This window comes from Copadichromis virginalis, linkage group LG9, assembly GCF_057382275.1.
Source record: "Copadichromis virginalis isolate Kocher_CV1m ecotype Utaka linkage group LG9, C_Virginalis_male_GT1.1, whole genome shotgun sequence".
NCBI classification, from domain to species: domain Eukaryota; kingdom Metazoa; phylum Chordata; class Actinopteri; order Cichliformes; family Cichlidae; genus Copadichromis; species Copadichromis virginalis.
The window spans coordinates 14084580-14156668 of NC_140626.1; the positions used below are offsets into that span (position 1 = coordinate 14084580).

The 72089-nt window shown below is 41.9% G+C and overlaps 3 protein-coding genes and 1 long non-coding RNA gene across 7 annotated transcripts in view; 1 reads left to right on the forward strand and 3 right to left on the reverse strand.

Moving 5' to 3' along the window:
• Nucleotides 1-580: 580 nt before the first annotated feature.
• Nucleotides 581-9376, reverse strand: LOC146701589 (uncharacterized). Of its 2 annotated transcripts, XM_085467889.1 has the most exons (5): nt 9156-9376; nt 8903-9032; nt 4900-5005; nt 2269-2865; nt 581-1943 (listed from the first exon to the last, which is right to left on the reverse strand). In XM_085467889.1, the coding sequence occupies exons 3-5, from the start codon at nt 4915-4917 to the stop codon at nt 1251-1253; spliced, it is 1308 nt and encodes a 435-aa protein (XP_085324015.1). In that variant the 5' UTR covers nt 4918-5005; nt 8903-9032; nt 9156-9376; the 3' UTR covers nt 581-1250. The 2 variants fall into 2 exon arrangements, with proteins under 2 accessions (XP_085324015.1, XP_085324014.1); XM_085467888.1 differs by having other exon boundaries at nt 8903-9376.
• A 2182-nt stretch (nt 9377-11558) lies between these two features.
• On the forward strand, nt 11559-20820 carry LOC146701590 (uncharacterized). 3 transcript variants are annotated; one of them, XM_085467893.1, is made up of 4 exons: nt 11559-12552; nt 16620-16725; nt 18762-19358; nt 19684-20820. In XM_085467893.1, exons 2-4 carry the CDS (start codon nt 16708-16710, stop codon nt 20254-20256), a joined length of 1188 nt encoding a protein of 395 aa, XP_085324019.1. In that variant the 5' UTR covers nt 11559-12552; nt 16620-16707; the 3' UTR covers nt 20257-20820. The 3 variants fall into 3 exon arrangements, with proteins under 3 accessions (XP_085324019.1, XP_085324021.1, XP_085324020.1); XM_085467895.1 differs by having other exon boundaries at nt 19687-20820; XM_085467894.1 differs by having other exon boundaries at nt 11559-11800.
• A 6576-nt stretch (nt 20821-27396) lies between these two features.
• Nucleotides 27397-28979, reverse strand: LOC146701591 (uncharacterized). Its single transcript, XR_014922374.1, has 2 exons — nt 28857-28979; nt 27397-28531 (listed from the first exon to the last, which is right to left on the reverse strand). It is a non-coding gene; the product is annotated as an uncharacterized LOC146701591 (long non-coding RNA).
• Nucleotides 28980-67895: 38916 nt separating this feature from the next.
• LOC146701592 (uncharacterized) overlaps nt 67896-72089 on the reverse strand; it is a 5213-nt gene continuing 1019 nt past the window's right edge. The window contains exons 2-4 of the mRNA XM_085467891.1: nt 72086-72089; nt 69442-70290; nt 67896-69116 (exon numbers count right to left, since the gene is read on the reverse strand). The exon at nt 72086-72089 is cut by the window's right edge and continues 101 nt beyond it. Coding sequence (XP_085324017.1) covers nt 68424-69116; nt 69442-70290; nt 72086-72089 — 1546 coding nt within the window. The 3' untranslated portion in view covers nt 67896-68423. The remainder of the gene's footprint in view (nt 69117-69441; nt 70291-72085) is intronic.

The following is a 72089-nucleotide window of genomic DNA, read 5'->3' on the forward strand; positions in this document are numbered from 1 at the left end:
AATCAAATCACACTTAATACACTTTAGGCCTGGTGGTCAGTATGTCGACGGGAAGGTTGAAGTTAACATCTGTGTTCACCCCTATTGTGAATAACGTTGACTTTAAACCAGGGATGTTCGATGTAGGTTTTAAGCAATGAATTTGAAACTGCGTCGTACTGGGACCACAGGCATTGTACTGTATTGTATACTTGATTAAATGATTGATTGATTGATTGATTGATTGATTGCGTGGATCTGAGCTGGTGTTTTGTTTTGTGCTTAGTTCTCAGTCTGTTTGTTTTTGTTGTTGCTTTGTTTTTGGATTGTTTGGTGGGGGTTTTTTGGTTGTTTTTTATTGTTCTGTACTTTATTTATTAACACTTTATTATGTTATGTAATTGTGTACTATTTGTGAAAATGAAAAAAATAATTAAAAGATATTGTTTAAAAAACTGATCAAAGTCCACTGAATCTGCTAACCTAATTAAAACATTGTAAGTTCAGGTCTTCACTTTGCGTTTCTTTGTGAAAACAGCACAGCAAAGGAGACTCAGTGAAGTTTTGGTATAAGGGATAAATCTTCTGACTGAACCTGCTGGGACTGTGTGAGGTCCTGAGGCTAAGAGTAAGGATTTATCCACAGGAGAGCTGCGTTCTTACAAACCATCCCACTGTGTAAACCTGACATCTGTGGAACAGCTGAGCTGTATGATGTGTACAAGGACACAAAACATTATTTACCATCAGATCCCGAGCCCTCCATGTGTTAATCAAGAAACTGCTGCTGTGCTACATCCATAAATAATGAATAAATTAGGAGCTGAAGCTAAAAGGACAGTTTATTTATACCATCTTCATGTGAACACATTCAAGAACATCACAGATGAAAGAAACATCTGAGAAAACTTCTACACTACATAAAGCAAGAAAAATAGTTTTTCTTTCAGGTGGTTTCAGAAAAAACAGAAACATCAAACACCTCCAAGACTCTCTTTGAAAGAACTAAAAACCTTTATTCTCATGGTCCAATCATGAGTGAACTCCCCGATGAAGCCTTGTGTGCTAAAACATGTCAGAGTTTTAAAGGTTAAACATGAGTTTCCAAAACATTTTGCTGGAGAACAATGAACTATTTGACTGAGTTTCAATTATTTACAGACGAGCAAAACCAGGACAGAGAAAAAAGGACAAAACTGACTCAGTAAAACGACAGAAAATAAGATCCCATGTAAATCTGTATTATGTAGAAGTTCAGCCCAGCAACCAGTTCAGTTCAACACAAGTTTAAATGATTCTATCTGAACTCTGTGGAGCCTGATCTCAAGCTTTTTGAGTCTGACACTGAAACCAGAGGATCTTTCTGTCTCTTCAGATTCACTGTGATCCAGTGATGGGAGTGATTTCAGCCCTGAGTGATCACGCTGATGTTTGCACAGAGCAGACAATGAGGTGAATGTTTGGGCACATTGGTAACAGTGAAACAGTTTATTAGTAACGTGGGATCGTTTGTGTGTGGAGTATGAACTGAGATTCCTGAAGCTCTTGTCACACTGGTCACAGCTGTAGTTTCCTTCCATGTGTGTACGTTCATGCCTGTTACGATTACCTGAATCTGAGAAGCTTTTGTCACAGTGTCTGCACTTGTATGGTTTCTCTCCTGTGTGGACTCGTTTGTGTCTTTTAAGCTCCCTTGCAGTGGTGAAGCATGACCCACACTGATCACAGAGGTGCTTTTTAACCCCACTGTGAATCAGTTCATGTCGTTTTAACTCAGTTGATGTGATGAAGTTTCTCCCACATTCTTTGCAGTATTTCAGTTTGTCTCCAGTGTGTCTACGTTGATGTGTTTTAAGGGTGGCTTGCCGACTGAAAGTTTTTCCACAGAGGTCACAACGAAAGTCTTTCCCACCACCACAGTGATGACAGGGTTGAGAACTGGATCCATCTGTGTGGCTCTGCTTCTAAACAAAGACACAAAGACAGTGTAAGTCAGTCCTTCAACATTTTTATCCTGAACGTCGCCTGAAATAAAGAGCATCTCTGCAGACGTCCAATTACATTTGACTGTTTCAGTTAACACACTCAGTTTACTGGGCTGCAATAACTACAATACTACCACCATAATACTACAGTAATACTAAAATCGTAACTGACATGAAAATCTGAATAATCACTCAGAGCTGCTTTTCCATGCAGTAGAATTGCTAACATGCTAACACAGTTTAATGAGCAGAGTTGTTCCAAACAGTCAGGCTAAAATGACAAGATAACAATATAAATACATACCTCACAGTAACTGCACTTGTAGAGTCTCTTTCTGGTGTGGATCTGTTGGTGCTGCCTCAGGTAATGTGGAGCTTTAAAAGTCTTCTCACACAGGTCACATTTATAAGGTCGTCCCTCAGTGTGGATAAACATGTGTTGTTTTAACTGTGTGTCTGTAACAAAGTATTTGCCACACTGTTCACAGCAGTACACATCATGTCTGGTGTGAATGCGTAGATGTATATTTCGGTTCCCTCTCTGGCTGAAAGTTTTTCCACAAATGTCACAGCTGTATGCCTTAATTCCAGAGTGGGTAACTAGATGACTCTGTAAGCTGCTACTTTGAGTAAAAGCTCTGCCACACTGATCACAGCTGTACGCTTTAACTCCACTGTGGCTGAGTTGGTGTGATTTTAGGGCACTCTTCCAGGAAAAAGACTTTCCACACAAGTCACAGCTGAACGCTTTAACTCCAGTGTGGATGACCTGATGACGTTTTAGTGACTCCTTCACAGTAAAACCCATCCCACACTCGTCACAGGTGTGTTTTTTCTCTCTCTTTCTTCTGTGAGGTTTGTCGGCCTCCTGAGAGCGCTGACTTCTCGCTCCATGTTGGTCCTGCAGTGACAGAGATACAAACAGAGGCAGTGAGTGAAATGCAGTCGTGGAACAAACTCAACCTTCAAACTCCCTCCATTAACACTAGTTTTAAACCTGAAGGTGGAGTGTGGCACCAAACACCTTAAAGGTCTCTTATCCCCACCTGCTGGTAGTTCTAACACATTACATCCAACCTGCTGTTAAAAATAATTCATGACTGTTCAAACACTAAAATCATGCCCATCCCTCCTGCTGTACACAGATATATAAAAATGTATACATATATAAATATTTACCAGGTCTATACTTTTTTTTATTTCCTATTGCTGTTCCCTATTATATATATTTCTATAATTTTCTAATTTATTCAATGATAATAAATCAAATGTAACAGTTACCAGCCTGGTTCAGTGAAGGAAAATGTCAGAGTCTGATTGTAGCCTCAGGATTTCTTTAAAACTTTTACTCCCTACACATATCTGTATTTTCTACTCCTTACATTTTCAAAACAGGCTTGTTACTTTTGGTTTAAGCCATTTGAGGAGAGTAATGTCATCGCTGCAGGCATCAAACATCAAACTGATTTGAACCTAAACAGTAACACATGAAAGGCAATCCTGATCGTGCACTAATCACCAGGGTATGAAACATAAAAAGAGATGAAAGAGGCAAAACTGTGTGCAAAACATAGTCAAGAGTTAAAGTGGACCAATGTTCTTTTTTGGCACAACACCTGAATCACTGCAGGTGCTCATAAGTTGCCGTCACGGTACTTCAGCATCCAGCTAGCAATACAGAAGATGAGCAAGAATAAATGGATTCATATCTTTTAAGTGGCAGGTAATTTAAAACGCAGCATTTCTATCAGCTCAAAAAACATCAGCAAACACACAAACTGACAATAAAAAAGTGTGTTGCTCGCTAAAGGTCCAGCTGCTGCACATCACAGGGAGAGAAAAGAAAGAGAGCTAACTTCACTCAGAGATGGAGAAAGATAAGACACACAGGACAGGAGAGGAAGAAGAGAGGTTAGATTTAAAGGGAAGGACTGCTCAGTGGGATTTGATCAACTGGAGATTAAAGTTTACATGTAAGTCCTCATGTGTTGAAATCAGACATTGGGTCTGTACATGTGACATTGTGTTTTATCAGATTGTGAAAGATGCTGCAAAACAATCTGAGGCAGACTAACTGTGTTATTTAAAGACTGCATGAAGATCCTCTGCAGGTTAGTGCAGGATAAACAGGTTCGTTTGCTGAACTGTGATGGATTTAAAGTAAAGAACAGTGTGTGACTGGTGCACAGTGACTGTGGTGCTCATGTCACAGTTAGATTACATCAAGTGTAGCAGAGATTCATTTAAACTGAAGCTCATGATGCTGACATTCATTCACTGAGTTCCACCTTCATACCAACAGTATAGTGTCTAATATAAAGACAGTGTACTGTCAGTGTAGAGGATGGAAACCAGCCAGGACAGCTCATGAAACATCTGCTGACATCTGGTTGAATTCAGTTGTGTACATCCACAGAGAGCAGCAGGTCAGCTGATCACAGCCTGTACTTTAAGAAAATCTACTGGAGCTCTCAACAGAAATTATTGTGAGCTGTGATTCTTTTCCCCACGCTGAGCCACTACAGCTGATTTTAGGGTTCCCACCTGCTCAATCCCACTTTAACCTCCTCCCTGCTCATGTTCCTGTTTAGAGGCAAAGTCACCCTCTACAGTGTAGGCAACAGAAAATACACATATGTTTTATTTTCCTTCATTTTCTACTTAACTGATTCAAACAGAGAACCTTTATTAGAAATAAATAGTTCGTACTTCATTTACTAATCTTAATTTATTATTACATTAATAAAGCACAAGGTTCAGTTAGCTTTGGATAAAAACAGGTGGTAAAAATGTTCTTCAAGGAGCTACTTTTACTTTCTTACTCTGATTACATTTCAGAGCCCGTACTTTTCCACTTGAGTAAACAAGTTAAATCAGTACTTCAGCTTTTGATGGCATATTTGATGGAGTACTTCTTTACACTAGTATCTGTCACCTTCTGTGTTGAGCTCATTGTTTCCTCTGTAGTGACTCAGCTGAGTCCAGATGGCTGAAAATGTTCCTCTGCTGCTCCGTCAGACTCTTCTCCTCCTGCTGATCAGCTGGGACACAAAACAGATCTTTGTTAGGCTCCACACTGCACTGAAGAGTCAAAGTGTCTCATATGTTCATCTGACAACACAATGGACATATTTTAGTTTCCCTTTCACCTTCATGTTTCCCTCTCACCACATATCTAAACCAAATTCATGACCAGCAGGTTTTACAGCTGTGGCTCCAGCAAACATCAGCTGATAGTACAAAGTAATATTAAATAAATTCTAACAGCTTATCAAGCGTAAGCGTGTTGATGTTGTTTAGCACGACATCCGCTGTTTTCCTTTCTCTGGACGCCTGCCATTTATACAGCCGTATTTCGCACATGACTATGAAAGGCAGAAGAGGAAGTAATTACTTCTAATGTAGACAATTCGGATGATATAGGTTGTGTCCCAATCCAGCGACCGCATGCTCCGGAATACGCATTTTGAGACCTATTACATCACAGCGACGCGACGACAGCTGTCCCAATCCGCAGTGTACTCCAAATGCGCCGTCGATTTCCCCAGATTTGAAGTGTGGTCCGGTGTACACTTTGTGGTCACATATATCCCACAATTCATAGCACGGCAGTGGGTGTGGAGCAGTGTGTGAGGAAGAGGAGGAGGAAGAGGAAGAGCCAGCAGCAGCTGACAGATGGAGAGAATAGACAGACTGTTCCCTGTTTGTGAAGGACTGCTAGGAAAGTTTAAAATCACTAACTGTGTGTCCTGAATCAGTCTTATTAGGTAATGTTCAAATAATGTTATCATTCCAGTGTTTTCAGTGTGGGAGAAAGTACTCAGGGCCTTCAAGTTACACACTATGAAAGGCAGCAACAAGTTTAACATTCAGAAACCTAAAGTATGTATCAGCAGCAGAATGGAGCTAAAAATAAATGTTTGTTTCAGTTCTATGAAGCTTTGAGTATTTTGCATTAGTAGCACTGCTATGTTTGTTGCATCATATTGCTGTAATTGTTTATATGCTTTATATATTCTGAGGTAAGTTGATCTATAGTGTTACATCATATTCTATAAGGATGTTATGTGTTTGTGTACTTTCTGCCCAGTTTGACCCATTTAGCAGAAGTCAGCCTGTTTAAGGCTCTGATATCTATTCTGTGTGACTTAAAGCAGTTATGACATGGTATCAGTGTTGGGTGTAATGCATTACTAAGTAACGCGTTACTGTAATTAAATGACTTTTCCACTGAAAAGTAGAGTAACTGGTTACTGTTCATTTTTAGGTATTTTAATTACAGTTACTTACAATGTACTTGCGTTACATTGTAAAATAATTAAACTCGCTGAATATCATTATTTAATTTCAATAATTTATCTTCTAAACATAGAAGTAAACTCTGCCGCTTTAGCATCGCTGTAGTGCAGCTGCACGTCATTTCGCGCCAGTTTGCTGCGTAGTCGTATTCTACAGCGGAAGATGTCGGACTCGGCTGAAGCGAGTGGCTGTTTTATGAAATGGACATATTCCCGTCACTTCACTTTTCTGAAACAAGCAGACAAGAACATTACAGTAATATGTAAGCTATGTCCTGGGGAGAAAAAACTATCGGCTGCTGTTAATAGCGCGAGTAATCTACTGAAGCGCCTGACACGAGAGCATAGACGAACACTTCTGAGTGATCCTTGTTCATCATCCATGGATAACACCGCGGCAACTCCTGCTAAGCAGGCAAAACGTGATTTTACTTCAGCAGCACAGAAATAATAATAATGGATACTTTATTGATCTCCATGGGGAAATTACTTGTTTTTTCTCTGCATTTGACCCATTCACTCAGTGAAGCAGTGGGCAGCCCACTAAGCAGGCGCCCGGGGAGCAGTGTGTAGGGACGGTACCTTGCTCAGGGGTACCTCAGGGTAGCCGTTAAGTGGATTCGAACCGCCGACCTTCCGATCATGGGGCGACCACTTTACCTACTGAGCTATCCCTGCCCCAGAAAGCGTCTGAAGGTGAGCTTAAAAAATGATTGCGGGCTCCATTGTGGAAGCGATGCTACCGCTGCGTACTGTAGAGTCTCTGTCTTTAAAAAAATGTACTTATTATTTAAAGAGTTTAATTTCTATTGTCCATTGACTATTACTAAATATTAAAAATAATAAATGACAGATTTAGATATATTTTCATAAACTATTAATTTACCACATCAATAAACAGCATGGCAGGGCAAAATATTTTTTCTAACATGGCAACCTTTAAAAAGTGAAAGGAGACAGAAAGACAGGTGAGAAAGAATAAAACTTAACTGACTTTTTGATGCCATTTTACACAAAGTACTGGTGCAGTATCTATAAAATGTGGGAAAATACTGGCATCATGTACAGTACTATCTTCTGAAGAAATTATGTTGGGACCCTGAAAAAAATTACTATGTACAATAATGGATTTCTATACATTTGACATCAGATGAAAACTTTGGTTGTAAGATTCGGATAATTATTTGTTAAAAGCGAGAAATTTTAAACGAGAATAAGAAAGAAAAGTATTTTTTGTGCCCTCCTTTTCTTGTTAATGCCCTACCTGGCCCCCTGGCAAAACTTTGCTAGATCCGCCCCTGCACAGTTACCAGCTGTCAGCTACACAGAAAAGGATCCTGGTGTTATTTGTCTCTCAGAAACAGTTCATAGCTTTTCTTCAACCCATTCATGTAAACCTGTTTCTCCATCACCTGTTCAGCTCTGATGATTCAGTAAGGACATCTCCTGGTTTCATCTTCATGTTTTCCTCTCACTAGATATCCAAACCGATATCATGACCAGCAGCAGTGGCTCCAACAAACATCAGCTGATACTAGATATTAATATTATATAAATTCTAACAACTGCTTATCAAGTTTAAAGGCGCTTCTGCTGTTTAACGCGACCTCCGCTAGTTTCCTCTTTCTGGCGCAAAATGGGAGGTAAATAAGCAAGAGAGACGGGACTTGCAGCAGAAACGCCGATCAGCTGATCATTGATCAGTTTCATGATTGAAGTAGCAGCAGGAGAGGGAGGGGGGAGAATGAGAGAAGAAGAGGCAGCTGACAGCGTAAAGACGCAGAATAACTCCAACTTTTTGTCTTTGTTTATTGTAGCTGAAGTACGGGACAAATCGCGTTTATTTTCAGCTCAATACCAAACGCCTAATATTAACTCTGAATACCAGAGGATTCCGTTTTTTACAGAGGTAGGCGACTCTACTAACTAACCTTATGAATAAAATAAAGTTCACCAGTAACATCATAGCACCCACACAGCCACCTCGGGTCTCTCCTCCTCCGCCTCCCCTTTCCCTCATCCACCTGCTGGCCTCCACCACTTGCTAATTTTACTGAATCTGTAAAAGCTCCACCATAGGCACTACCAAACAATTGAGTTATTTTTACACGCCTGCCAGTATCTGTCCAATCCCCCACCTTTCACTGTTTACAGGGGAAAAAAGACAACAACAAAAAGAAATCGGCCCATTTAAAACGAAAAACTTCCATCGGCCCACCGGTGAACACCGGGCCAGTCCAGCTATGTTGAGAGCGGAAGCAACACATTGCAAGCAAGCGCAAATGCAAAACTTGAGCGAGAGGGGCTGCTATTGTGTGTGTGTGTGTGTGTGGATAATAGCAAACACTGAAATACATTTTTCTTGCACTCAGCAATGAATTTTGCTCCCTCAAATTTAGCTTTTCTTTGATCAAAATAAATTTCTCCTCAAAATGCAACACTTGCACCTGCAATTTTTTTTTACGTGCGTTAGGAATAGTGGTACAAATATAACACCATACTTATACACACACACAGCTGTGGTTTCCTGTTTTTGCTACATTCTGGAGAGCCTCGCCTTTAACGGTCTTCTCCCACCCCCTCTCACAGAGAGCAACAGAAAACTTCATGAACTCAGATCAATGTTACTTTGACACTTACCTCTAGATAGGCCGGAACAAAAAACTGAGAAACAAACAGCAATGAGCAGGAACTCTTTAGTTGTGTCCCAATCCAGCAACCGCACCCGGCGTTGGTCGAACAGATGTGTGGCAGTCTTGCGCTTCAGGAGCTGCCAAACCAGCAAAAAAACGCCAAATGTGTCATCTGTGACACTTGTGAGGTTATCTCAAACACACTCCGTCAGTCTTGATGCTGTTGAACAACAAAATGTTTAAAAATGTGGCGAGTTTACCTGGTGATATCCTCATTTAAAAGTGTTTAAAAACAGCAAACAATTAACACCACGCCGACGTTGTTCACAGGACAGCAAGAGTAAACGATCGGGAGACTCTTGTCGTCGTTATCGTGGTTATTTCTCCGATTTCAGCGTTTTTGCTTCACAACTACAGCGAGCAGTTTACTTTGTGCACTAACATGGAGTCGAGTCAACCAGCGCCACCTCTGGCCAAGTGCCACAGCCGACAGCCAGATCAACCTGTGACACACATCTGCAGCACGTTTGAATTCGTGTCATGCACAACACATTTGTACCTTTCAATTGTGTCTGTTTGTGCGTCATGCAAATAAACCTTTGAAAAGAATGAAATGACACTAATATTTCACTAGTGTTGTAACATCACATGTCGTTAGCGTAGTCTGTCTGTGACTTTTCTCTGTGAACAAACATTTTAGAGTTGGCTGTTATATACAGTCTGTATAAGTGTGGTTAATCTAATAAACATTTGTAAGGAGATGGCAGTTACTGTGAATGTACAGCAGGTGATTAGTAATAAACAGTCAGACAATGACTGACAATCTCATTCAGTCTTGCAGATCGAATGCACCTCCTGTGGAAAGTGGTACCACACAGTGTGTGTGGACTTCCCCTGTGCAGAAGGTAGCTACAAATGTTGTGGGTGCTAAATAAACAGAAAGAATTGATCCCTGTTGTCTTTGCTTACTGATTGTTTTTAGCGTTGACAATCCACATTGCTGCCATTGCAACTTTCAACATGTTTGTGGGTAGATCTGGATGTACCAGGGGTAAGTGCAGCCACTCAGCCTCTACTTAATGTGATCCTAGAAACAGGTGCAGATGTGTCACAAGTTAATCTAGTAGTAGGCTGTGGTACTTGGCCACAGGTGGCAGCAGTGGACTGACCTCCATTTGAAACTGCTCCAGCTGCTGTGTGATAGTGGATCTGCTACAAATTGAAGATCATAAGCAAGTTTTGGAAATCAACCCTTGTATTATGTTGAAGAACAAACAATTGACATTGATTTTGTTACGGGTCATTTTGACCCATACTGTGTAAATCCACTCAGGATTATCCAAAAACTGCAATAAAACAATAGCAACTTTATTTTCCATTAGATAAACATGTAGAACACAGACATACAACAGTTAGACTTTCCATAACTATTTTAGGAACAATTTGGTTTTTCGTTCTTACAAACACATTTCTTTTGAACTTGCCCAAATTCTCAGTTTTTCAATGCTCAACATTTTCAATTTTGTCCACATGATGGACAGAATGTAACTGTGTGCTTTCTGCAGATGTACTTCTTGCATTTCTCACAAAATGTGCTTGTTTTCAAACAGGAACCTTCCTAACTAAGATTTAAAACAAAAGATTTCTACGTCTCCTCCAGTCTCACAAACAGATGACAAACCAAGCGACACACCTGAGTCACTGACTTTCTTAAATCCACTCACTCTCACTGGCTGTTTATTACTAATCACTGTGTAACTGCTGTGAATTCACAGTAACTGCCATCTCCTTACAAATCTTCATTGGATTAACCACACTTATACAGACTGTATATGTTGCCCCCCTGGTGTGACAGGTGCCTGGGAGGGGTGCGATCCTAGATCCCACAGCTGTGTATTGAAATAAAGAGGCACAGATCATGAACTTGTTTACAATTCAACTGCAGGATTTATTCTGCAGATTTGCCTCCCAGGGGGGTTTACGCTCCTCCTGGCCGCTATGCGCCACCTAGTGGTATTTTTTAAGTAATGCCATGGAAGATGTAAAGTGTAATTAGAAAATACTGAATCAACACTGAACGATATAACAAAGACCAAAATATAACTGGGGTGTTCCCTTTTTTCCTTGTATGAAGACATAAACTGAACTAACATCCCCGTAAGTCTTTTTATCTCTTAACTTTTAAACTATTAGTGTAATCCAGATTTACCAGCCACACATTTCAACTTTTAAACACATATGTTAACCTTTTACATATATAACTCTCCAGCCATGTTGATGGATTGCCTGTATTGGCTGGAAATATTCATTTCCAGGGAAAAGACACAGACAGACGATGCTTACAGGATGTGATGTGACAACACTAATGAAATATTGATGTGTCATATTTGTCCAAGGTGTACTTCATTGTTATGGAAAAAGAGAATATCAAAATCATAATGACCAATTGGAGTGGTGATTTCTATGACTTTGTGTATATAATTTGGAATTTTGTACAAATGTAGGCCAATAAGGAATATATGATATCATTTCATTCTTTTCAAAGGTTTATTTGCATGACGCACAAACAGACACAAAGGTACAAATGTGTTGTGCATGACACGAATTCAAACGTGCTGCAGATGTGTGTCACGCTCTGGTGTCACAGGTTGATCTGGCTGTAGGCTGTGGCACTTGGCCAGAGGTGGCGCTGGTTGACTCGACTCCATGTTAGTGCACAAAGTAAACTGCTCGCTTTAGTTGCGAAGCAAAAACGCTGAAATCGGAGAAATAAACCGTGCGAGGGGAACGATAACGACGACAAGAGTCTCCCGATCGTTTACTCTTGCTGTCCTGTGAACAACATCGGCGTGGTGTTACTTGTTTGCTGTTTTCGCGATCGCGTCGCGCATGAGGATATCACCAGGTAAACTCGCCACATTTTTAAACATTTTGTTGTTCAACAGCATCAAGACTGACGGAGTGTGTTTGAGATAACCTCACAAGTGTCACAGGTGACACATTTGGCGTTTTCTTGCTGGTTTGTCGGTAGCAGCTCCTGAAACGCAAGACTGCCACACATCTGTTCGACTAACGCCAGTTGATCTAAACGCCAGTAGATCTGGAACACCGGCGGCAGTAGCGGTTTTAGACACGGGCGGTTGCCCGGGGCGGCATCACGGGCATCGGCAAAAAAAAAAAATGCTGGTACTCATGCTGCCCCGACGTCTGCCAGCGCATATTGGGAATGGCACGAGCACCGATCGGTTTTCTATCGCCCATTTCCTGCAGCCACTGTGGAGCTCCACAGTAACCGGATACACGTGACCTCCACAGTAGCCATAAACACGCATGGATACCGTGGAAGTTACTGTGAGTGGTTAATAAGTTAAGTCATGGTGAAGGGAAAGTGGTGGTTTTTCGTTTTTTGAGAAGTACTGGTCTCATCAAGAGGATCTGGGGATTCAGGAGTGACTGACGGTTAACAGCCAGGAGATCGCAGTAATACAACAGTTTTGGATGCAAGCTGCCGTTAAACTTGACTGAAGAAGAAGAAGGAAGGTACTGTGGAGCTCCACAGTGGCTGCAGCCAGGTGCTCTTATAGACTTGGGACACAGCTACAGAGTTCCTGCTCATTGCTGTTTGTTTCTCAGTTTTTTGTTCTGGCCTATCTAGAGGTAAGTGTCAAAGTAACATTGATCTGAGTTCATGAAGTAACATTGATCCGTCCAAACTCCGGTCAATTTTTAATTGGCCCGCAAGTAATTTTATAAATACAATAGAATATGGCGCGCACTTAAACTTTTGCTTGAGTTTGTTGCACTTCTTAGTTTTAACAACAGGGGGAGCTGCTGTTGATCAAGTCAGTTGCGCCACCAAAAAGGACAATCACAGAAGAAAGTTACTAAACTTGGCAGAACCAAAGAAGCGAAAGGTAGAAAGTGAGTGCAGAAAATTTCAGACACGGTGGGAGAGTGAATATTTCTTCAAAGAATTCAAAGGGAAGTGTGTCTGTTTGATCTGCACTGAAACTGTGGCAGTTATGAAAGAGTATAATGTACTACGTCATTATGAAACCAAACATCAGGCCTATGCATCCTACACTGGTGCTGAGATGGAGCAGAAATGAAAGCAAAGGGTAGCTCTCCTGCAGGGTCAGCAACAATGATTTTTTTTCGTGCTCAAATTGTCCAGGAAAAGGCTCAAATAGCCAGCTATGAGGTCGCCCAACTCATCGCAAGACATGGCAAGCCTTTTTCAGATGGAGACCTCTTAAAACACGGCCTCGTTAAAGTCACCGAAATAATGTGCCCGGAAAACGTGCAGGACTTCAACAACGTCAGCATGTCCAGAAATCCAGTTGTGTGACGCATTGATGACTCATCAGCCAACATTAAACTGCAAATGTCTGATAAAGCTGTGCTTTTGATTTTTACTCCATCGCATGCGATGAGAGCACCGATGCCACAGACACCGCACAACTGCTATTTTTTTGCGGGTAGTGGACGAGAGCACGAGCGCTTCAGTCTGTTAATGTTGATAATCGTTTCAAAACGAACGTTAATAGGTGTGTTGCTAAGCCTAATAACTTAAATGACAAACTTGAAATGTACCCGTCCCATTTTCCCCTTTATTGTTCTTTTCCTCTGTGCTGTAAATCTTCTGTCTAAGACGAAATCTGAGGCTGCTGTTCTGAGAATGAGCTACCAAAGCTTTTTCTGAATAAATCAATAAAGATCCATTTATGGAAAGCTGGGATGAAGGCAGTTTTGTCTTTAATTATATTCAACAATATAACACATTTGACCACTTTTAAGTGATTTTTCTAACTTTAATACACTAAAGTTAAGGTTATATACCTAATTTCTATTAAGTGGCCCAGCCCCTCCTATATTTTTATGTATGTGGCCCTCAGTGAAAAAAGTTTGGACACCCCTGCTGTACACCGTTATATTTGTGCCACAAAACCAGCCGATCACAGACTTCGATGCAAAAAAATCTGATTGGCTGTTTTGGTCTCCAATCAGCTCGAAATGACGAAATGCAAAAATCCCAGAATGCATTTCGTCCAAAACTCAAGCGAGTAGCGATGGTAAATTTGATTCTTTTTACTGAATCGAGTTTCAATGAGTCACTCACCAAAGTGAATCGGTGCTACTGTGAACCGAGGAGCTGTTGTCTTGATGTGAGCTTTCTACTCAGGGTTTTTTCTTCCAGTTCACAGCAGAAATGTTTATGTTAAGAAACTGAATGTTGTTTTTCTCCATAATTTTAAACTAGATATATTTCTACTAATGAAATTAGTTTGCTAACAGCAACAGGGATGAGTCAATGAGTCATTTGTCAGTAAAGCAGGGCTTTCAAACCCGCCATTTGCGGCCCACGTCACCTCTACTTGCATATTGATGTGAAGAAATTATTATTTTTTAATTATTATACGAAAAATGATTTAATACGATGGCAGAGCGTTACAGGCATGGCCCTTTAAGACTGTAGCCTCATGGGCGGTGTAGTCCTTGCTGCAGGGAGAACGTGTGGGACCGCCTCTCCTGCTGTGTGTGTGTGAGCATGAGGGAGGGACAGTCGAGTGTTAATACTCGACTGTACACCGTGTTCATGTTTTCCTCCGAAACAAAGTTCTGCTGGAGCAGCCTTTCAATGCCTCTTTCTGTCTCTCGCTAGCAAAGTTGACGCAGACAGTAAAGCTAGTTCCCGACTACAACCCCCCAAAGTATTAGCCAGAGGTCTCCTTACCACGGTTTGGAGCCGCGGACCTGGCCGAGGTAACAAGAGAGTGCAAACATGTTGAGGGATTGGCTGTGTTAGTTCAGTGACAGATTTATTTGGAAAGAAAACAATTTTCACTTGCAGTTGAAAACTAAAGTGTACGCTTATGCCTGCATTTTTATTTTGTTAAATACAAACAAATTTGTGGCAAAGGTGCTTCCACGTGTCTGGCCAGAAAGAGCTGTTTATTTGGTAGTTCAATGAAACTACTGTACTATATTGTACTATACTGCTGAGTGACTGTCTTCTGCTCGTCAAATATATTTCATTGCAATGTTGATCCTGTGCTAACTTGCATATGACAAATGAAACTTAAAGGCTTCAGATAGTTAAGAGTGAGAAAAAAATTCCCTTCATGTTTGCTATTTTGTCTTTCTTACACAATATTTGGAATTAAATAAACCAAACAAAACACTAAAATTTAGGAAATATTAGTGGGTGTTTTCGTGTTTGTTATTTTGTACTGCTAGGACACTAAAGTGGCCCTCCAATTAGATGACGGTCCCAGAAGTGGCCCGCGGCCCATGTGAGTTTGAGACCCCTGCAGTAAACTGACTCTCGAGTGTTGAACGATTTGTTCATGATTTGCACATCACTACAAGCGAGGCAGTGGCAGAGGAATGAAGAGTGGCGGAGTTTGAAATATTACTCTTTCTGGGTGACAAAATAAACGTTTAAGATGTTTTCAGGTAACAATGGTGCTGTGTAAACTTCGAATATCTGCTTCTTTTATCAAGACATCACCTATTTGCAAAGTGATCTAACGTTTTCGGAGATCCTGTTACCCACCAACTGACCGCATAGCTGGACTGGCCATTGGGCATACCGGGGATTTGCCCGGTGGGCCGATGGTGACTGTTAAGTCTAATTGTTGAATGTTGCCATTGTGTTTCTTAAATTTGTACAGTCTTAGTTCAAGCAGTAGGATCAAAGCCATTCCTTTGATCCTGACCACCTCTCCAACCACTCTGTACTGGGGGAGGTTTTATTGTAGATGCATCCTACCGGAAAGATCTGTTTCTTTTTATGTAAGCTTCCTGGGTTTATGACCCTTTGGTCAGCAGGAGGTCTGACTGACACACACACACACACACACACACACTCTCACAGAAGTTCACACATATACATAAAATGCTTTGTCTTAGAACAAAGGGGGCGTGGCTTTGTTCTGACGTGTTTTGTGTGAACTGTCTCCCAATAAAAGGCAGCAGGAGGTCAGATCTGGGGGTCATTTTCGTGGTGGACACAGACGAGGCCTCCCTTGCGCAAATAATCGATCGATCGACTGTCTTGTTTTCTTCATGATGAATAAGTCTCTAGAATTAGCGGGGCTTGTGGAAACACAGACCCAACAGTGACTTTTCATTTTTGTTTGTTTGTTTTTGTAACAGTGTAAACAGTGTAAGGTGGTGGATTAGCCAATTGGTCATGATCAACTCTGGGCTGGACCAATTACAATAGATCCGTATTGAGCTGAAAAAGAACGCAATTCTAGAAGCTACAATAAAAAAAAAAAACAGACACAAAGCTGGAGTTATTCTGTGTCTTTGCTGCACAGCTGCCTCTCCTCTCATTCTCTCCCCCTCCCTCTCCTGTTGCTACTTCAATCATGAAACTGATCAATGATCAGCTGATCGGCTTTTCTGTCCAAGTCCCGTCTCTCTTGTTTGTTTATCGTCCACTTTGCGCCAGAGAAAGGAAAACAACATCAACACGCTTACGCTTGATAAGCTGTTAGAATTTATTTAATATTACTTTGTACTATCAGCTGATGTTTGCTGGAGCCACAGCTGTAAAACCTGCTGGTCATGAATTTGGTTTAGATATGTGGTGAGAGGGAAACATGAAGGTGAAAGGGAAACTAAAATATGTCCATTGTGTTGTCAGATGAACATATGAGACACTTTGACTCTTCAGTGCAGTGTGGAGCCTAACAAAGATCTGTTTTGTGTCCCAGCTGATCAGCAGGAGGAGAAGAGTCTGACGGAGCAGCAGAGGAACATTTTCAGCCATCTGGACTCAGCTGAGTCACTACAGAGGAAACAATGAGCTCAACACAGAAGGTGACAGATACTAGTGTAAAGAAGTACTCCATCAAATATGCCATCAAAAGCTGAAGTACTGATTTAACTTGTTTACTCAAGTGGAAAAGTACGGGCTCTGAAATGTAATCAGAGTAAGAAAGTAAAAGTAGCTCCTTGAACATTTTTACCACCTGTTTTTATCCAAAGCTAACTGAACCTTGTGCTTTATTAATGTAATAATAAAATAATATTAGTAAATGAAGTACGAACTATTTATTTCTAATAAAGGTTCTCTGTTTGAATCAGTTAAGTAGAAAATGAAGGAAAATAAAACACGTGTGTATTTTCTGTTGCCTACATTGTAGAGGGTGACTTTCCTCTAAACAGGAACATGAGCAGGGAAGAGGTTAAAGTGGGATTGAGCAGGTGGGAACCCTAAAATCAGCTGTAGTGGCTCAGCGTGGGGAAAAGAATCACAGCTCACAATAATTTCTGTTGAGAGCTCCAGTAGATTTTCTTAAAGTACAGGCTGTGATCAGCTGACCTGCTGCTCTCTGTGGATGTACACAACTGAATTCAACCAGATGTCAGCAGATGTTTCATGAGCTGTCCTGGCTGGTTTCCATCCTCTACACTGACAGTACACTGTCTTTATATTAGACACTATACTGTTGGTATGAAGGTGGAACTCAGTGAATGAATGTCAGCATCATGAGCTTCAGTTTAAATGAATCTCTGCTACACTTGATGTAATCTAACTGTGACATGAGCACCACAGTCACTGTGCACCAGTCACACACTGTTCTTTACTTTAAATCCATCACAGTTCAGCAAACGAACCTGTTTATCCTGCACTAACCTGCAGAGGATCTTCATGCAGTCTTTAAATAACACAGTTAATCTGCCTCAGATTGTTTTGCAGCATCTTTCACAATCTGATAAAACATAATGTCACATGTACAGACCCAATGTCTGATTTCAACACATGAGGACTTACATGTAAGCTTTAATCTCCAGTTGATCACATCCCACTGAGCAGTCCTTCCCTTTAAATCTAACCTCTCTTCTTCCTCTCCTGTCCTGTGTGTCTTATCTTTCTCCATCTCTGAGTGAAGTTAGCTCTCTTTCTTTTCTCTCCCTGTGATGTGCAGCAGCTGGACCTTTAGCCAGCAACACACTTTTTTATTGTCAGTTTGTGTGTTTGCTGATGTTTTTTGAGCTGATAGAAATGCTGCATTTGAAATTACCTGCCACTTAAAAGATATGAATCCATTTATTCTTGCTCATCTTCTGTATTGCTAGCTGGATGCTGAAGTACCGTGACGGCAACTTATGAGCACCTGCAGTGATTCAGGTGTTGTGCCAAAAAAGAACATTGGTCCACTTTAACTCTTGACTATGTTTTGCACACAGTTTTGCCTCTTTCATCTCTTTTTATGTTTCATACCCTGGTGATTAGTGCACGATCAGGATTGCCTTTCATGTGTTACTGTTTAGGTTCAAATCAGTTTGATGTTTGATGCCTGCAGCGATGACATTACTCTCCTCAAATGGCTTAAACCAAAAGTAACAAGCCTGTTTTGAAAATGTAAGGAGTAGAAAATACAGATATGTGTAGGGAGTAAAAGTTTTAAAGAAATCCTGAGGCTACAATCAGACTCTGACATTTTCCTTCACTGAACCAGGCTGGTAACTGTTACATTTGATTTATTATAATTGAATAAATTAGAAAATTATAGAAATATATAATAGGGAACAGCAATAGGAAATATAAAAAAGTATAGACCTGGTAAATATTTATATATTATATATGTATACATTTTTATATATCTGTGTACAATCAGGAGGGATGGGCATGATTTTAGTGTTTGAACAGTCATGAATTATTTTTAACAGCAGGTTGGATGTAATGTGTTAGAACTACCAGCAGGTGGGGATAAGAGACCTTTAAGGTGTTTGGTGCCACACTCCACCTTCAGGTTTAAAACTAGTGTTAATGGAGGGAGTTTGAAGGTTGAGTTTGTTCTACGACTGCATTTCACTCACTGCCTCTGTTTGTATCTCTGTCACTGCAGGACCAACATGGAGCGAGAAGTCAGCGCTCTCAGGAGGCCGACAAACCTCACAGAAGAAAGGGAGAGAAAAAACACACCTGTGACGAGTGTGGGATGGGTTTTATTTACAAGTGTCATCTAAAACAGCATCAGGTCATCCACACTGGAGAGAGACCGTTCAGCTGTGACTTGTGTGGAAAGTCTTTTACCTGGAAGGAATCCCTAAAAACACACCAACTCATCCACAGTGGAGTTAAAGCGTACAGCTGTGATCAGTGTGGCAGAGCTTTTACTCGCAGTAGCAGCTTACAGGATCATCTAGTTACCCACTCTGGAATTAAGGCATACAGCTGTGACATCTGTGGAAAAACTTTCAGCCGGAGAGGGAACCGAAATATACACCTACGCATTCACACCAGACATGATGTGTACTGCTGTGAACAGTGTGGCAAATACTTTGCTACAGACACACAGTTAAAACAACACATGTTTACCCACACTGAGGGACGACCTTATAAATGTGACCTGTGTGAGAAGACTTTTAAATCTCCGCGTTACCTGAGAGAACACCAACAGATCCACACCAGAAAGAGACTCTACAAGTGCAGTTACTGTGAGGTATGTATTTATATTGTTATCTTGTCATTTTAGCCTGACTGTTTGGAACAACTCTGCTCATTAAACTGTGTTAGCATGTTAGCAATTCTACTGCATGGAAAAGCAGCTCTGAGTGATTATTCAGATTTTCATGTCAGTTATGATTTTAGTATTACTGTAGTATTATGGTGGTAGTATTGTAGTTATTGCAGCCCAGTAAACTGAGTGTGTTAACTGAAACAGTCAAATGTAATTGGACGTCTGCAGAGATGCTCTTTATTTCAGGCGACGTTCAGGATAAAAATGTTGAAGGACTGACTTACACTGTCTTTGTGTCTTTGTTTAGAAGCAGAGCGACACAGATGGATCCAGTTCTCAACCCTGTCATCACTGTGGTGGTGGGAAAGACTTTCGTTGTGACCTCTGTGGAAAAACCTTCAGTTGGCAAAAGAACCTAAAAAAACATCAACGTAGACACACTGGAGACAAACTGAAATACTGCAAAGAATGTGGGAGAAGCTTCACCACACCAAGTGAGTTAAAAAAACATGAACTGATTCACAGTGGGGTTAAAAAGCACCTCTGTGATCAGTGTGGGTCATCCTTCACCACTGCAAGGGAGCTTAAATCACACAAACGAGTCCACACAGGAGAGAAACCATACAAGTGCAGACACTGTGACAAAAGCTTCTCAGATTCATGTAGTCGTAACAAGCATGAACGTACACACATGGAAGGAAACTACAGCTGTGACCAGTGTGACAAGAGCTTCAGGAATCTCAGTTCATACTCCGAACACAAACGATCCCACGTTACTAATAAACTGTTTCACTGTTACCAATGTGCCCAAACATTCACTAAATTATCTGCTCTGTGCAAACATCAGCGTGATCACTCAGGGCTGAAATCACTCCCATAACTGGATCACAGTGAATCTGAAGAGACAGAAAGATCCTCTGGTTTCAGTGTCAGACTCAAAAAGCTTGAGATCAGGCTCCACAGAGTTCAGATAGAATCATTTAAACTTGTGTTGAACTGAACTGGTTGCTGGGCTGAACTTCTACATAATACAGATTTACATGGGATCTTATTTTCTGTCGTTTTACTGAGTCAGTTTTGTCCTTTTTTCTCTGTCCTGGTTTTGCTCGTCTGTAAATAATTGAAACTCAGTCAAATAGTTCATTGTTCTCCAGCAAAACGTTTTGGAAACTCATGTTTAACCTTTAAAACTCTGACATGTTTTAGCACACAAGGCTTCATCGGGGAGTTCACTCATGATTGGACCATGAGAATAAAGGTTTTTAGTTCTTTCAAAGAGAGTCTTGGAGGTGTTCGATGTTTCTGTTTTTTCTGAAACCACCTGAAAGAAAAACTATTTTTCTTCCTTTATGTAGTGTGGAAGTTTTTAATGTTTCTTTCATCTGTGATGTTCTTGAATGTGTTGACATGAAGATGGTACAAATAAACTGTCCTTTTAGCTTCAGCTCCTAATTTATTCATTATTTATGGATGTAGCACAGCAGCAGTGTCTTGATTAACACATGGAGGGCTCGGGATCTGATGGTAAATAATGTTTTGTGTCCTTGTACACATCATACAGCTCAGCTGTTCCACAGATGTCAGGTTTACACAGTGGGATGGTTTGCAAGAACGCAGCTCTCCTGTGGATAAATCCTTACTCTTAGCCTCAGGACCTCACACAGTCCCAGCAGGTTCGGTCAGAAGATTTATCCCTTATATCAAAACTTCACAGAGTCTCCTTTGCTGTGCTGTTTTCACAAAGAAACGTAAACTGAAGACCTGAACTTACAATGTTTTAATTAGTTTAGCAGATTCAGTGTCTCCATGATCGAATCTGCTGTTTTTGTGCTGCTGTTGGTAGAAAGCCGGTTAATGCTGAAATGAACTGGCTGCGTGCATCTCTGAATGTAAATTGGTGCACTATTAATAGATCACTCTGGAACAGTGTCATCACCCTAATTTGCCCACTTAGTAAATCTCACTCATGGCCAAGAAATTGAAATAAATCTTGTTTCCCTGCTGGATAGTGATCCACTGTAACTCTGCTCCTCCTTCCTGTTTAGGATTTCTGTGGCTGAAGTAAAATTCCCTCCATCCATCAGTTATCCCAGCTAACCCAAAGTAAAAGAAAGTTTTGCTCATCTTAAAAAAGCATTACAATAATGGGCATTACCAATGCAAACTGAATGATACAGAAGATGAAAGAAGAGACTTTGATCAGTTAATAAAGCTCATGATCTTGATTCATTGTGGCTGCTACACAGATACTTCTGGGTCACTTCTCTCAGTTAGGAGCTTTCCTACTACTTTTCACACCTACGGTCAATTTCAAATCATCAGTTAACCTAACCCTATGCATGTTTTTGGACTGTGAGAAGCCACCAGAGTACCAGAGAGAACATAAGCAGACATGGGAAGACTCCAGACAGAAAGGCCCTAGACCAGATTCAAACACTGGATCTTCTTCGATGAGAATTTCCTGTTCTTCCACATCTCAAAGGTTCGTGTTGTGCAGCCTCAGCAGAAGAAGAAGGGTGAGATAAGAGAAGTGAGGAAATGCAGCGGTTACATTAATAAGAAAGATGAATCGGTCTTTCTGACTTCTCTAATTGTAACATGTAACATGAGTTGTACAGCCATAATTTATGGCTCAGTGTGGAGAGCACGTTTGCAGTCTGCTGGCAGTCTGGGGACGGCCCGTCTACCTGCCCAGAGCTCTGGTGTTGATGAAGCCAGTGTACAGCGTATGTGGTCCAGCTGGTCTGTGGGCCTCTCTCGCATGTGCTTTTGTTGGTCTGTCAGCCGCACAGAAGAGTAAAGTTATAACAAACACAGAGCTGAAGTGAAACTAAGTGTTAAAAACAATGAATTGTGTCCTCTGCAAAAAAAAGTTCTTACTTTTTTTAAGAACAGGGTGCACTACCGCATGTTTAAAAGCAGTTGGGACACAGCCCACTAACAATGATAAATTCATTAAAAATAAGATGCAAGGCCCAATTTCCTCAAAACTTTCCTTGATAATTCAGGATGAAAGGATATCATGCACAGAATTTGAGTTTCTCAATTGTTCAATTATTCCCTTAAGAGTGAAGACTTAAGACTGAATTAAAAATTTTGAATAACATTCGGGGCTGTTAGCTATTAGTCTCAATAATATCTGATAGGAAAGCTGCTTTAGCTGCCTTTATGGAGTTCTGGTATAGAAGGCGGCTCCTACAAAGAATGCCATAGGATATCTGAAGCCTGTCTTTTTTCCACCTCCTTTCAGATTGACGGCAGACACGACGTAAAGCTCATATAGTGTCATTTAGTCATGGTTGATGAGAAGTTCTGGGACGTTTCATCTTTATAGGGGCCACAGTATCTAAGATGGAACAACAGGTGGATAACATAGCGTTGGCATAATCATCAACCAAGGGAGGTGTGTAACAGTTAGTATCAGTGAAATCTGGATCAAAAAAGGCAAAGTTCAAAAAGGCTGTAATGAAGTTAGCCACAGTCTCAGAGTTAATGATACGTACAGGGCGATGACAGCCTTTAGAATTTAAATCAATTGCACATAGCTCAACATCAAACACGAGCAAAAAATGGTCAGAAATACCAGCATTATCAACGTCCATAGTACAAATATCCAAAGCATATGAGAGGACCAAATCCAAGGTATGGCCTTTAAGATGAGTAGGTTCCCTGACCCACTGTGTAAGGTTAAAAGACTCAGTTAGGGCAAGAAAATCTTTGGCTAGGGGGTCATCAGCACAACAAATATGTATGTTAAAATATCCAGTAATAAGAGCTTGGTCATAACTTAATAAAAATGAACCTAAGAAGTCAGCAAATTCACAAAATAAAAGACCTATTATATTTAGGTGGTCGATAAATCACAGCACATAGAATCGTTGGGGGTCCGGCAAGCTCCAATAGTTGAGCCTCAAAACTACAATAGGTAGGAGAGGGCAGTTGCCGAACTTTAAGTTTGTTTTTAAAAACAGAGGCAACGCCTCCACCTCTTCCCGAGGGTCTCGGTGAACTAAAGAATACACAGTCCGGGGGAAGTAGCTCTGAAAAGGAAAAGGACTCACCAGGACGAATCCAAGTTTCAGTCAATAACAGAGCATCAAGCCAAGAGTTGAGGAAGAGGCCATTTAAGATGAAGGTTTTATTCACCAGCGATCTTGCGTTTAATAGAACCATCCGAGAGATAGGCATCTTATCTCTGCTGGAAGCACGTCTTAGTTGGCTTAAATACCTGTGACGAACACCATCACTTGGGGAACCAATCCAAACACGAACAGGCAGAGTGACTACTGGAGAAACCGGACAGGCTTGTTTACCGACCGGACAGATCCAGCGATGGTTGAGCAGCCCAAAGGACAATGGATCCCGAGCGGATGGAAGTCGTATAATCCCCGCGGTGGTGAGGGAATTAGCTGCAGCTGATGTTTTAAGGTAAGCCTTAAAGTGAACCCGAAACCCACTCCGTTTGCCCCGCTTCCTGTCACGCTTGTTAGGCGGGGGGCAGAGAGGGGAACCGTATGAACCAGTGGAAGAGATGATACATGGAAATGTAGTGTCTCCCAAGATCCAACCCAGCATATGGGGGGAAAACAAAGATTTAACAGAGTATCCCGGTCATAGGTGATTAATGCATAACCATCTGGGGGGCATAGTGCCAGAAAGATAGTAAATAATAAACAAATATCAAGGAAAAGAGCTCGACAACAGAGACGAGGACGGCCTGCCGTACAATGGCGCCATCTTACTCTATTATTATAATGATATTATAATGAAAACATCTGTGATACATTCACAGAGGACGAGGACACAAAGGGACGACACGCAGAGGCTGTATTAAAGTCTACCATCCAAATCTTTAGTCTTAAACAGGCAGTGGTTACAAACAGGAAGACAAGCAGTCCATTAAACAGTCTACAGGGTCAAACATACAGAGAATTCAAACAGCAATAAAAAACATAACTGGACACTGAAAAACTTCACAAAGTGATGTGTGAGGCACCAAAGGGAAGCAGCTGAGTATATTCAATGAATTATCTTCAAATACAAAAGACAAACTCCTAAAGCTGCCTCCACCAGTGTGTGAATGTGAGAGTGAATGAATAGTGGTATTGTAAAGCGCTTTGGGTGCCTTGAAAAGCGCTATATAAATCCAATCCATTATTATTATAAAGGCAGCATGAAAAATGAGCAGGATACACAAAGGTCAGAGATTACAAATTAAATCAGAAAATGACTTCAAACTTACTGAGAGCAAGGCCTCTGTTACAAATCTGTCTAATAGAAAAACATGCTGTACAGATACAATAAGGTAAGTGTTCATGGTCATTTAAAAACTGGCTCTACCTGAACCACTTAAATATTTTATGAAGTCACTGAGTCGACAATTTCTAAAGTTTGTTTTCTTAATTGCAGTTAGAGTGTGGCTGGTAAGGATGAAAACACATACAGAGCGTAAACTGTCTTTGTTAGTAACAAACGTCAGGAAAGAAAAGACAAAACACACAAACACTCATGATATTCATGAATAATTAGAAAGCATCTAAACATTCTGGTTGCGGATTTTTACAGTCTTATTTGCACTCGGTCATCTTCATAATCATCCTGTTCAATACATGACAGGGGAGGTCCTGAGGTGGGCGGGGCTCTCTGGTGATGTCAGCATGAAAGGCAGGACCAGCATCTGCCACATGTTGGTGAAGCATCACAGTACACTGGTGTGGGTTCCTTTCCAGATGTTGGACATTTGATACTTCAATGTTGAGGCGAACAAGAAGACACAGTGTTGGGTCTTCTTGGCAAAGGTCTCGAAAAGCATCTCGTCTCTCACTGACTGTGAGGACACCCGAAGATGGTACTACTTCCCACTTTTCTTGGTCTCTGGTCTTGGATCTCATGAACTTTTTGGCAACCCTCCAGACCCACGCCACGGTCCCAATCAGCCTTCTCAGGTTGCTGAATCGCCTTGCGTCGATTAGCTGTTGGGTTGCTACTCCTGCCAGTGGTCTTCTCGACTCTACGTGTGCTGAGTCCTGAGCTGCCTTGATGTGGATTCTGGTAAGGACCGCAACAAAAGTCTTTTTCTGTAGCTTTGTGACCTTTTCTCGAGCTTGGGCAGCGACTTCTCCGGTGGATTTCTTCAACCACTCATCTTCAGGAAGTTGGAGAAACTTTGGACCCGACTGCCACTCGGAGTCCTCGGTTAGGGCATTTGGATTGGCCCCTCTGGTGAGAATGTTTGCAATGTTTGCTGACCCGGGAATCCATCACCAATCTTGGACATCAGTGGATGTCCAAATGTCTGGATTTCACCAATGCGGTTTGCGAAGAAGGTCTGGAAACCGTAGCTCTCACGCTGGATTGCACCCAAGACGGTCTGGCTGTCGACGAGGTGGTACCATTTTTTGACCTGGATTCTGCAGTGTCTCTGGAAGTAGATCTTCAGGCGGGCAGCAAAGACGGCGCCACACATCTCTGCTTTAACAGGATCGCCTTTGTGGTTGAGAGGTGTCAGTTTAGCTTTGGACTCTACTAGTCTCACACTATGGCTGCAGCTCCAGCAAAGGTACATCACTGCGCCATATGTATGTTCACTGCCATCAGAGAACGTGATGGGACTGGGCTCTGCACAGGGATCTGGTGGTCTGAAGCTTGTGAAGAACTTCTTAGTCATGCAGGACTCCTGTTCACTGCTAAACAGTTACAGCGTCACAGAAAGAACCTTGAGAGCAAACTGCTGCTGAAGCTTAACCATCACCTCACTGAGTGAAGAAATGGCACATTTTTGCTAAATATGCAGAAATAAATGCAACCCATACAATTTATGGTAAACTGAGCTTCCTTGTATGAACATGTGTTGAAGATGCCTCGTTTTAATATTTTCTCTGAAAACGTTTTGAAGATACTAAAATTTGTATATTTATTCATTTTTGTTTGTCTGATAGCATTTATTTATAAAATAAATCGGACATTTAAAACAGTTACTCACTGCTTGAGTAGTATTTTCACCAAATACTTTTTTACTCTTACTTGAGTAACTTTTTTGACAACTACTTTTCACTTTTACTTGAGTAATAATATTTTAAAGTAATGCTACTCTTACTTGAGTACATTTTTTTGGATACTCAACCCAACTCTGCATCCTGATCAATACATGACAGGGGAGGTCCTGAGGTAGGCGGGGCTCTCTGCCTTTCATGGTGACATCACCAGAGGACCTGTCACGGCCAGGAGGATCAGCAGGGTGCTGATAAGCTGTTTCTGCGTTTCTCTCGCTCTCGTGCGCTCTCTCTCATTCTGTCTCTCTCTTGCCGGGGTGGAACTCATTGCGGGTTCACGCCCTTGGCCCACGCCACTCAGAGGAACAAACGTCTGAGACTCATTAGTGTGCCAGCATTTAAGCCAGGGAGTGACTGCTGTTCTTTGATGGATCATTATGTATGATTCGTGTTAGTGCCGTCAAGTTACCCGCAAGCTTTCCCTCGTGTTCCTGAGCTTTGAACTAACAAATGTTTCCCTGTGGTGAGTGTCAGAGAGAGAGAGCCTGACCTTGTGCATGGATTGTTTGATGAGGAGCGAGTGTATTTTCCCTGGAGCCCTGTACCCCCACTTTTGTACATAGCACTATCTCTGCACCTTTTTATATACACCCGGTGAACCATGTAAATATATTCCTTGTGAGCTTCCTTAAACACTTCAAGTTGTAAGCTAATAATAGTTAAATAAGAGCAGATGCATGCTGGTGCAATAAACTATACGTTTTACGTCCAATGGATGCATGATCTTAGTCGATTAATTGCAAAGATAATCAGTGACTAATCGACTATCAAAATAATCCTATGTGGCAGTCCTAGTTCTTACAAACCATCCCACTGTGTAAACCTGACATCTGTGGAACAGCTGAGCTGTATGATGTGTACAAGGACACAAAACATTATTTACCATCAGATCCCGAGCCCTCCATGTGTTAATCAAGAAACTGCTGCTGTGCTACATCCATAAATGATGAATAATTTAGGAGCTAAAGCTAAAAGGACAGTTTATTTGTACCATCTTCATGTCAACACATTCAAGAACATCACAGATGAAAGAAACATCTGAGAAAACTTCTACACTACATAAAGCAAGAAAAATAGTTTTTCTTTCAGGTGGTTTCAGAAAAAACAGAAACATCAAACACCTCCAAGACTCTCTTTGAAAGAACTAAAAGCCTTTATTCTCATGGTCCAATCATGAGTGAACTCCCCGATGAAGCCTTGTGTGCTAAAACATGTCAGAGTTTTAAAGGTTAAACATGAGTTTCCAAAACGTTTTGCTGGAGAACAATGAACTATTTGACTGAGTTTCAATTATTTACAGACGAGCAAAACCAGGACAGAGAAAAAAGGACAAAACTGACTCAGTAAAACAACAGAAAATAAGATCCCATGTAAATCTGTATTATGTAGAAGTTCAGCCCAGCAACCAGTTCAGTTCAACACAAGTTTAAATGATTCTATCTGAACTCTGTGGAGCCTGATCTCAAGCTTTTTGAGTCTGACACTGAAACCAGAGGATCTTTCTGTCTCTTCAGATTCACTGTGATCCAGTGATGGGAGTGATTATAGGCCCGAGTGATCACGCTGATGTTTGCACAGAGCAGACAATGAGGTGAATGTTTGGGCACATTGGTAACAGTGAAACAGTTTATTAGTAACGTGGGATCGTTTGTGTTCGGAGTATGAACTGAGATTCCTGAAGCTCTTGTCACACTGGTCACAGCTGTAGTTTCCTTCCATGTGTGTACGTTCATGCCTGTTACGATTACCTGAATGTGAGAAGCTTTTGTCACAGTGTCTGCACTTGTATGGTTTCTCTCCTGTGTGGACTCGTTTGTGTGATTTAAGCTTACATGCAGAGGTGAAGGATGACCCACACTGATCACAGAGGTGCTTTTTAACCCCACTGTGAATCAGTTCATGTTGTTTTAACTCAGTTGGTGTGGTGAAGCTTCTCCCACATTCTTTGCAGTATTGCAGTTTGTCTCCAGTGTGTCTACGTTGATGTCTTTTTAGGTTCGGTTGCCAACTGAAAGTTTTTCCACAGAGGCCACAATGAAAGTCTTTCCCACCACCACAGTGATGACAGGGTTGAGAACTGGATCCATCTGTGTCGCTCTGCTTCTAAACAAAGACACAAAGACAGTGTAAGTCAGTCCTTCAACATTTTTATCCTGAACGTCGCCTGAAATAAAGAGCATCTCTGCAGACGTCCAATTACATTTGACTGTTTCAGTTAACACACTCAGTTTACTGGGCTGCAATAACTACAATACTACCACCATAATACTACAGTAATACTAAAATCACAACTGACATGAAAATCTGAATAATCACTCAGAGCTGCTTTTCCATGCAGTAGAATTGCTAACATGCTAACACAGTTTAATGAGCAGAGTTGTTCCAAACAGTCAGGCTAAAATGACAAGATAACAATATAAATACATACCTCACAGTAACTGCACTTGTAGAGTCTCTTTCTGCTGTGGATCTGTTGGTGTTCTCTCAGGTTACGTGGAGATTTAAAAGTCTTCTCACACAGGTCACATTTATAAGGTCTCTCCTCATTGTGGGTAAACATGTGTTGTTTTAACTGTGTGTCTGTAGCAAACTCTTTGCCACACTGTTCACAGCAGTACACATCATGTCTGGTGTGAATGCGTAGGTGTATATTTCGGTTCCCTCTCCGGCTGAAAGTTTTTCCACAGATGTCACAGCTGTACGCCTTAATTCCAGAGTGGATAACTAGATGATCCTGTAAGTGGCTACTGCGAGTAAAAGCTCTGCCACACTGATCACAGCTGTACGCTTTAACTCCACTGTGGATGAGTTGGTGTTGTTTTAGGTAACCCTTCGTGGAAAAAGACTTTCCACACAAGTCACAGCTGAACGGTCTCTCTCCAGTGTGGATGACCTGATGCTGTTTTAGATTAGCCTTCAAAGTAAAATCCTTCCCACACTCGTCAGAGGTGCATGTTTTCTCTCCCTTTCTTCTGTGAGGTTTGTCGGCCTCCTGAGAGCGCTGACTTCTCGCTCCATGTTGGTCCTGCAGTGACAGAGATACAAACAGAGGCAGTGAGTGAAATGCAGTCGTGGAACAAACTCAACCTTCAAACTCCCTCCATTAACACTAGTTTTAAACCTGAAGGTGGAGTGTGGCACCAAACACCTTAAAGGTCTCTTATCCCCACCTGCTGGTAGTTCTAACACATTACATCCAACCTGCTGTTAAAAATAATTCATGACTGTTTAAACACTAAAATCATGCCCATCCCTCCTGATTGTACACAGATATATAAAAATGTATACATATATAAATATTTACCAGGTCTATACTTTTTTTTTTATTTCCTATTGTTGTTCCCTGATTTTTACATATACACATATATTTAAAAAAAAGAAAAGAAAGAAAAGAAAACACCCAGCATGCCCCTGCGGGCGGTTTATCCTTCAAGCTCGGGTCCTCTACCAGAGGCCTGGGAGCTTGAGGGTCCTGCGCAGTATCTTAGCTGTTCCCAGGACTGCGCTCTTCTGGACAGAGATTTCCGATGTTGTTCCCGGGATCTGCTGGAGCCACTCGCCTAGCTTGGGAGTCACCGCACCTAGTGCTCCGATTACCACGGGGACCACCGTTACCTTCACCCTCCACATCCTCTCGAGCTCTTCTCTGAGCCCTTGGTATTTCTCCAGCTTCTCGTGTTCCTTCTTCCTGATATTGCTGTCATTCGGAACCGCTACATCGATCACTACCGCCGTCTTCTTCTGTTTGTCTACCACCACTATGTTCGGTTGGTTAGCCACCACCATTTTGTCCGTCTGTGTCTGGAAGTCCCACAGGATCTTAGCTCGGTCATTCTCCACCACCCTTGGGGGCATCTCCCATTTTGACCTCGGGACTTCCAGGTTATACTCCGCACAGATGTTCCTGTACACTATGCCGGTCACTTGGTTATGGCGTTCCATGTATGCCTTGCCTGCTAGCATCTTGCACCCTGCTGTTATGTGCTGGATTGTCTCTGGGGCATCTTTACACAGCCTGCACCTGGGGTCTTGCCTGGTGTGATAGACCCCAGCCTCTATGGATCTTGTGCTCAGAGCTTGTTCTTGTGCTGCCATGATTAGTGCCTCTGTGCTGTCTTTCAGTCCAGCTTTGTCCAGCCACTGGTAGGATTTCTGGATATCAGCCACCTCCTCTATCTGCCGGTGGTACATACCGTGCAGGGGCCTGTCCTTCCATGATGGTTCCTCGTCTCCCTCCTCTTTCTTGGGTTTCTGCTGCCTGAGGTATTCACTGAGCACTCGGTCAGTTGGGGCCATCTTCCCAATGTATTCTTGGATGTTCCTTGTCTCATCCTGGACTGTGGTGCTGACACTCACCAGTCCCCGGCCCCCTTCCTTCCGCTTAGCGTACAGCCTCAGGGTGCTGGACTTGGGGTGAAACCCTCCATGCATGGTAAGGAGCTTTCTTGTCTTGATGTCAGTGGCTTCTATCTCCTCCTTTGGCCAGCCTATTACCCCAGCAGGGTACCTGATCACGGGCAGGGCGTACGTGTTGATGGCCCAGATCTTGTTCTTACCATTCAGCTGACTCCTCAGGACTTGCCTGACCCTCTGCAGGTACTTGGTGGTTGCAGCTTTTCTAGCAGCCTCTTCATGGTTCCCATTCGCCTGTGGGATCCCCAGGTACTTGTAACTGTCCTCTATGTCTGCAATGTTGCCTTCTGGTAGTTCAATCCCCTCAGTTCTGACTACCTTCCCTCTCTTTGTTACCATCCGACTACACTTCTCCAGTCCGAACGACATTCCAATGTCATTGCTGTATAGCCTGGTAGTGTGGATCAGTGAATCGATGTCTCGTTCACTCTTGGCATACAGCTTGATGTCATCCATGTACAGGAGGCGGCTGACAACTGCTCCGTTCCGTAGTCGGTATCCGTAGCCAGTCTTGTTAATGATCTCACTGAGGGGGTTCAGGCCTATGCAGAACAGCAGTGGGGACAGAGCATCTCCTTGGTAGATCCCGCACTTGATGGTGACTTGTGCTATGGGCTTGGAGTTGGCCTCTAGTGTTGTACGCCACATCCCCATTGAGTTCCTGATGAAGGCTCTTAGGGTCCCATTGATCTTGTACAATTCTAGGCATTCCAGTATCCAGCTGTGGGGCATTGAGTCATAGGCCTTCTTGTAATCAATCCAGGCAGTGCACAGGTTGGTCAGTATATATAAGGGGTGCAACGATACACAAAATTCACGGTTCGGTTCGATACTTTGGTGTCACGGTTCGATATTTTTTCGATACAAAAAAAATGTTCATGCCTTTTTAATTTGTCATTTATTAAAATTATAAATATATATTTTAACTCAAAAGTACAGTTTTTAAATTTAACCCTAACCCTTGTGCGTGTTTTTTATTTTGACAGCGAATGCGCACCTGCGGACCACTTATGTGCAGCCCTGGTTATTTAGCTCGTCATATTGCAGCCACAGAAATTCTTTTGTCCATGAAACCATAAAGCTGCACTTTCTTTTTGCCTTATAGTCTGATTTGTCATAACTTCTCCGTTTTGCGGTAAGCTTTTCTTTGGCTGTCAGTTCTTCACCCTGACCTGTCTTATTTGGCTCAGCAGAACTAAAATATATATCCTGCTGCTTTTACACACGCACTCACATAAGCTCAGCGATTCTCTGCGCGATCAACCTCTCACATGTTTAAGCTTGCTGCGGGAGATTTCACTTGTCATGTTTGCGTAGTAAGCTAACGATTAATAAGACGATGTCAGAGGAATTGGTGCACAAATTATCATCACTCACAGATCAGTGCTGTCGCTCTCTATACACAGTTCGCGCGATTGCAAAGTGAAAGCAAAAAAACGAGCGCAAATTCAAACGCGATTTCAATATGTCACATATTGACAGTGGCTCACCGATGCCAATGACATAATTACCCAGCTACATTTCTGAAAGAATGCAAAAGCATTGACATATATTTTTCCTACAATAGCCCGACGGGCAGGGAAGAGATAGATTTTGGTAGCCCGACTGAAAAAAATCGCTAGCCCCAGGACGTCGGGCTAGCGATATTGCGAGCCCTGTATCTGATTGAGGAATCACTCATCTTTGGAAAAGAGAGTTTATTACAGAGAAATGGCTCTTTCCAAAATAAAAGCTATACTATCCGCTTCTTCTGGGCTATATTCTCAGCAGCATAAGGAGAATCATGTGCTAACAGCTGTCTAAATGACTCGGCTAAAGTTAGTAGCATGCTTGTTGTTTTGGTCTTTGCACTAGGATGATGTCGGCGTAAATGTGCAGTCATATTCGTTGTGTTCCCACTAGTGCTTTCAGGTTAATCTCGTTGAAATGACCTTAACGCCACAACACGGCAAATCTCCGTTAACGAGCTACCGCCGATCGCCCCGTGCATGGGGCTAGACGGCCAACACGTTAACGAGCTAACTGCGCTAACACACTAGTTCCCACCCATGTAATTGAGCATTGCATGGCACATCCAACATACTGTTTTACTTTAGTCCATGACTCGCTTACCTTCAGGGTCATACGTCACATGAAAACCAAAATAATTCCAAACGCCAGATCTGAATGAGGGTGGGGGAGGTCCATGTTGCAAGGAGAGCTTAACTTCTGTCTCGCTATCTTGCCCTGCGCTCTTCCTTCTGACATGCTGTCTGTGTTGAGCGCTCAGTGGATCTGCGCTCGACAGTGCAGCCTAGGCGGAGTAGTCGAACGCAGATTCACTGAGCGCTCAACACAGACAGCATCGTCAGAAGGAAAGTTGATAAAATAAATTACAAATTTTGTATTGTTCGATACATATGCGTACCGAACCGAAAGCACTGTATCGAACGGTTCAATATCGATACGAATATCGTTGCACCCCTAATATATATATATATATTTTTTTTTTTTAAATTATTTTTAGATGTTTACAAGTATTTACGGCTCCCAGTGTTTCCTTTTCCTTAGAAACTGGGTCCAAATGGCTCTTTGGGTTTTAAAGGTTGTTGATGCTTGTGCTAGATGACAAATCTTCAGTATGTTACGCTTTCCGCCACCCAACACATCCCTATACCGTTTGGAATGAATCTACACATGTACGTTTACTGTAATCGTTTTGGAAAACACTATCTAACATGATTAAGGTGGTGCTTGTGTTAGGGATCAGGTTATGGTCATAGCTGGAATACACAGCTGGAACGTGTATTACTGCCGGCAGCGCCAATCTATTGCTTTCCATCCACAACCCGGTGCATATCATAGGAATACAGAAGGTTAACTTTTGCGTGCCTGAGGAACGCCTCGGGATGTGACAAATCGTCGGTATGTTACGCTGTCGAATGAGAACAAGGTCGACACACAGGACAGGAGAGGAAGAGGGGGGTTAGGTTTAAAGGTAAGGACTGCTCAGTGGGATTTGATTAATATACATGTCTGTACATGTGACATTGTTTTTTCAGGTTGTAAAACTTGTTGCAAAACAATCTGAGGCAGACTAACTGTGTTATTTAAAGACTGCATGAAGATCCTCTGCAGGTTAGTGCAGGATAAACAGGTTCGTTTGCTGAACTGTGATGGATTTAAAGTAAAGAACAGTGTGTGACTGGTGCACAGTGACTGTGGTGCTCATGTCACAGTTAGATTACATCAAGTGTAGCAGAGATTCATTTAAACTGAAGCTCATGATGCTGACATTCATTCACTGAGTTCCACCTTCATACCAACAGTATAGTGTCTAATATAAAGACAGTGTACTGTCAGTGTAGAGGATGGAAACCAGCCAGGACAGCTCATGAAACATCTGCTGACATCTGGTTGAATTCAGTTGTGTACATCCACAGAGAGCAGCAGGTCAGCTGATCACAGCCTGTACTTTAAGAAAATCTACTGGAGCTCTCAACAGAAATTATTGTGAGCTGTGATTCTTTTCCCCACGCTGAGCCACTACAGCTGATTTTAGGGTTCCCACCTGCTCAATCCCACTTTAACCTCTTCCCTGCTCATGTTCCTGTTTAGAGGCAAAGTCACCCTCTACAATGTAGGCATTGTATTATTACATTATTAAAACATTACATTACATTAATATAGCACAAGGATCAATAAGTTTTGCGTAAAATATATATCAGTACTTCAGCTTTTAATGGAGTATTTGTTATCACTAGTATCTGTCACCTTCTTTGTTGAGCTCATTGTTTCCTCTGTAGTGGCTGAGCTGAGTCCAAGTAGCTGAAAATGTTCCTCTGCTGCTCCGTCAGACTCTTCTCCTCCTGCTGATCAGCTGGGACACAAAACAGATCTTTGTTAGGCTCCACACTGCACTGAAGAGTCAAAGTGTCTCATATGGTCATCTGACAGCACAAAGAACAAACTTTAGCTTCCCCAAGAGGGCAACTTGTTTGAAACAAACACAAAAGGTTTAAGCACCAATACCAAATTTAGCAGTATGGCACAGCAGTACCAGGAGAGACTGAGGCCTGTTATTAGAATCAAATGCCCACAGGGTTCGTACGCCTTTTTCAGGGTCAAATTCAAGCACTTTCTAAGCACTTTCAAGGTCCCTTTTCAAGCTTTTCCAGCGAACCCTGTGCCCAGTGGGCAGACACAACTTTGCGCCAATAAGATTAAGGCAGCTGTGTTTTAATATAAATAAATGGATTTCATTATAGCACTTTTCCGCCAACATACGCTGTTTTCCTCTTTCTGGGGCAAAGTGGGCGATAAACAAAGAAATGCTCGGTATGTCCGATGGCCAGTCCAGCTGAATTGTACAATACTGATACTTGAGAGTGCGCGTGTGCGATGCAAGCACGTGTAGAGTGTGTGTTGAGCGCGTGATCAGTAGTGACAAAAACAATTCACAAAACGTGACCATACTATACTCGTGGCTCACTTCTAATCTATTGTTTTGCACACTTATACACATACCCAGCTGTTTAGCTACACTCTAGAGCCTCGCCTTTAACGGTCTTCTCCCGCCCGCTCTCACAGAGAGGAGCAGAAAACTTCATAAAGCTCAAGACTGACTGAACTCAGATCAAACTTACCTTGGCACTTACTTTTAGATGGGAGAGGGAAAAACTGAGAAACAAACAGCAATGAAACGGGAACTCTGTGGCTTCTTCTTCTTCGTCGTTGTCGTGTTCGTCGTCTTCTTCTTCTTTTTGGCGGTCAGCGCTTTAAGGTACATTATCACCACCTGCTGGACTGGATGGTCATCCATTGTCCACAGACCCTTGGAAGTTTCTGTTCAGATTAAAAATGGAATTCAAGGATCTCGTGACTTGGGTTTGTGGCTTTCACTGTTTACTCTTTAATTTTCTGCCACGTGTAGCAAACCCCACAGCTCAAATCAATGAAGAATTTAGTATTTTTAAGATGTTCTTCGCAGCATTGCTGCAAACAACATACATAGCTGCAACCAGCAGCTATGTAGGCCTAAAATGTGGTCCAAACATGTGAAACAGGTTTACCACCAGAAGAAACAGACTGTAAATAAAAGACTGCGAAAATGAAAAAAATCTTACTCTGACTTTGGATTGCAACCACATTCCCATTTGTCTCTTTAGTCTTTTATTTATGGCTCCAATTATTTGTAACAATGTAACATGTAACAGTCCTGAACTCTGTAATTAACAAATGTGGCATTTTATCTTGAACGACTGAAATGGCTCCTTCAACTTGTAGCTTGAGATTTTTCACAAGCCTCCTTCTGATCAGAAAGTTTGTGTGGTCAGTTGTTTTTGTGTGTTTATCATACTGTAGGCATTTGTCACTCTTTTGAGACAGTTTTCTCGCCACATAAGTTCCTTGAATGCCTCACACACAGCTGCAGGACATTTAGCTAGCATCGGCTTTCAAGATATTCTTTCATACATTCTTCTGTCGTGTTTCATGTATTTGCTCCAACATTCAACATTGCTAAAACTGCATTGTTTCTGTGGCTTGTTGGTCTGGGTAATGATTGGGTGTGCAAGCTCCCGGGTTCAGCTCCTGGACAAGCCCATGTGGTGTTATATGAACCCTATAAAGACATTTGGTAGAGATATAATAACAACTTTCCAAAAATCTCAGCCAATTAATTCTCTCTATGAATATAATTAACAAATAAATTCTGCTGATGTGTTAATCCACAGCAGCTGGATAATAAAGTTTACTGTGTGAGCCATCTCACTTCATCTTTATTCCACCTTACAGGAAGCGTCTGCGTCTCAGCTTGAAAGTTTTTTTTGTTTTGTTTTTTTAATGCACCTATTTATTTTATTTTACTATGGAAATTAAAACTCATCAGATTAAAAAACCTCAAGCAAAACAATCAATAAAGCTGCATAAACTGGTAACATACACAAACAAACAAATACATACATTAAGTACATTAAATACAGGCCATAAAAATTAGAAACTAAAACGACCAAAACTTCAGAATCTATAAAGAAGGAAAACTTGAACATGATGAAAAGTGATGAAAAGTGTCTAATGACAGAAAAAAACATAATAATATTCAGGTCAAACATTTGCAGGCTGAAATAGCTGCATCCAAGTCATTCAAGTTGAAAATCTCCTTAAGTCTATTAAGTGAGATCAGCTCATTCAGTTTTTGTTGATTTCAGCTGATTTCAAGAGGAAGGAGCTGCAAATCTGAACACTCTTTTTTCCCAACATAACTCTTTTGACACTGAGTTGGTAGTGGGGTATGTTCCTACACCTTTCATGACAACTATCCTCAGCCACATATTCCTGGATATGTATAATGACACCATCAACTTCCCATTTCACCATCATTGGCTTCTTTGATGTGACTTAGTGTTGACTCTGTGTACCTGTGAAACTCCATGACATTGGGTAAGAGGGCTTTATCATGATATATGTGAGAGAATTTAGAGTAACAGTACTCGAACATGCCAAATCACTCCACAGCTTACTGCCATTCCCCGGCTGTAACCTGCATATGCATCACATTAAACCTAAATCCTGTACCATAGCCACATGATGGGCATGAAGATGAGGTTCATGTTGCCAGATAGCTTCATCGCCACAAACATAAACATTCTTCAAAAAACAAAGGTTGTAAATATTTGCTGTATTTACAAGCACGTGCAAACAAACAAGACAATAATAAAAGAAAGAAATATCAACATTTTACAAATGATACACTGAATGTAAAAACCAAATATGAGCACAACTCCACATGTACAATTGTCACTGCATATAAACATGACAGATGACATATTATAAGAAGTATAAACATATAATATACAATATGATCTGAAGCTGGTACTGGTGTATTTAAATTCCTTTTCTTTAGGCTCACATACACATTACTGCTTACCCTAATCATCTCATACAAGATGCTACTTACTTTTTGTGCAGTATTTACCTTAACATGCACTATGGTATAATAGCCCACTCACTTCTATAGTGCTGGTGATGTAGACAATAATGTCAGTTGATATGTAAAACTAGGAGAAGTAGACCACAAATGGTAGATATCGAGTGCTGGGAACACATTCTGTCTGATATTATTAATCTATCAGATTCTTGAATGTTTTATGTACTTAAGCCACAGTTAGAGAGTGAAACAGAGACTGACACTGGCTGAAATGTGTAGTAAATATTTTATTTTGAACTTTTATGAAGAAATACAAACTTTGAACTTTGAACTCTGGGCTGCTTTACTGTGTGTAATATTGCAAAGCACACTTTGCCTTTGTCAAGCAAACAACAACAACAACAATCACACACGCACACACAAACTCACAAACGTATAAAAACGATCACACAAAGAGGGACACAGAGGATGGAGACACAAGAGGAACCTAATGGACAAGGACCCAGAAAGGGAAAATCTACCACCATTCGCAAACGTCGTGTCGATTATTATACAGCAATAAAAAAGTTAATCCAGATACACACTTCAAATGTGAATTTGCGTTTCATCTCATGTTTTCCATCGTTTGTTTTTAAAAAAAAAAAAAAACACTAGTGCTGTAATATCAATTCAAATTAGAATAAAAAAAATAAAGAGACGTATGAAACACTGTGGATGTGCTTTAATGTACTAGAAATACTACTCACCATCAGTTACAAATGAAAGAAATGAACAAAAGCTCGTTTTTGTCACGGGCCGGTATTTTGAGTTTTATGCCCGTTTGTATTATGTTCTGGTTTGTATAGTAGAGACTTAAACCTTCAGTTAGTTCTATGGTTGTGTTCTCTGTTTCCCTGTTTAGTTTTATCTATTTAGGTTACTCTCATGTCTGTGTCTCCCCACTATGTTTGTAGCATCGTGTCTTCAGCGTGTGTTTGTTGTGTCCTCTGGGTTTAAGTCTCCCTCACCTTTGTGTGTCCCTGTTATGTCTTTGTGTCTCGTCTGCCTGTTCCGTCCTTATGTTGTTTTTTTTTTGCCTATCCCTTTTGGCTCTTTTGCCATCAGAATTATTGTCTAAAGGCAAAGAAAGATGCCCAACGGATTTACTTTACCAAATTGACCATCCCAGCCTTGCCATAGTGGTCCATTTGATTCACCTTTTATTGTTTATTTTATTTTCACTTGCTGAATATGGGACAGACTTGACTGGAGGAAAGAAGGGGAGAAAGAAAGAGGGAAAGAGAAACAGCTGAGAAGAGGGACGGGGAGAAGGGCAAAAAACAAAAACCAACAGAATGGGCAGAAAAAAAAAAGACAAAAAATGCATCTATCGATCACCTGGATCACCTGTTGAGAAAGAAAAAAGAAAACAAGCAGAAGAGAACAAGAGCAACAGAATAAACAACATCACAATGATATATGGGAATATGACAGTAAATACTAAATATTAAACATTATTGTGCAGCACATAAGATCAACAGAACACAGTGTGGTTTGAGGTAGGAGCCAAAAAGGGTGTAGTTTGTGGGTGTGATCACCCGTGTGTACACCTGTGAGCATGGACGCGCTTGTTTTTTTAAAAGGTTCCTTCATGTAATGATCTGCTAGAGGGTGTGGGGGGGCCACAGCCCCGTCCTCCAGGGCATGAAGCAGGTATGGAGGAGATCAAAACTCCAGACATCCAGAGGCCCCCAGAACACAAGAGACCAAGGAAGACCAACAGAGGGGCAGCCGCGCCACTGTCCCAGAAAGAGCTGAGGAGAGTCCCAGATGAGGGCCAGGGGGAGTTGCAGTGACGTGCCCGTGAGCTCCGCCGGCAGCCAGCTGTGCCTGAGTGACCGAGCCCCAGGCCGAGAGGCCGGGGGCACCCCACCTCCGAAGTGGCCCGAGCGAGCCCCAGGCTCCAGGCCCCGATAAGCGGCCGCCAAGGAGTGAGCCGGCGTGTACCTGGACGCCCATCCCCAGACACAAAGAACCACCAACACACCGATGTCTGAGGGCATCTGCCACTGGCAGGGGAAGTGGTGGTGGGGGGAGATAGGCCTCCAAACCTTGGAGGGCCTGAGATGTCCCCAGAGAGGTGGCGTCTGATACCCAACCTGACATATAGACACAGACATACAGGCACATACAGACACAAACATCCATTCCCACCCTCATGCTCTCATATGCACTTACTCCACACTCAACCAACGTGGAGACAGACATAAAGAGACGCTGTACACACGATCACACTCCCCAAGCGTACTCTAGGAACCGGGTCTAGGTACCCTTGCCCCTGGAGGGGGGAACTGCACCCAGACCCAGGTGGTGTTACCCTTTTCCCTGCGGTGGGGAGAGGCAGACCGCCCCGACTCCGCAGCAGCAGGGAGGCCCCACACTCCAGACCGCAGTCGGACGGCCAACTCCTCCTCCTAGTCCTAGCCCCCCCGCTCCAGCAGGTCGCAGAGAACGGGGGTGAGAGAAGACTCCAAACCTCCCTCTACCCGCTCATTGTAGTGTTGATGCATGTGTGTTCTAAGGTGCATTTAAAACCCAGGAGGGCTTGGAGCTACCTGCCAGAGAGCAGCAGGTAAGCGCATAGTCCCTCCTGCTAGCCCTCAATGTCTACGTGTATTTAAAATTGAGAGGTGGGCAACGACGCCAGGGGTGGGGCGTACACCCTGATGGTAACTTGGATTCCGTGTATCGTGCCCACCCCCAAGATCCTATATGTATGTGTAATGAGAGTGTGAGTAATGTGAATGTCTAAGTTGTGGATAAAATTGAGGCAGAGGCAGCCAGAAGGGGACAGGGGGGGGGGGGGGGGGGGTAGCCTCCTCTGCACCCTGGTGACATACCCCTACTCCAAGGCCCTGCATGTGTGGGTGGTTGTGGTGGAGCGGGAAGAGGGAGGCAGCTGGAGATGGGGAGGGAAGGAAGGGAGGGGCAAGTGACCCCTCCCTGGGGCCAGCTCCCCCGCTGACCCCAGTAGGCACCCCCATACTCCGCGACCCGCCAGGGAAAGGGGGCCCAGGCCCATCCAGACCGGGGCTCAGTGCAGCAGCGCCTCCCGGCCCCACAGAGCCCGGGACAGTCCACCCAACCCCACCACAGAGAAAACTGCACCCACCCCACCATCCACTCATCTTCCAGACTACATAAGACAATAGACGCCCAGGCTGAGATCTTCCTCCACCTCTCCTATATCTCCCCTTCCTGCAGAGAGAGTTCCTGAAGAGAGGAAAGCTCCGTCCTTACGTTATCCTCCCTGTGTTTCATTCCATGTCTGTCATGTGTATCCATGTATATTTCCCCAGCTAATCTTGTCTCTCCCTCTCTCTCTCGTGTCCCCTCGACCCCTGTGTCAAATTCGTGTTGTCACAGTCTATGTCTCACTATCTCCTGATTACATTTTTACAAATATATTTTACAAATATAAATACACAATGTATTGACAACCACTGCACATGTAAGAAAAATCCACAGATACATAAATCAGCAGTCATATTGCAGTGTGTGTTAGAGAGAGAGAGAGAGAGAGAGTGAGAGAGCGAGAGAGAGCCCCCAGGAGCCAGAGGCATCCAGAGATGGATGCACATACAAACAGATGAAGTTTACTAAAGAACAAAACATGAACATACAGAACCAGGGGTAAAAAAAAAAATAATTATATGAGTATGCGAAAAAAAATTCACATACATATACAGTGGGGCAAAAAAGTATTTAGTCAGCCACCGATTGTGCAAGTTCCCCCACTTAAAATGATGACAGAGGTCAGTAATTTGCACCAGAGGTACACGTCAACTGTGAGAGACAGAATGTGAAAAAAAAAATCCATGAATTCACATGGTAGGATTTGTAAAGAATTTATTCGTAAATCAGGGTTGAAAATAAGTATTTGGTCACCTCAAACAAGGAAAACCTCTGGCTCTCACAGACCTGTAACGTCTTCTGTAAGAAGCTTTTCTGTCCCCCACTCGTTACCTGTATGAATGGCACCTGTTTGAACTCATCATCTGTATAAAAGACACCTGTCCACAGCCTCAAACAGTCAGACTCCAAACTCCGCCATGGCCAAGACCAAAGAGCTTTCGAAGGACACCAGGAAAAGTATTGTAGACCTGCACCAGACTGGGAAGAGTGAATCTACAATAGGCAAGCAGCTTGGTGTGAAAAAATCAACTGTGGGAGCAATCATCAGAAAATGGAAGACATACAAGACCACTGATAATCTCCCTCGATCTGGGGCTCCACGCAAGATCTCATCCCGTGGGGTCAAAATGATCATGAGAACGGTGAGCAAAGATCCCAGAACCACACGGGGGGACCTGGTGAATGACCTGCAGAGAGCTGAGACCAAAGTAACAAAGGTCACCATCAGTAACACACTACAACGGCAGGGAATCAAATCCCGCAGTGCCAGACGTGTCCCGCTGCTGAAGCCAGTGCATGTCCAGGCCCGTCTGAAGTTTGCCAGAGAGCACATGGATGATACAGCAGAGGATTGGGAGAATGTCATGTGGTCAGATGAAACCAAAGTAGAACTTTTTGGTATAAACTCAACTCGTCGTGTTTGGAGGAAGAAGAATACTGAGTTGCATCCCAAGAACACCATACCTACTGTGAAGCATGGGGGTGGAAACATCATGCTATGGGGCTGTTTTTCTGCCAAGGGGACAGGACGACTGATCCGTGTTAAGGACAGAATGAATGGGGCCATGTATCGTGAGATTTTGAGCCAAAACCTCCTTCCATCAGTGAGAACTTTGAAGATGAAACGAGGCTGGGTCTTCCAACATGACAATGATCCAAAACACACCGCCCGGGCAACAAAGGAGTGGCTCCGTAAGAAGCATTTGAAAGTCCTGGAGTGGCCTAGCCAGTCTCCAGACCTCAACCCCATAGAAAATCTGTGGCGGGAGTTGAAAGTCCGTGTTGCTCGGCGACAGCCCCAAAACATCACTGCTCTTGAGAAGATCTGCATGGAGGAATGGGCCAAAATACCAGCTACTGTGTGTGCAAACCTGGTAAAGACCTATAGTAAACGTTTGACCTCTGTTATTGCCAACAAAGGTTATGTTACAAAGTATTGAGTTGTATTTTTGTTATTGACCAAATACTTATTTTCCACCCTGATTTACGAATAAATTCTTTACAAATCCTACCATGTGGATTCATGGATTTTTTTTTCACATTCTGTCTCTCACAGTTGAAGTGTACCTCTGGTGCAAATTACTGACCTGTGTCATCATTTTAAGTGGGGGAACTTGCACAATCGGTGGCTGACTAAATACTTTTTTGCCCCACTGTATATGTGAATTTTTGAGGCTCTCAGAACAATAGAACTTTTTTGTTGGTTGAGTCTGATATTGATTGTATGTACAATTCCATATCCTTATAAAAAGGCAGAAATATGGTGTTTTATTAATAAACTTACATTTATGAATAAAATATTTAGCTAAAAGTATTAACAATTTTTTTTTTATAAAAAAAACATTTATCATTCTTCCTGGAGAACTTAAAGAAACAGAATAAAACATTTTCCCATCATTAAGAAAACTCCCTTAAAATATGGACAATAATAAAACTGCTAAATTCCTTCCAGAATCTCTGTGTAGAGGAACAGTACCAAAAAAGATGTGCTACAGTTTCTGGATGATCCCCACAGAAAGTTCAATTAGTATTTATGTAGTGACTGGCTGGTTTAACATTTATGAAGAATTTTACATGAGATTTCCTTCACCTTGTTTACAATTAGATATTTATGGGATCATCCAGACGGTCTTCCAGGTGATATCTGGAACATGTCGGTTCCAGTAAGATATTATATATATGGGAGAGACACGATATCTTCTTGGAATAAACTACGTATTCTCTTATTGCTGTTACCAAGTTCCTGTGAAAAGCAGATTTTTCCCACTGCTGACTCAGCTGGATCAGGGAGAGTGACTGAGGTAGATATTGAACTGTCAGTGTTTTTATATAACATTAAAGTACCTGAGGGTATGGCACCAAGCACCACTGAGAATTCCCAAACACTGATGGGAAAATTATATAGTGTAAGGAATTCATTGTAAGTAAGTAGTGCTCCCTCTTTATTAACCAGCTGAGCCAAGGTCAAGGTAACTTTATTTATACCCATAGGCAAGGTAAATTTTCTTTACAGAAAAAATGACAGCATTTGGCATCCCTTTAAAAACACACATACCTAGTAAAGATATAAACCTCACTGTGGCTGTTACGTTTCGGTGTTGTCAGTGTCGATCTTTTTCCCCCCGTTGTAAATAGTTTGACGTTTTGATGTAAATAAATTCGTTTTGAGACACTTTTTGGGATTTTGGTGGAGAGCCTTCGTGGTTTTATTTTCCTTATCTTTGTTTTTCTACGTTGCACCCCGGTTGCCTAGGCCGGGGTGTAACATATGGGGGCTCGTCCGGGATCGCTGGAGGGTCCGAAGGAGGGACAGCTTCGGCCTTCTGTCTTCGCTGGAGGGTCCGAGGACCGCTTCAGCCTCCGTCTGTCTTCGCTGGAGGGCCCGGGGACCGCTCCAGCCTTCATCCGCCTTCGCTGGAGGATCCGAGGGACCGCTCCAGCCTTCTGCAGCTGGTGGGCTGCGTGTCCGTGTGTGCAGCTGGTGGGCTGCGTGTCCGTGTGTGCAGCTGGTGGGCTGCGTGTCCGTGTGTGCAGCTGGTGGGCTGCGTGTCCGTGTGTGCAGCTGGTGGGCTGCGTGTCCATGTGTGCAGCTAGTGAGCTGCTCATCCGCCTTCGCTGGAGCGTCCGAGGGACCGCTCCAGCCTTCATCCGCCTCTGCTGGAGGGTCCGGGGGACCGCACCAGCCTTCGTCGTCTGCTAGAGGGTCCGTGGGACCGCTCCAGCCTCCATCAGCTTCGTCTGCCTTCATCCGCCTTCGCTGGGGGGAGGGTCCGTGGGACCGCCCCAGCCTTTGTCGTCGCTGGAGGGTCCGTGGGACCGCTCCAGCCTTCATCCGCCTTCGCTGGAGGGTCCGAGGGACCGCTCCAGCCTTCGTCGTCTGCTGGAGGGTCAGTGGGACCGCTCCAGCCTCCATCAGCTTCGTCTGCCTTCGTCTTCAGCCTTCGTTTGTTTGAATCAAACATTTCACTTGGGGTTACATGTTTGATTTTTGGGTGTGGGGAAATGTTACGTTTCGGTGTTGTCAGTGTTTTGTTTTTGCGTGACTGTCATGTGTTTCCTGTTTTACTTTGAAAGTCTGTGTTATCTTAGTGTGTTCAGTTTACATTTTCCCTGTCTCGTCAGTTCTAATTTGCCCCAGCTGTGTTTCCCTCCTGTGGTCCATTCCCTGATTGCTCCTTCTATGTATTTAAGCCATGTGTTTCAGTGTGTCATGGTCGCGATCTCCCCCGTGTTGTAAATAGTTTGGTGTTTTGTTGTAAATAAATGTGGTATTTTGCTTTAAATCTCGTTTTGGGATTATTTTTATTTTCCTTATTTTTATTTTCCTGCGTTGCACTCCGGTTGCCTAGGCCGGGGTGTAACAGTGGCACATATATAGTAATTTTAATATTTCGAATCAAAAACAGTTCTTATTTAATTCAGTGACAGCAACGGGGACAAAGCTATTTTTATAACGCTTTGTCCTGCATCTCGGAAATAGAAACCTCTGTCCTGAGGGAAGAAGCTGAAATTCACCCCTTAGAGGATGGGAACCATTTTTAAGGATTGATAAAGCCATCCTCTGTACCTCCTTAGAGTACAGGGAGGCTAAACAAGACTGTGGCTCACCTATCAGACGACTGGACCATCTCACTATCTGATTTAGAGAGTTTTGCTCTGTGACAGAGGTCTGATGAAACCATGCCACCAAACAAAAGGATAAAACAGACTCAATAAAAGAATGATAAAACAAAGTTAAAATTTTTTGGTCAATGTGGAAATGAGCAAGTTTCCTAAGACAATAAAGGTGCTGGTGACCCTTTTTACAAACTGATTTGCAATTTTGATCAAAGTTCAGTTTTTCATTGATTATGGTCCCAAGATATTTATATGATTGTACTTGCTCTATTTTCTGACCTTTAATTAAAGTGACTGCATGCCCATTTTGTTGTTTCCTAAAATCAATCACCATATCTTTTGTTTTAGATATGTTCAGCTGGATATAAGACTCCTCACACCACTGAACAAAGTCATCAATGACTGGACCGTGGTTAGTTTCACCCTCTTTCAGTAAGCTGACAATAACAGAGTCATCTGCATATTTAATGATGGCCCTGTTTTCACATCTGCTCTGACACATGTTTGTATAGAGAATGAATAATAAGGGAGATAAAACAGACTCAATAAAAGAATGATAAAACAAAGTTAAAATTTTTTTGGTTTGGAGCTTGCAATGCGTCCTGTCATAGAACCCTCCAACGCATAGTGAGAGCTGCAGAGAGGATCATTGGTGTCTCTCTCCCCTCCCTCCAGGACATTTACAGCACCCGTCTCACTAAAAAAGCCCTTTGCATAGCGGCCGATCCCACGCACCCAATGCAAAGCTTCTTCAAGCTGCTGCCGTCAGGGAGGAGACTGCGGAGTCTCCAGGCCAGGACCAGCAGACTGAAGGACAGCTTCATCCATCAGGCTGTCAGGAAGCTAAACTCCCTCCCGATTCTGCCCCCCTCTCCCCTCTTCTCCACCACGGTCTCACTGAACTCTGTCACACACACACACACACACACACACACACACACACACACACACACACACACACACACACACACACTCACTCTCTGACGCACTCACTGGCCTGCTCCAGTCACTTTGTGGAGCATTGGACTGCCATTACCTCATAAGACTTTGTCTGTCACACTATCTTTTATCGTACATTACTAAATCTCCATCTGCACTATTTGCCTATTTGCACTACTCTGTCTGGTTTGCACTCAATGCCATTTACCCTTACCTGAATATTGTATATTGTATATTGTATAGTTTCTTGTTATATGTAAAATTGTATTGTATTTAGAGATGGACCGATCCGATATTACGTATCGGTATCGGTCCGATACTGACCTAAATTACTGGATCGGATATCGGAGAAAAATAAAAAATGTAATCCGATCCATTAAATATCACGAAAGCACCTCACAAAACTTGCAACACACTGTAACTCACCTCAGAACGTTAGCACGTCGGAGCAGTATGCATCACGTGATAGAGCGGCTGTGGCATGCGGGACCTGTTGGTGGTCTGGATAGCATTTGGAGCTTCGCTACCAACCCGGCATGTCATCTCTGACAAAGTTATCCCCGAGAGAAGTAAAGCAAGTGTGTAAGTCCATCTCTGAATGTATGTAAAGCATTCCTGCGTTAAGCTTAACAAGCGACTGCCTCTTCTTGCTGCTACTTCAATCATGAAACTGCTTAATGATCAGCTGATCGGCTTTTCTGTCGCGAGTGAGTCCGTCTCTCTGGTTTGTTTTTGGCCCACTTTGCACCAGAAAGAGGAAACCAGCGGCTGAACAACAGCAGCACGTTTAAGCTTGATAAGCTGTTGTTAGAATTTAGTTAATATTACTTTCTACACCAGGATCTTTTTCTACGTAGCTGACGGCTGGTAACTGTGCAGGGGCGGATCTAGCAAAGTTTAGCCAGGGGGGCCGATAGGGCATTAACAGGGAAAAGGGGGCACAAAGACATACTTTTCTTTCTTATTCTCATTTAAAATGTCTAGCTTTTAATAAATAATTATCCGAATCTTACACCCAAAGTTTTAATTTGATGTAAAATGAATAGAAGTCAATTACTGTATATAGTATATAGTGACTATTAAGTCTAATATATATACCCTAGTAAGCTATAGTACTTTTTCCTTTGGAAAGGTACCATCTGTGCAGTCTGCAATTTTGTTGAAGAAAGATGTTGAATCTATTTAATATTTCTTGAAAAATAATTGATTTCTGTGCATTTTTTTTCACACTGAATCAAATTAAGGTTGATTACGTCGATTAACCCTTTACAGCCGGTCGGAGCGGGCACGCTCTGTTTTGCGTAACTATTTTTAAATCCCGGTAGCTCTGCAACCAAGTAAGCTAGCGCAATAATTTTTTTTGCATATGAAACTGGAGGAGTTGTACTTACATCTTATGCCATCAGCTTGTCCTAGGTCACAGTTTCCTTCCACATATAGCTTTGCAAAAACTGCATAAAAATCACTTGCAGCAACAAAAACATGATATTCCAGAAACACGCTTCGCCGATCCATCAGCTGTTTGTAACACTTCCTACGTCCATCAGCGCGAACTATCACATGACCGCATGACCTGCCCGAAACCGGAAGTGACGTCATTTTGCGGAAATGTAGTTTTTTACGATCGGGGCCTTATGAGCTTGTTTTTTACTTGTTATGTGTTTTAAAAAGTTATGTTTGACTTTATGACTTTCTGTGTCGTTTCTGGGATGCTTAAGACTCATATTGCACTGCTGGAAATAGTTTATTTTGATGCATATGCTGTTATTTTGCAAATTTGCACTATAATATTTATTTTCGTTTTTCCTGCAGTATATAAAAATTGGTGTATTTCAAAAATAAAACTATGAAGACACTCAAAATAAATTTCCTGTGGTGGGAAACTAGTTTGTTTAACTTTTTTGTATTTACAGTTTTGAGGGATAAGCCTCTTAAATTTCTCTAACTAGAAATATATGTTAAAAAAACAAAAACGATTTTCAATTTTTTTGTAGTTTATTGCACTTTTTTGCAATTTATGTAATTACTATGCACCTAATGCAGACATATTATTAAAGTTTGGGCTATAATGGTTGTATTGATGTATAGCAACTTGAAATGCTCCCAAAAATGGCTCCACAGCATGTAAAAATATAATATAAGCTCTGGCGAACTTGGTTCTATGGTAGGTCTTAAAGGGTTAAGCATCATGAGGTGGAGTGTGAGGGGTGGTTCCCTATTTTTTATTTATTTATTTTTGTTGTTGCTGGGAGTTGGAACCCTATTAGTTAGGTTGCTTAATATTTATGCTAAGTACTCTTTAAAATACCAGAATAGTGAGGATGGTGTAGGTTTAAGTTTATTAGATTGATCAGTATTGCTGAACTATGAAATTTTTTTTTTTTGCATACAGGTATAACAGAATAGCTTTAGTGTAGTTGTTGTTTTAAACTTGAGTATGAACTTATACAAAATGCAGCAAGATATTTAAAAAACAGTTTTGTTGATTAAAAAACACTACCGGTATATCGGATTCATATCGGTATCGGCAGATAACCAAATTTATGATATCGGTATCGGATATTAAAAAGTGGTATCGTGCCATCTCTAATTGTATTTATTTAAATTTCTACTTTTTAATTATTTTACTTGCATTTTTTAATCACTCTCTTATATTTAAATGTTTATTTGCTATTCATCTAGGGGTTGAGAGTAACGAAATTTCAATTCTCTGTATGTCCTGTACATGTGGCAGAATTGACAAATAAAGCTGACTTTGACTTTGACTTTGATAAGACGCACCCTTGAGGAGAACCTGTGGAGGAGAACACTGGGTCAGACAGAATCCCATTTATTCTCACTCTTTATGACCTGTTAGTTAAAAAAATCTAAAATCCAGCCCATCAGGTTTTTCCTGATTTCAAACTGTTCTAAAAGTCTTTTAATTAAAATATGGGCCTGTATTGTATTAAAAGCCAAAGAAAAATCAATGAAAAGAAGTCTTGCAAAAGTCCCTTTACTCTCTACATGTTTAAGAATCAGATTTAACAAAGTCAAAAGTGTGTCCTCCACTCCTCTATTGGGCCTATATGCAAACTGCATTGGATCCAGCTGAGGTTCAGTCTCTTTCATAATCACATTTCTGATGATTTTTTCAAAGACTTTCATTACAACTGAAGTGAGGGCAACAGGTCTGAAGTCATTTAGAATTTTTGGACGACTAGATTTAGGGACAGGAACCACGACTGCTTCTTTCCAAAGAGAGGGCACATGTTGTGTTTGCAATTTATAAGCATTCTTCACCGATCCGTAACAAAGGTCCAACATTTTATCCCGTCTGGTAGGACAGGATAGATATTGATACAGATTGCCCAAAGTATTTTTAAGAGAGACATGGTTAAAATCCCCCATTATAAAGTTTGGTGCGTCAGGAGAGAGCACCTGCAGCTTCTGCACTACGTCTGAAATGATGCTGCAAGTGGAGGCGGGGTGTGCCCTCGGGTGAATGTAAACTACGGTAATAAAAAGTTGTGGAAACTCACGAGGGAGATAAAAAGGGCGCAGTGACACGGATAAAAGTTCAACATCTGGTGTACAAATACACTCTCTAACACTCACAGCGCTACAGTAACGTTTGTTCACATACAAGCATACTCCCCCTCCTTGAGATTTCCCTGTTACCCGTGCATCCCGATTGCGGCGAAAGGGAGCTCCAAAACCGTCAATTGAAAAATCAGCGTCCTGATCCAGCTCCGTCAGCCATGTCTCAGAAAAAGCCCCTGACGTTTCCCTGGAGTTCATCCAGCTTGTTCCTAAGAGACTGAACATTTCCAAGGATAACAGATTGCAGGGGAAACCGACTGACCTGTTGTCTCCTCAGACGCAATTTAACACCTCCACATCTCCCTCTTTTCCTCTTCCTCTTCTCACTCATTCTGTTAGAGTCTTTATGTATAAAATCCGGCATACATGAGGTGACCTCGCGGGAGTAGAAATCCAACCACAATGAAGAAAAAAGAATCCATGACGTTCTCACTGTTGTGGAGCGTCACTTTGTAAGAAAACTGTCACTTCTTTCAACCAAAACACATGCCAGCGATAGAAACGAAAAGAAACGATAAGAACTTAAAAACTTAGGATGCCAAGCTCTCACTCACTGCCAGTCGCTGCGTGTGCATGCCACCAATAGGATCCCATTTTGGACCCAAGATTCCAGGAAAAGTGATTTATTTTTAAATAAAATATCTCTGTTGTTCCAGATGAGGTGGACATCACAACAATGTGATTGGTCACTGGAAATGTTGAACCTGGAACAACATTTATTATGATGATGTGGGAACAACACCAACACGAGGAGATCATTCCAGGATGAATGTCAAAGGGAAAGTCCCTGGGACGCTTCCAGTTATGTTTGCATCTGGCGTAGTCATCTGACCGGTCTGTGCTATATCACCCCTCCTGACCCGGAGTGGTATAACATTTTGTAGAAAAGTTTGATCGATTCGCTCGCTCTCTCTCTCTCTCTTACAAAAATAATAAATTCTCTGGGGGGGTTTTCTCATAAGTTTATGGTACCCGACGGAGGAAGCATTGACCAGGACGGTTGTCTGACTTCTTCTTGATGTGCGTAAAACAAGGCCATTTTCTTTTAGGGTTTCTGTCTATTCTCTGTTAACGGGAAAACCCGTTGTAAAAGTAGCTATAAAAATGAAGAAAAACTCTTTACTTTGGTATGAGTGGCTGCACAAAACCAAAATACCTCATTGGGGTGTTTAAATAAAATTATTTAGTTTTGAATTTAGTTCTGAGTTCTGAATATGTGCGCGGTGCTTTTTTTTCCACTAAGGGTTATTTTACACGTACAAGGAGTTGAGGCCTGCATGAAATTCTTTGCTAGGTTACAAGCATTAAGAAATACTAATATCGATTAGAGGGGTTGTTGACGTCTTCTTGACCTGCGGTGTGTGCAAAATAAGACTGTTTTCTTTTAAGGATTCTATTTTCTGTTAATGAGAAAACCCGTTGTAAAAGTAGCTCAAAAGATGAAGAAAAACTCTTTACTTTTGGTCTGATAAGGAGTGGCTGCACCAAACCAAAATACCTCATCGAGGCGTTTTAATAAAATTATTTGGGATAGAGTTCTGAATATGTGAGCGGTGCTTTTTTCACTAAGAGATTTTTTTTACAAGTGCGAGGAGACGAGTGGGTGGCCTGTAGGTTAATATAAGAAAGTAAAATAAATCCGCTATTGTAAAAAGAAATGGCTCTCTACAAGCAATAGAAAGTCCTTCTTCTCATTACAAGCGTTGGTGTAGCATGCCTCCACCCGGCTCTATAAATATAAATGCAATCCGTTACTAGTCAGATAATCTTAAAGGTTTTTATTTTATTGCGCCTGTAATAAGATTAACATAAGAAAGAAAAATAAAACCGCTATTGAAAAAAGAAATAGCTCTTTACTGAGAAAAAGGTTATCAAGATCATTGTCATAATACTGAAACATTTAAACAGAATTCAAACTATGAGTTTGTCTGTGAAAAACGAACTGTCTTGATCATTCTGTCTGTCTCTATGCAGCATGCGCTCCGATCTCCACTGACTCATCAGAAATCTGCTGCGTCACCCCCCTGAACTTTTCCTCCCCCCAGGAACCACCCCTCCTTTTTTCCCACCGGATGCAATTAGTCACACATATGGAATCGATTAGACACTTCCGGAGTACTTTCTGTAAGCTCAAAAGGTCAAGGCTAGGGACATCAATCAAACTGATGACACATGTTGTAGGGTTATGTTTTTTTTCAATAAGGATGTTATGTGTTTGTATACTTTCTGCCCAGTTTGACCCATTTAGCAAAAGTCAGCCCGTTTAAGGCTCTGATATCTATTCTGTGTGACTTAAGGCAGTTATGACATGGTCTGATTTTCTCACCCAATAAAGGAATATTTCATATATCATTCTACTCGTCATTCTATCAGACACAGTTATCACAGCTCGTACATTTTCTTTTTACACATATATGTAAGCACTGAGCCAAATTTAGTAATGCCAACATACTGAAGGAACAACATTTGTCTCTTATATTCAATTCAATTCAATTCAATTTTATTTATATAGCGCCAAATCACAACAAAAGTCGCCTCAAGGCGCTTCATAGATACAGAGAAAAACCCAACAATCATATGACCCCCTATGAGCAAGCACTTTGGCGACAGTGGGAAGGAAAAACTCCCTTTTAACAGGAAGAAACCTCCGGCAGAACCAGGCTCAGGGAGGGGCGGCCATCTGCTGCGACCGGTTGGGGTGAGAGAAGGAAGACAGGATAAAGACATGCTGTGGAAGAGAGACAGAGGTTAATAACAGATATGATTCAATGCAGAGAGGTCTATTAATACATAGTGAGTGAGAAAGGTGACTGGAAAGGAAAAACTCAATGCATCATGGGAATCCCCCGGCAGCCTACATCTATTGCAGCATAACAAAGGGAGGATTCAGGGTCACCTGGTCCAGCCCTAACTATATGCTTTAGAAAAAAGGAAAGTTTTAAGCCTAATCTTAAAAGTAGAGATAGTGTCTGTCTCCCGAATCCAAACTGGAAGCTGGTTCCACAGAAGAGGGGCCTGAAAACTGAAGGCTCTCCCTCCCATTCTACTTTTAAATACTCTAGGAACAACAAGTAGGCCTGCAGAGCGAGAGCGGAGCGCTCTAATAGGGTGATATGGTACTACAAGGTCATTAAGATAAGATGGGGCCTGATTATTTAAGACCTTGTATGTGAGGAGCAGGATTTTGAATTCAATTCTGGATTTAACAGGAAGCCAATGAAGGGAAGCCAAAACAGGAGAAATATGCTCTCTCTTTCTAGTCCCTGTCAGGACTCTTGCTGCAGCATTTTGGATTAGCTGAAGGCTTTTCAGTGAGTTTTTTGGACATCCTGATAATAATGAATTACAGTAGTCCAGCCTGGAAGTAATAAATGCATGAACTAGTTTTTCAGCGTCACTCAGAGACAGGATATTTCTAATTTTAGAGATGTTGCGCAAATGGAAGAAAGCAGTCCTACATATTTGTTTAATATGTGCGTTGAAGGACATGTCCTGGTCAAAAATGACTCCAAGGTTCCTCACCGCGTTACTGGAGGCCAAGGTAATGCCATCCAGAGTAAGAATCTGATTAGATACCATATTTCTAAGATTTTCAGGGCCGAGTACAATAACCTCAGTTTTATCTGAATTAAGAAGCAGAAAGTTAGCGGCCATCCAGGTCTTTATGTCTTTAAGACATTCCTGCAGTTTAACTAATTGGTGTGTGTTATCTGGCTTCATGGACAGATAGAGCTGGGTGTCATCTGCATAGCAGTGAAAATGTATGCTATGTCTTCTAATGATACTGCCTAAGGGAAGCATGTATAATGTAAACAGAATTGGTCCTAGCACTGAACCCTGTGGAACTCCATAATTAACCTCAGTGTGTGAAGAGGACTCTCCATTTACATGCACGAATTGGAGTCTATTAGATAGATATGATACAAACCACTGCAGCGCAGTACTTGTAATACCTACAGCATGTTCTAATCGCTCTAATAGGATATTATGATCAACAGTATCGAACGCTGCACTGAGGTCTAGCAGGACAAGCACAGAGATGAGTCCACTGTCAGAGGCCATAAGAAGATCATTTGTAACCTTCACTAAAGCTGTTTCTGTGCTGTGATGAGCTCTGAAACCTGACTGAAACTCTTCAAATAAACCATTCCTCTGCAGATGATCTGTTAGCTGTTTGACAACTACTCTTTCAAGGATTTTTGATATGAAAGGAAGGTTGGAGATTGGCCTATAATTAGCTAAGACTGCTGGGTCTAGAGATGGCTTTTTGAGTAAAGGTTTAACTACAGCCAGCTTGAAGGCCTGTGGTACATAGCCGATTATTAGAGATAGGTTGATCATATTTAAGATCGAAGAATTAATTAATGGCAGGACTTCTTTGAGCAGTTTTGTAGGAATGGGGTCTAAAAGACACGTTGATGGTTTGGAGGAAGTAATTATTGAAGTTAACTCAGAAAGATCAATTGGAGAAAAAGAGTCTAACTTAATATCAATGGTACTAAGAGTAGCTGTAGATAATATTACATCTGTGGGATGATTATTGGTAATTTTTTCTCTAATGATAAAAATTTTATTTGTGAAGAAGTTCATGAAGTCATTACTAGTTAACGTTAAAGGGATGGTTGGCTCAAAAGAGCTCTGACTTTTTGTCAGCCTGGCTACAGTGCTGAAGAGAAACCTAGGGTTGTTCTTATTTTCTTCAATCAGTGATGAATAGTAAGATGTTCTGGCTTTGCGGAGGGCTTTCTTATAAAGCAGCAAACTATTTCTCCAGGCTAAATGATGATCCTCTAGATTTGTGACACGCCATTTCCTCTCCAGATTACGAGTCATCTGCTTTAGGGTACGTGTTTCAGAATTATACCACGGAGTCAGGTACTTCTGATTTGAGGCCTTAGTTTTCACAGGAGCTACAGTATCCAGAGTCGTACGTAGTGAGGAGGTGAAATTATTAACAAGATAATCGACCTCTGTTGGGGTAGCGTTCAGATAGCTGCTTTGCTCTGTGTTGGTACAGGGCATTGGAGATGATAACAGTGGGTGGATTATATTCTTAAACTTAGTTACAGTGCTTTCAGAAAGACATCTACTTTGATAAAGTCTACTCTTCACCGCTGTGTAATCAATTATTGTAAAAGTAAATGTTATCAGGAAATGATCAGACAGGAGAGGGTTTTCAGGAAACACTGTTAAATGTTCAGGTTCGATGCCATATGTTAAAACAAGATCTAGAGTGTGATTAAAGTGGTGGGTGGGTTCTTTTACATTTTGAGAGAAACCAATTGAGTCTAATAACAGATTAAATGCCATGTTGAGGCTGTCATTTTTAGCATCTACATGGATGTTAAAATCACCCACAATAATTATTTTATCTGAGCTCAGAACTAAATTAGATATAATGTCTGAGAAATCAGACAGAAACTCTGTGTAAGGCCCAGGTGGACGATAGATGATAACAAGTAAGACTGGTTTCTGAGTTATATATGATACATCTATATATACACTGTCAAAGATACTTGAGTGTCTTTGAGTGAAGATTTAAGGTGATAGGATATATAAATAGCTGCAACTAGTATCTTTACTGAAGCTCAGTATTTGACACAGAGTTCACTCACATGTGCTGTACCAGTTTACCTGCACATGTGATGTGACAATAGAAGTGATTTGATTTGAGAGTTCAAACTCACTGCTGTAATAACTAATAATGATTAGTATAATAACTATAATATTGGCCATATCATATTTACACTGACTTTAGTCTCATGAACAACATTAACTATTTGTTATTTACTAGCTAATCTTATATGACTGTTCAGTACATATATGAAGCCCAACAATCATGTTTTACAGTCCTGTGGTCTCAGCCTCAGATACTTATTAAATCAAACAAAGCTCATGTAGAAACAAACAAACGAACAAAATATGTTCTCCTTCATTTCTGTCAACCACACGTTTCCAGCTATCATGGTTGCTAGGCAACCTGGGCAGCGCGACGGAGGCTAGACCGTCCCATTTCACAAGCCTCACACTTCCGGCCTTAGCGGTCTTTGAGTACGCGGCGCTTGAGGACCATTGAGGCTGCGTACTTTAAGGCTGCAGACCCTGAATTGGGATACAGCCTATGTTAAAAGACTTTGAAGCGAGTTGCTAAAGAATCGAGGCTGCTGCTAGCTTACGTAGCATTAGCACTGTGCCGCAAGTTGGTCGCCTGTTTACGAGCGGCACCATTGTTTATTGTTGGTCTGCATATGGAAGACTGTTAATGCTTGCATATGGTTAAGAGAAGCTGGTTATAAATACTATTGTTACTGCTTAAGTTCTAATGCAGATTGATCATTTAATTTAGCACTTTAATAGAAAGCAGTATTTAAGAATACTCAAGTAAAATAATAATAATAATAATGGATACTTTATTGATCCCCATGGGGAAATTACTTGTAAATATTGTACTACAAAGCTTTATGCACTGCATTGATGTGTTAAAAAACATGTTTGGGATTGTTCACAGTATTTGCAGATGTGTGATAACAAACAATTTGTTTTTTGGTTTGTATTTAAAGGTTTTTCACCTATGGCTGACTATGACCGAAAAGAAGATTAAAGAAAAAGGAAAACAAAAGAACTGCCTGGTCATTGAGTGAAATCCAGTTAAACACCTGTGGTAGATGCATCAATCCCTTTCAAGCGGGGAAGCTGCAAAAACTTAAAGAGCTTGACAGTTTCAAAGATATTTAGTTTATATATTTTATATGAGACAGTACTTGTGTAAGAATGACTGATGTTGCGCCAAAAACTGATTGCCAAAAATTGATTTCCGGTTTTTGCCCTAAACTGATTGCTCGTGTGTGCACGCGTGCGCGCCCCCGCGCCTGTGTGTCTGTGCACTCTCGTGTCTCTGGGACCATGCTTGTGTGTGTGAAAATGTGTTAAACCAGAGTAAAAGCGCTTAGTTAAACTTGTGCTTTTGTAACATTCAGTATGGCGAGACATACAGGTTGCATGCCTCGGGGGAAGACTTTATTTCAATTTATTTGCATTTGTATAATCCGAACAAGGAGATTTAGAATCAAAGTCAGAGTCGCAAAAAACTGTCGCCCTGGCTCCCAGCAAAAAACTCTTGAAAAAACCGCCGTCTTTTCTCCCAAAACGCACAACAACAACAACAAAAAACCCCTAGAATAACTCGATAGAACTCTCACGGCTCCCAACCCAACCCTTAGGCAAATAAGCAGGAAACCTCCTGGAAAACCCTCCGTCTTTCTCCAAAACACGCGCAACAACAACAAAAAAAACCCCTAGAATAACTTAGGGAACCCTCTATTTCCCAAAACCTTATATTCAAAAACAGGGGAAAACTCCTGAAAAAATCCTTAGTCTTTTTTCTTCAAACGATCCCTCTTCCTCAAATTCTCAAGTTCTCCCTTCGCTCTTACTCGAACCCGCAGCCGCAGCCAGCGCAGAAAGAAAAAGTGTTTGTCCTACTCCCCGGCTTAGCTCCCGAATGCTGCTTAGCTCGTTCGAAAATTTGCGCCGGAGACCAACTCGTCTCTGAGGCGTGCCTAACTTCGCCCCACTGCCAATCACATAACAAATGGGCGGCTCCCCTCGCACCCCGGTTAGCCAATCGGATGCAGGTCCGATTTACATTCACAGCGATAGGTTTATTCTCTCGCTCACATTCAGGAGAAATAATTTAACATTTAGGCCTAAATTGAACTGTTTTTTTTTCCCTCAGAAAAAAGAAGACTTTTCTCTTTTTTCGCAAACAACATGGACGCCAGACCTGCCAACCTCACTGTGGTCTCTCAGACCCCAGTAACTAGCTACAGAGCCCCCGCAACTCCAGCGCAACTCACACGAATGCATCTTTGTAGGGTTCAGCCAGCACCCGCTAACCCAATGTAGGACAGCATCCGTCTCAGCTCCGGCGGATTTTGGGGCTATTCCTTCAGCCTCAGAGAGAGCGAAATCTATTTCTATCAACTAAAAGCAGGTGAAAGTTTTGGCCCGCTAACACCGCAGATTGCCTTTACTTCGTCTGACTGGGGTGTTTTGAGCCTCATCGCGACGCCCGAAGTGCAGAAGAGCCTGCGGGAAATGAGCTCGCAACAACCGGGAACCAGGGATCATCAACAACTGCCGTGGCTTTCCCTATGTACATATCAATCGGTAAGTGTTAATCTTCCTGTCTAACTACATTTTTGCATTTTCCTTTTGACCATTTTCTCAATCCTTTCACTTAAAAAAATATATCACAAGGGTTTGTAACACGTAAACAACATGGACGCCATCCATTCATTCGCTTCCGCTTATCCTTTTCAGGCTCTCCCTAGGAAGACACAGGCTGCGCCCCCGCCTCCACCCAGTCGCCGCACGTTCGCTCAGGTCACCAGCCATCCAGCCGGTGTGCCGACGTTTAAAATCCCTCGCCGCCCAGCCCCGCAGGTCGCGGCCCAGGGTCCCCTAGGATCACAGAACCCTAAGACCCACTGGCCCAGGAAACATGTCCCGCCTGCTGCTGCTCAGGGTGCCCCATCACCAGCCAAGCAGTCGGACCACAAGAAGAACAACATGCCTAACATCCCCCATGGGGGAGATCGGAGCCGGACAAGCCCGGGCTCCAAGTTCACTCTAGGACACAGTTCCGGAGCCCGTTCGGAGAAGTGTGTTCTGCCTCCACCTTTCAGCGCCTGGGACTCGAGTTGGATCCCACAGAGTGAATGAATATAAATAATGAATGAATGAATGAATATGAATGAATGAATATTCTTTATTGTCATTGTCACAAGTACAATGAAATTGAAAGATGTCTCCGGTCAGTGCAACATCACGAAAGATAAATACTTAAAAAACTATAATAGATAGGATATAAAGGATAAAAATACATATAAAATACAGTATTCTCATACGGTAAATACACCCACGCAATCCAGGCCTAAGGCCCCATACAGACACTCAACATATAACCTAGTTGATATACCACTCAAACTATCAATCACTCAATCAGTTTGTTAGCGCATCCAACAAAACATGTCTAAAAGCATTCCAACATCAAGGGCACAAATGACAACCAGGGCAATGAGAGTCATCTACTTTTTGTAGCATTAAGACATGATATTGCAATTGGATAGAAACTGTGTTTGAGTCTGTTAGTCCTTGTGTGTGTTGTTCTATACCGTTTGCCTGAAGGCAGCAGTTCGAACATGGAGTGTCCAGGGTGTGAGGTGTCCTTTATGATGTTATGGGCTCTTTTGAGGCAGCGAGAACTGTGTAGATCTTTCAGTTTGAGGAGAGGGCAGCCGATTGTCCTTTGGGCAGCGTTGATTACTCCCTGGAGTGCTTTCCTCTGAGCCACTGTGCAGCTAGCGTACCATATGCCTATGCAGTACGTTAGTATGCTTTCGATGGAGGCTCTGTAAAAAGACACCAGCAGTCTCTGTGTGATGTTGTTCTTCCTAAGCACTCTCAGAAAGTACAGTCTCTGTTGTGTCCTTTTCAGTAGCTCAGAGGTATTCACACTCCAGGATAGGTTTCCCTCTATGCTGACTCCCAGGAAGCGGAACTCTGCCACCCTCTCCACATGGTCGTCGCTGATGATTAGTGGTTGGATTTCTGTCTTGTGTCTTCTGTAGTCAATTATGAGTTCTTTGGTCTTTTTCGTGTTTAGGAGAAGGTTATTATCCTTGCACCATGAAGACAGCCGCTCCACCTCATCTCTGTAGGCAGACTCATCACCCCCAGATATGAGCCACACCACAGTAGTGTCATCTGCGAACTTTACAATGGTGTTGCTCTGGTGAAACTGAATAGAGAAGTGGAGCAAGGCAGCTGCCTTGGGGTAAACCGCAGTTCGTAACTGAGAAATAACCATTACAATAAACCTTCTGCTATCTTCTGTCCAAATAACTTTTCATCCAGCACAAAGCAGCTGGTGAAAATCCATAACATTTTAGTTTATCAATCAAAAGATCATCATTTATCAAATCAAATGCAGCACTAAAGTACAAGAATACCACTTTCCCATCATCTAGATGTTTATACCATATATTATCTGTCATATGAATTAGAGCTGAGCTGGTAAAATGACCAGCTTGGTTCAGTGAAGAAAAATGTCTGATTGTAACCTAAGGGTTTTTTACATTAAGAAAAAGAAACCAAACATCAAACACATTTAAGCCTAAACAGTAACACATGAAAGTAGAGCAGGGCGATATGACCAAAAATATTTATCACGATATACATTTGAAAATTTGTGAAAACAATATAATTGACGATATAATTGACAACTTTATTAGTGCAAAAACACCATCAATGTATTTTCACTTAAACAAGCAGCTGTTTTTTATGTGCATTAGTTCAAGTTCAACTTTATTGTCACTTCAACCATATACAGTTTAAAAATACACAGTGAGGCGAAACAACGTTCCTCCAGGAACCAAGGTGCTACAAGACAAGTTAGTGCAAAAAAAAAAAAAATATATAATATATCTAGTAATAATATTGTGCAAAAGAGCATTTACAGGTTGGTGTGTGCGATGGTTTGGTGGTGTAGGTCAGTGTGTTTGCGCTTGTGTTGGTTAGTCAGTCCAGTCTCAATGTTTTGAGGTATTTGAGTTAAGCTGAGTGATAATGTTAGTGAATGTGTGTGTGTGCGTGTTTATCAGTCAGTCCCTTTTTGCTGAGGAGACGGATGGCTTGTGGAAAAAAGTTGTTGCACAGTCTGGATGTGCGTGCCCGAATGCTTCGGTACCTTTTTCCAGATGGCAGGAGTGTAAAGAGTGTGTGAGAGGGGTGTGTCCGATCAGCCACAATGCTGGTGGCTTTGCGAATGCAGCGTGTGGTGTAGATGTCCTCAATAGAGGGTAGAGAGACCCCGATGATCTTCTCTGCTGTTCCCACTATCCGCTGTAGGGTCTTGCGGTCTGATATGGCACAGCTCCCAAACCAGACAGTGATGCAGCCGCTCAGGATGCTCTCAATAGTTCCTCTATAGAAGGTGGTCAGGATCGGTGGTGGAAGCCGGGCCTTTCTCAGTCTTCTCAGAAAGAAGAGACGCTGTTGGGCTTTCTTGTGCAGGGAGCTGGTGTTGAGGGACCAGCCGAGGTCCTTCTCCAGGTGTACGCCCAGGAATTTGGTGCTGTCAACGATCTCCACAGAGGAGCCGTTGATGCTCAGCGGTGAGTGGTCGCCTCGTGTCCTCCTAAAGTCAACAACCATCTCTTTTGTCTTGTCAACATTCAGAGACAGGTTGTTGTCCTTACACCAGTCCGTTAGTCTCTGCACTTCCTCTCTGTACGCTGACTCGTCGTTCTTGCTAATGAGACCCACCACGGTCGTGTCATCAGCGAATTTAATGATGTGATTTGAACTGTGTGTTGCTACACAGTCATGAGTCAGCAGTGTGAACAGATGAGGACTGAGCACACAGCCTTGTGGGGCCCCAGTGCTCAGTGTGGTGGTGCTGGAGGTGCAGTTCCCGATCCGTACTGACTGAGGCCTTCCGGTCAGAAAGTCCAGGATCCAGTTGCAGAGGGAGGTGTTCAGGCCTAACAGGCTCAGCTTTCCGATCAGTTGTTGGGGGATGATCGTGTTAAATGCTGAGCTGAAATCTATGTACAGCATTCGGACGTGTGAGTCCTTCTTGTCCAAGTGTGTCAGGGCAAGATGGAGTGCAGTGGAGATGGCGTCGTCCGTTGAGCGGTTATGGCGGTATGCAAATTTAGCAGTATGGCAGACCAGTAGCAGGAGAGACTGAGGCCTGTTATTAGAATCAAATGCCCAGTGGGCCGACACACCGATTTGCACCGATAAGACAAAGACAGCTGAGTTTTATCCTGGAATACATTTTTTTTTACATTTCCTTGAAATGTTTTTCATTATAGCACTTTTACCTCCAACTAGGGGTGCAACGATACACAAAATTCACAGTTCAGTTCGATACTTTGGTGTCACAGTTCAATATTTTTTCGATACAAAAAAAAAATGTTCATGCCTTTTTAATTTGTCATTTATTAAAATTATAAATATATATTTTAACTCAAAAGTACAGTTTTTAAATTTAATGTTGATGAAACAACAAAAATAAATAAATCTGATAGAAAACTCAATCATCTTTGGAAAAGAGTTTATTACAGAGAAATGGCTCTTTCCAAAAAAAAAGCTATTCTATACGCTTCTTCTGGGCTATATTCTCAGCAGCATATTAAACATCAGGTCCCCATAAGGAGAATCATGTGCTAACGGCTGCCTAAATGACTCTGGTAACGTTTGTGGCATGTGTGCTTGTTGTTTTTGTCTGCTTCCACTTGTCTTTGCACTAGGATGATGTCGGCATAAATGTGTAGTCATATTCATTGTGTTCCCACTAGTGCTGTCAGCGTTAAACTCGTTAAAATGACGTTAACGCCATAACGCTGCAAATCTCCCTTAACGAGTTACCATGGATCGTGTGCGTGGGGCTGGACGGCATCAACATGTTAACGAGCTAACTGCGCTAACGCACTAGTTCCCACCAATTGAGCATTGCGTGGCACATCGGACATACTGTTTTACTTTTGTCCATGACGCGCTTACCTTCAGGGTCATGCTTCACATGAACATCAAGATAGTTTCAAACGCCAGATCTGAATGAAGGTGGGGGAGGTTCAATTTCGGGTAGCGTTGAGGCAGTTGCCATATTGCAACGAGCTTGGCTTCTGTCTTGCTAGCTTGCGCTGCGCTCAGTGGATCTGCACTCGACAGTGCAGCCTAGGCGGGGTAGTCGAACGCAGATCCACTGAGCGCTCAACACAGACAGCATCGTCGGAAGAAAAGTTGATAAAACAAATAAAAGATTTTGTATTGTTCGATACATATGCCTACAGAACCGAAAGCACTGTATCGAACGTATTTGCTTGTTTATTTTTTTTAAAAACACACTCCCTTCACCTCTTCTACATTCTTATGTTTCTCCCAGAGCAGATCTGAGGGGCAGCCCCTCAGTCATACACATATACTTTTAATCTCACCCTTAAGGGGTGGTCCCCAGGAGTTTCACAGCATGGTTTAGAACAGTGGTTCTCAAACTGTGGTACACATACCACTAGTAGAACTTCCCGGGGCTCTTCTGGGAGAGAGAGTGTACCAGAAAACTTCTCCCCGAGCATGAGTCCTCTATAAAGAGCAGCTTATTGCCAGTGGTGGGGGCCCCTTCTGCAAGTGAGTAGTAACCCTTTGCAGCCAGCAACAGTGAATTGGCGAAGCCAGCTGTCGGAGGAAGACTTGAGTGAAGAGGAATCTGCCGTCAAACGTCCCTAGCAAGGACAGTGTGCTCTACATGAGCTCAAGAGCAATACCGTCACCCAGGCCCGAGAGAGGAGTTTCTCGGTCCGAGGGAGTAGCGCTGTAGACGTGGACAAAATTGTTGGTACCCTTCAGTCAATGAAAGAAGAACTCACAATGGTCACAGAAAAAAACTTTAATCTGACAAAAGTAATAATAAATAAAATTCTATGAATCTTAACCAATGAAAATCAGACATTGCTTTTCAACCATCCTTCAACTGAATTATTTAAATAATAAATGGATGAAACAGGGCTGGACTAAAATGATGGTACCCCTAGAAAAGAATGAAAAGAATGTGACCAAAGCGACATGTTAATTCAAGGTGTGTCCACTAATCAGCATCACAGGTGTCTACAATCTTGTAATAAGTCAGTGGGCCTATATATAGGACTCCAGGTGTTGTTTGGTGACATGGTGAGTACCACACTCAACATGGACCAGAGGAAGCAAAGGAAGGAGTTGTCTCAGGAGATCAGAAAGAAAATCATAGACAAGCATGTTAAAGTTAAAGGCTATAAGACCATCTACCAGCAGCTAGATGTTCCTGTGACTACAGTTGCACATGTTATTCAGAAATTTACGATCCATGAAACTGTAGCCAACCTCCCTGGATGTGGCCGCAGGAGGAAAAGTGATGACAGATCAAAGAGACGGATAATCCGAAAGGTAACAAAAGAGCCCAGAAAGACTTCTAAAGAGATCCAAGCTGAAGTTCATACTCAAGGAACATCAGTGTCAGATCGCACGAGCCGTCATTGTTTCAACCAATCCCCGGGTCTCGGACCGGTACCGGTCCGTGAGTCATTTGGTACCGGCTGCGAGAGTTGAGGCTCAGGTGTGAAATGTATGGTTTTCAGGGTTTATATCGGTTTTCAGTGTTATTTTGTTATCGTTAACTCTGTCTAATGGGCGACCGTGGCTCAGGGGGTCGGGAATCGCATCTGTAACTGGAAGGTCGCCGGTTCGATCCCTGGGCTCTCTGTCCTGGTCGTTGTGTCCCTGTGCAAGACACTTAACCCTACTTGCCTACTGGTGTTGGCCAGAGGGGCCGATGGCGCGATATGGCAGCCTCGCTTCTGTCAGTCTGCCCCAGTCTGCCTACAACTATAGCTGCCTCCACCAGTGTATGAATGTGAGAGTGAATGAATAGTGGTATTGTAAAGCGCTTTGGGTGCCTTGAAAAGCCCTATATAAATCCAATCCATTATTATTATTCCTGGGTCTTTTCACGTGTGTTATGAATAAATCTTCTTTTTTTCGGTACCAGTACTAGTTTTATTTTGTTGTATCCGCGACACCTTAAACGCCGGTTCGTGAAAATATTATCGGGCATAAACCGGTCCGTGGCGCAAAAAAGGTTGGGGACCGCTGACTCAGACAACTTAAAAATATTATTGTTTGGCTTTTTTCAGTGTTTTATTTGTTCCTGACTAAATCAGTTAGGCTGAGATCAAAGTTATTAAATTTAATAAATAATAATAATAATAATAATAATAATAATAATAATAATAATAATGGATTGGATTTATATAGCGCTTTTCAAGGCACCCAAAGCGCTTTACAATGCCACTATTCATTCACTCTCGCATTCATACACAATAAAACATTATTATTCCCTCGGGAGGGTTCCTCTGGGAGTTTCACACAGCTGAAAACACGTCAAACAGAAAACTGATTAAACAAAAGTGTGAGATGGTCAAGAATTTATGCGTCCGGTTATATTTTAGATAGCAAGGAGCAGACGGCAAAGTTTCACTCCACTGAGAGAGGTTGTGATGCAATTCTGAAGGCTAGACCGTCCAACCTCACAATCAGTCACGTCCAGCCTACCAGATTTTCGAAGGACCTGGCCCACACCCACACACCTTTTGAATGTTGGCAAATATGTGTATGTGGTGTCTGTGAAGGTTCTCAGTCATCGTAGTCTAAGGAGCTTGGAAAGAAAAGTGTCTGGACTTCTTTAAGAAGCTTGAAATACATTTAAATCTGGGACTCTCCACCATTTGACCCTTAGAACGGAAGAAGCTTCTCGGATGATAAGAGGTGAAACGTCTTCATGTGTATGTGGTGTTAAATAGGCCTATACTACTGTGCTGTGATGTCGCTCGTAAGGGTGAAACTCATTGTGAAACGTTTGAGAACCACTGCTACAGAACAATGGTAATTTCCCTTATATGGTAACACCTGCAACCCACGTGACACCCAGAATAGAGATTGACAGACCACGTGACTTTCGCGCATTGCATGCCGGGTACTAGTGGCAAAACAATCAAACCAATGAATCAAATGCAAGCATTTGCAGCACCGCAAAACGTTCATTCTCCGGTTCCAATACCTTCTTGCTTTTTCTTTGCCCCCCAAAAAAGGTATGTAAAAAACAAAGGAGAACAATGCCGGTCCGTACAAAGACAGACTTGATGAAAAGTCAAAGAAAAGATACGAGGAAAAAATCAAACGAGTGAAAGGGTCAGACCCTGACGAGCACACAGAGTGGACAAAATACGTTAGCATGCTGCCCAACTTTCACCACGCTCATATTTATAATTATACGGTTCTTGGAGTGAGTGCATACACTCATGACGTTTTTAGTAACTTCAGGTCACTGCAACAAGCCCAGGTACAGTTTACCGACGGATGGGTGCAGGACCTTGAAATGCACCGAAAGACCATCGTACGTATCATAAGTTTACCAGTCTCACAAATCGTCTTCATAAATACACATTCGTTAACAGTTTATTAATAGGACCTTTGAGCTCAACAGTAATTAATTAGTAGTGGAAATAATTTCTGGTAGCATCACAGAAATGTAGCAGTGACAATAATATTGTATGCTGTAATTGTACTGGCCAATTAGTGATACAAAAAAAAACTGTTTTATCCTGTGAATAAAAGTATATGTTTTTGTCAATGTACCATAATAACAGAAGCGAAACGCAATGTTGTGTCAGGACAATTCACCATTTATGCACAATAAACAAAGGACCATAGCGCAACAATTTCTGTTCAGCGCCAGACTTGCTTGTAACTTATATCACCAATTATGTTATGAAAAATTACGTGTTAACTACTACAAAACACTTACCTTTGTGGAAATGCTTGGAGCAGACTAACCTGTGAGCTGGAGTGTTCTGGGACGTTATATTTAGTCTTCGAATGGCTGCAATCCAGGCCATCCGTTGGCTCTTTGTTACTTCAGAAACATGGCTTGAACAATTTCTCTTCAACGACGTAATCCGATAACAACCGATCTCTTTACACGTCGGCTTCCCGTAGCTCTCATGTGACCGGCTATTGCTGTTAATAATACAACAGCTTCTTGCCATTTTTGTTTCTTTTTAATCGCTGTGTAACTGATTTCAATCCGGTCGTTAAGTGATGATGTGACGAATCCTACTTCCGGGCCTAAAGTAGTCTGCGTTTAATATGGCTTTTGTGTTGTTAACATGTTTAATGTTTTGTATTTTCTTCTATTTAATCTCAAAAAGCTCCTAAAACAGTCAGTGATCCCTGTTGACCTCCCTCGGCTTTTATTACCGCTAATCATTTATTTAAGCTCAGTTTTTAAAACCTTAGGATGTAACTACAGCCCAGCCCACGCAGCAGTATATGAATGACTAACCTCGTATTGTGGATGGATTATCTCAGTTGTTCTCCTGGCTGAAGTTTGGTCCTTTTACAGCATCCTGCCATGCAATTACATTTGTTCCTGACCACCGAGAACACTCACGTTAACTTTTATCGAGTGGAAAAAAAGTTAGCTTGTTTATATTATGCTAACATGGCTGTGTCGCTAGCGGTCACGTAGCACATCATTATATACCAGCTAGCCAAACTTCAGTAACCCTACAAACGTCACTTTAGTTTTCTGTCTTCATTTATGTTGGAAGTGATAACAGAGCTGTACGTTTCAAATTGTTTCCAAAACCCCGCAGTCAGGACATGCTATATTGGATTTATGTCTGTGAAGGTTCTCAGTCATCCAGGTCATCGTAGTCAAAGGAGCTTGCAAAGAAAAGCGTCTGGACTTCTTTAAGTTACTTGAAGACGTTTCACCTCTCATCCGAGAAGCTTCTTCAGTTCTAAGGTCAAATGGTGGCGAGTCCCAGATATAAACCTAGTGGGAGTAACCCCCCACAGAGGGACCAAGATAAGATGTCCTGATAAGAAGGACAGACGCAACAACATTGTCATCCCCTATGTAGCCGGTGTATCAGAAAAACTCAGGAGAGTTTTCTCCAAGCATGACATCCCGGTGCATTTCAGACCCAGCAACACGCTCAGACAAAAACTGGTTCACCCGAAAGACAAAACCCCTTCCCAGACGCCTTAACGCCCACTCACATCCTGGGCCATCTGATCTCAGGAATTCGCATGATAAGGTGGGGCCAGGTTTCACAATGAACTCACCCGAAACTCTGGCTGATTGGGACCCACACCCAGTTTCACACCTTGTCTCAGGCGATTAGAGGATCATCAGGGGGTCCTTTTGTCCCTCTGTGGGCCTCTGCTGGGTAATGGCACAGCTAGCGACTGGGTGACTTTATTCACCCGCTTCGGCTGTTATCAGTCCATACAATGGCATTATTAGCACAAATCAATCCCATAGATATGGGCCATCTCCTTCTAGATTGTTCAGAAGGTTGTTATCATCCATCCACATGGAGGATCACTAACAGGAGCGTGGGAAGACTCCAGAATCCACTCTGGCTGGAATCCGGTGGATTTAGCAGTGTTTACAGGTAAGACCATTTAAACGGACAGCATTTATAGAATGACTATTAAAAGTCAGTGAGTGTCAATAATCATGAGTGAACTCCCCGATGAAGCCTTGTGTGCTAAAACATGTCAGAGTTTAAAGGTTAAACATGAGTTTCCAAAACGTTTTGCTGGAGAACAATGAACTATTTGACTGAGTTTCAATTATTTACAGACGAGCAAAACCAGGACAGAGAAAAAAGGACAAAACTGACTCAGTAAAACGACAGAAAATAAGATCCCATGTAAATCTGTATTATGTAGAAGTTCAGCCCAGCAACCAGTTCAGTTCAACACAAGTTTAAATGATTCTATCTGAACTCTGTGGAGCCTGATCTCAAGCTTTTTGAGTCTGACACTGAAACCAGAGGATCTTTCTGTCTCTTCAGATTCACTGTGATCCAGTGATGGGAGTGATTTCAGCCCTGAGTGATCACGCTGATGTTTGCACAGAGCAGATAATTTAGTGAATGTTTTGGCACATTGGTAACAGTGAAACAGTTTATTAGTAACGTGGGATCGTTTGTGTTCGGAGTATGAACTGAGATTCCTGAAGCTCTTGTCACACTGGTCACAGCTGTAGTTTCCTTCCATGTGTGTACGTTCATGATTGTTACGACTACATGAATCTGAGAAGCTTCTGTCACAGTGTCTGCACTTGTATGGTTTCTCTCCTGTGTGGACTCGTTTGTGTGATTTAAGCTCACATGCAGTGGTGAAGGATGACCCACACTGATCACAGAGGTGCTTTTTAACCCCACTGTGAATCAGTTCATGCCGTTTTAATGCACCTGATGTGGTGAAGCTTCTCCCACATTCTTTGCAGTATTTCAGTTTGTCTCCAGTGTGTCTACGTTGATGTGTTTTTAGGGTGGCTTGCTGACTGAAAGTTTTTCCACAGACGTCACAACGAAAGTCTTTCCCACCACCACAGCGATGACAGGGTTGAGAACTGGATCCATCTGTGTCGCTCTGCTTCTAAACAAAGACACAAAGACAGTGTAAGTCAGTCCTTCATCATTTTTATCCTGAACGTCGCCTGAAATAAAGAGCATCTCTGCAGACGTCCAATTACATTTGACTGTTTCAGTTAACACACTCAGTTTACTGGGCTGCAATAACTACAATACTACCACCATAATACTACAGTAATACTAAAATCATAACTGACATGAAAATCTGAATAATCACTCAGAGCTGCTTTTCCATGCAGTAGAATTGCTAACATGCTAACACAGTTTAATGAGCAGAGTTGTTCCAAACAGTCAGGCTAAAATGACAAGATAACAATATAAATACATACCTCACAGTAACTGCACTTGTAGAGTCTCTTTCTGCTGTGGATCTGTTGGTGTAGTCTCAGGTAATGTGGAGCTTTAAAAGTCTTCTCACACAGGTCACATTTATAAGGTCGTCCCTCAGTGTGGGTAAACATGTGTCGTTTTAACTGTGTGTCTGTAGCAAAGTATTTGCCACACTGTTCACAGCAGTACACATCATGTCTGGTGTGAATGCGTAGGTGTCTATTTCGGTGCCCTCTCCGGCTGAAAGTTATTCCACAGATGTCACAGCTGTACGCCTTAATTCCAGAGTGGGTAACTAGATGACTCTGTAAGCTGCTACTGCGAGTAAAAGCTCTGCCACACTGATCACAGCTGTACGCTTTAACTCCACTGTGGATGAGTTGGTGTGTTTTTAGGGAATCCTTCAAGGAAAAAGACTTTCCACACAAGTCACAGCTGAACGGTCTCTCTCCAGTGTGGATGACCTGATGCTGTTTTAGTTTATCCTTCCTAGCAAACTCCTTCCCACACTCGTCACAGCTGTATGCCTTAATTCCAGAGTGGGTCACTAGATGATTCTGTAAGTTCCAAATGTGAGTAAAAGCTCTGCCACACTGATCACAGCTGTACGCTTTAACTCCACTGTGGATGAGTTGGTGTCTTTTTAGGTAACCCTTCCAGGAAAAAGACTTTCCACACAAGTCACAGCTGAACGGTCTCTCTCCACTGTGGATGACCTGATGCTGTTTTAGATGACCCTTTAAAGTAAAACCCTTCCCACACTCGTCACAGGTGTGTTTTTTCTCTCTCTTTCTTGGTTGAGGTTTGTCGGCCTCCTGAGAGCGCTGACTTCTCGCTCCATGTTGGTCCTGCAGTGACAGAGATACAAACAGAGGCAGTGAGTGAAATGCAGTCGTGGAACAAACTCAACCTTCAAACTCCCTCCATTAACACTAGTTTTAAACCTGAAGGTGGAGTGTGGCACCAAACACCTTAAAGGTCTCTTATCCCCACCTGCTGGTAGTTCTAACACATTACATCCAACCTGCTGTTAAAAATAATTCATGACTGTTCAAACACTAAAATCATGCCCATCCCTCCTGATTGTACACACACACTTTTATATTACTTTATAATTTATATTATTTTGTTGTTTCTAATACATATTTCTATATTTTGTATAGATTTATACATAATTATTCAGTGATAATAAATCCTATGTTTGTTTATTTGTTTATTCAAAAAGAACCCCATTAGCTTCCACAACAGATGTTGCTCGTCTTCCGTCAAATACTATCACATAAAATATTATACAATAAAGTGGATTCAAGATATCCACATGATTTGGGTCTTACATCCACAGTGAGGTTTCACAATTGTTAAAATATAAGCAATCAATAATAATAATAATAATAATAATAACAACAACATTGAGGCACATTACACAAATTTCAAAAACAAATCATCTCTTACAATATTTACAACAACTAAAAGTTCTGTAAATCGGCTTTTAAATGTTCATTGAAGTTTTGAATAGTTTGAATAATTCTCTAATTTTATAAGGCAATTTATTCCACTTAAAAGTTGCTCTAAATGTAACAGTTTTACAAAAAGTTACTTTTAACCCGATGATTTACTAAATTGCAGTTTGTTGAAAACTGTGTAATATGATTATGTATTTCATCTGGATACTGCAGCTGAGCAGAAATAAATGTGGTGTGTTTAAGAGAATTGCTTTCTTTATAAATACAAGTAAGCCATAGAATATTTTAGTCTGTACAGGAAGCCAAGAAAGTTGATTATGCATTTTATCAATATTATTATAGTATGAACATCTTAACACTAATCTGGACGCCTTATTCTGGACTAACTGAAGTCTGTTAAGATCTGTCTTATTAGCTGCTGACCAAATGATTGAACAATACTTCAGATGAGACATTACTAGTGCATTAATGACATCATGTATAATTGAAGAAGTGATACACAAAGAGCATTTCATAGCCATAGCTATGCCTTGTCCCATTTTCTTAATAACAGAGTCGATGTGCTGAGACCATGAAAGGTGGTGATTTATGGTAACTTCTTATGAGCACCTGCAATCGTTCTGGTGCTGTGACATAAAAACAAACGCTGACCCGAGACTCTGGCACACAGTTTTGCCTCTTTTGCTCATTTTAATGTGTGATTAGTGTACGATCAGGGTGCCTTTCATGTAGGGCTGGGCTATATCATACCGTTCACAGTAATACCGGTATAATGTTGGGCAACGATAAGAAAATGAAATATCACGATAGAATATGGGTAAAACGCGCATGCGCAGTGCTTTTGTTTTCATACGCACATGGAGGAAAAAACATGGCGGTGACGGAGAATTAGAAGGGTGAAAGCGGATCGTTGAATGAAACAGATGAACCAGAATTGGTTTGTAAAAATGCTTCAACTTCAGTGGTGTGGAACTGGTTTAGCTTTCGTACGTCAGATACACAACAAACTCTATTTGTGGTAGGACATGCTAGCAGGCCGTCGTTATTACCGTGTTTTTTGTGGAGTTGTAAAGTATTTTGTCTCGCGTCAATTATATCATCAGCTACATCGTTATCGCAAATTTTCAAATGTATATCGTGATAAATATTTTTGGTCATATCGCCCTGCTCAGTCTGTCACCTTC

Bases quoted from the DNA above. Each gene is read 5' to 3' on its own strand.
- LOC146701589 (XM_085467889.1), bottom strand. The intron at 1,944-2,268 runs GTATGTATTTAT...GTCTTTGTTTAG, and splicing joins ACAAGTGCAGTTACTGTGAG to AAGCAGAGCCACACAGATGG.
- LOC146701590 (XM_085467893.1), top strand. The intron at 19,359-19,683 runs GTATGTATTTAT...GTCTTTGTTTAG, and splicing joins ACAAGTGCAGTTACTGTGAG to AAGCAGAGCGACACAGATGG.